Source organism: Vulpes vulpes, chromosome 1 (assembly GCF_048418805.1).
Source record: "Vulpes vulpes isolate BD-2025 chromosome 1, VulVul3, whole genome shotgun sequence".
In the NCBI taxonomy this organism is placed as follows: domain Eukaryota; kingdom Metazoa; phylum Chordata; class Mammalia; order Carnivora; family Canidae; genus Vulpes; species Vulpes vulpes.
Window position 1 is genome coordinate 197,481,931 of NC_132780.1, and position 72,089 is coordinate 197,554,019.

The 72,089-nt window shown below is 37.9% G+C and overlaps 2 pseudogenes; both read right to left on the minus strand.

Annotated features, from left to right (window-relative positions):
* Positions 1-21,950: 21,950 nt before the first annotated feature.
* LOC112925133 (glutaredoxin-3 pseudogene) lies at positions 21,951-26,340 on the minus strand (annotated as a pseudogene).
* A 728-nt stretch (positions 26,341-27,068) lies between these two features.
* LOC112925134 (CWF19-like protein 1 pseudogene) lies at positions 27,069-27,875 on the minus strand (annotated as a pseudogene).
* Between the last annotated feature and the right edge of the window lie 44,214 nt (positions 27,876-72,089).

Consider the following 72,089-nt stretch of genomic DNA (forward strand, 5'->3'; position numbering starts at 1 on the left):
CCCTCCACTCTTAGGAGGTTCTGACTCTCATGAAGTGACATGGGGCATTTTCTCTGAAAATTCACTTCTGGGAAACTGCTTAATACTCCATGTTACTTGTCTTTAAAAAGTCCATTTCAGATACTATACCAGGCCTTCGGACTTTCCACATTCCTCAGCCAGATGTTCAACAGCAAATATTTTCTCAGCTGGGAAAAAGAAGAAAAAAAACAGTGAAACTTGTCAGCAGTGGTGGGAATTATCAGTATCAATGAACACTTATTTTTTTGCTTTTGCATGGGAGACTGGAAGAAATATTTGAAATATGAATCTGGGTTCTATCCCTAATATACCTTAATAAATTCCAGCTCTGGAGTAGCAAACGAAAACTGATACCGGAGACTGCAGAGTGTACAAAAATATGGAACATATTCAGAAGTTATTACTATTCATTTTACTTCCAATCATAGGTTCACTCAACCTCTATATGATAAATGAACCTTCAGGGTATGTTTGCATTGACATTTATGAGTTTCAAGAATAAATGACCTGACTTTTTTGGAGGGGCGTTCCCCGGAGGGCTTAAAGGTAACTGAAATATCTTTGGCCCAGAATATTTCTTAAGTAGCTTTGAAGCCAGAGAATTTAATTGAATTTGAAAACCCACTTAGGAATAAAAATCTGAAGGCACTTTGGGCATTGCATTATGGGGCTAAGCCAAATATTTCAAAAATATTTAACTTCAAATGAAATTTTCATTCTTTTGACTACTTAATTAAATATGATTTTCCCCCCCGAATTTCCCTGAGAAGGAAAGAACTCTTTGAATGCGTGGTATTAAAAAGAATTCTAAATAAATTGGAACACAAGAGGCCTTTGGTTTGGGGCAACTTTGAAAAGTATCAGCTTTTTATCAAGGAAGGAATTATATTACTTTCTTTGATCTGCTCCTTCCCTCATTTGCCTCGAAGCTATTAGGGCCCCCTTTTTGGTCTCTTCCAGCTTGGATGGTCACTTACTTTCCAGTGAGTGTGACTTGGAAAGGGATGACAATGAACAGCTACTTTGTCCCAAGGTCCTCAGATTCTGAAGGGTTCTCAAGTAAGATTTAGGAAACCAGCGTACTTCTGACTCAGAATATCTTTGCACTGAGACTTGGGTTTTTTTTTTGTTTGTTTGTTTTTGTTTTTTATTATTGACTCAGAATTTCTCCAAACCTGGTTCATCTTACGAAAAAAAGCTCATCTTTGGTGACATGATAAGTTATCTCATAATTAACAAAACGAAACTAAGCTTTTATCTTAGAATCACTCTTAAGATACTACAATCAAAACTGGCATACCAGGCCACCATGGCTTGCCATTCATTTTTCTCAAATGATCCCTTTGTTTGAAATTTTGGAATTTTAATTTTGAGAGCGTGGCATTGGAGTGTACACAGATTACTTGGAAAGTTGAATATTTGAATTTAAACCTTGGGAATTTGGGGGTCCTAGTTAAAAAGCAGTCTCATCCTAGAAAACGGTATCGCCATGGGCTTCTTTTTGGCGGATGATAAAATCCTTCAAGAATCTTCTTTTTAGTTTAATGCACATGACATTCTAAATATGAAGTTTGGAAACAAATATGCTGGACTTGAGTCACTAGGATTGATGGTGCTCAAGTTCTAAGGTGTAGGGAGATGGAGTCCAGCAAGTTCCTTGCCTGGCCGAATCATTCTTACAGTAAAAAATGAGTGCAGAAAACTACTTTCTACTTCTACCAATATCTCTCACCTAGTGGAAAAGATTGCTCTCGTTTTTATTTTATATTTATTTCCCAAGACCCATACATTTTACAGAATTTAAGTAGAAAAATCAAAAGGCTTACTTGTTTAGAAAGAGATTGGCAAAATATTTAGGACTCTCATTATTATGTGACCCATTCCTTAAGTTACACCAGTGTCTGTAACTTGATTGAAAAGATTCCTTCAGCCAAAATCAAAGCACCTAAAATCAGTAAAGTTGGATCAGAACATACTTATACAACACTTTGATATTATAGTTGGACTGGAAGATAGCCAAACAATTCACATACAAACAATTGGACATTCATTTGGTGTTCACATAAACCTGATGTAATAATGCCTTGTTAGAGAGTCACTTTCCACTTCCTCTGAACCCTTTTCCAAACACCTTTCAACTTCAGAACTGGTCCAATGCAAGGAGCCAAAAGTACTGAGTGTCCTGCCAGAAAAATCTCTTTGCATTTCTGTAACTGGAAACCAATAGGCTTAAAACAAAGAATCCTTCTAAGGGAACTTGTGACGGGCTTACCACCCAAATATTGGACCAAATAAATAAAACTCAGATAACATTTTGAATGAGGATTATTTTGCCTATGAACATTCCAATTTACTCAAGGTGATGGAAAACTGATCAAGTAGATCTAAAAATACATTACATACATAGAACATGTGCGAATGTAGTATATACCTGTAATAGGATGAAACATATGCAATATAAAATAGAGCTATCCACGATTGTTAAATTTCAGACAAACACACTTTTGCCTAATATTAACTGGTCCCAAACTATAACTGTACCAAGTTGGCCAATTACCAGTATCACTCAAGTAGCATACAGGTCTTTCCTTCCTGTTGACTTCCTTCTTCGGTGTTTCTGATTCATTAGGGTTGGAGAAGGTCCTCAGAAACTGTTTTTGTTTTGTTTTGTTTTGTTTTTTGTTTTTTAAAATCTCTTGGTGTTTCTGAAGAAGAACTAAATTTCCCATCTCCCCACTTAGGCCACCCTGGCACCTTAGCTCTGTCGGAAATGGAGCAAATAAAATGAACACTCTGACTTGTGTATCAAATAGTAGGATGGGCTGTTTTAACACTAATCCTTAGCATGTGCAATTACATTTGTAAGTGTTTCTACTACAGAAAAAGCAAAACCCCAAAGAGTTGTAGTTACAGTAAATGGGAAACCCATTCCTGGAGCTTTTGTGAACAGACCTCAATCTTAAAAGTAGCTGGAAATTTCTTCTTAGAGAAATCAAGTTCAGACACAAATTGAAAGCTGTTCCTCAACTAGGGAATAGTAAGAAGAGGTCAGAGTCCAGGTTGTTTAAGAGGGCATGGAATCAAAGTATTCCAGGCGATAAGGTACTGAAAGCTAGAATTTTAACTTATCTTTTATTTCCTTTTGAAATTCTATTTTCTTTTTTTTTAAAAATATTTTATTTATTTATTTGAGAGAGAGAGAGAGTGAGAGAGAGAGCACAGGTGGGTGGAGGGGGAAGAGCAGAGGGAGAACCGGACTCCCTGCTGAGCGAGGGAACCCAGTGCTGGTGGTTCCCAGGTCCTGGATCATGACCTGAGCGAAAGGCAGCCGTTTAGCCACTGGTCTGGGCCATCCAGGCATCCCTTGGGATTCCTTTTTCTTATTACAAAAGTAAATTTTGGAAAACAGAAAAATTGTTTTAAAACTGGAAAATATTTAAAAAGTCAAAAAGAAAGTGTCACTATATTCACAGTCATTTAACATTTTGTGGTAGTTTCCTTCTGTTTTTTTAAGTTAATTAATAATTTTTTAAAGATTTTGCTTATTTATTCATGAGAGAAAGAGAGAGGCAGAGACACAGGCAGAGGGAGAAGCAGGCTCCCTGCAGGGACCCCATGTGGGACTTGATCCCGGGACCCTGGGGTCACGCCCTGAGCCGAAGGCAGAGGCTCAACCACTGAGCCCCCCAGGGGTCCCACTTCTGTTTTAAAATACGCATATCTAAAAAAAATACATATCTATATCTCAATGTTGAAACACATACAGATGTTCACAACATTTTAGGCCCAGTACTTGTGTAAGCCACTCTAGATGCCGCCATTGCTAAGATGTTGTCTTCAGTGGAGCAACGACCCAGTTAAAGGATACAGCAGCTACCACGTGTGAGTTGCCTGTAGTGGGCACCACGTGCTTGACGCATGTTGGAGCCGTCACTCTTCAAAATAGTGAGGGAGGGAGGTATTTTGTTATTTCCCATTTAACTGCTGGAGAAAGGCGGTGCACAGGGTCTGCGTGAGTTTGCTACCACTTTGCAGCAGCAGCAGGATCCTGGGCCTGCTCTTACCGGCTCCGAGGGCCCCCTCGGGGGGTGTGCACAGGAGGAGGGACTGGCCTACGACTCCCCGAAACTCTCCTCTGCTCCTGCATCTCTATTTTAACATAAACATTTAAGTGGCAGAAAATTAACCGGGTGGCCTTGAGGTTCTTCGAGGCGTGCCGTCGTACGACCAAAGCAGCTTAGGAACCCTTGACCTCGATGTTTCTATCCGCCCGAGTTTTTGTCTCAGGTTTTAGTTTTTCAACACCAGCAGTGCAGCAAGGGGCTTTCACAACTAACGGAAGACTTATTTCAGGCGGATTTCATTTTCCTTTTCTCAGTCAAATAGCCCTGAGGTTTTCCCTGCAGACCAGAAAAGCGACTCTAAAGCAGCCCCGGCAAAATTCTTCGAGGCCCATTTCTAAGGCCTTGCGAACAATCCAAGAAAATATCCCAATTTTCTCTCAGATTAATTCAACAGTGGGATACCTAGTTCCAATAAACAGTCCGTTTTAATTTAGGCCATGAATTAAGGCAAGAGGAATGTCAGACCCTCCAACGGGGCCTGCTATTTTCGGACGGCCTCCTAAGCCTTTGTGCTGGTCGTGCTAAGGAACAAAGCTCTTTTCCTGGGAAATCAGCCATCTTAATTGCTCAAGCTTCCGCTGAAGGATATCTGAAGTGACCAGACCCCAGAGGGACAGAGCCCTAATGAAGGATGTTTATTGCTATTCTTGTGTCCTCATTGTTCAGGGACACACAGAAGCATCTCTACATTTTAGTATCCTTGTAGTCACTCTCAGATTATTTTTTTTCTGGAAACCCTGACCCTATTACTATGAAGTCCCATGCACACCGTTAAATGATTTGTGAGCTGTCCAGTTAGCTTCATTTTTTTACCTCTCTCCCGTGATTGCATGTTCATTCTACAACAACAAACTTCTCAGAGGTCAAAGAAAGCATCCTCTCAAGGAGGTCAAATTCCCTTTACTTCACATTCCATTTAATGAAACGGGATAGGAAACCACTGTTTCTGAGCCATTGTTCCCAGCGCTTGGTGATAGGGCAGCCCAGCATGCTTGAGTGATGGAAACCCCTAGGCCGACGTCTGCTGTTAGATGATTTCAGACACACAAAGGAAATCCACTTGTTCAGGGCTGCTGTAGCGGCAGCTGGCCTGCAGAGTTAAACAGCAGCATAAAGATCACGCTTACCCAACTTCTGAAAAAGTAAAATAAAATAAAATAAAATAAAATAAAATAAAGGCAGAGGGAAACATCTGCCCAGCATCTGTTGTAATCTCTCTTATGAGCCTCAGACTCTTCCTAAAAATGTCATTTCATCAGGTGACACTGCTAAGACCAGTATCATAGGAGATAATGATAATGTGCGGAAGTGAAGTCATAACAAAGAGAACCTTGTCCCTTTCAAGGTAAAATCCTGCCTGTCCAAGAAGATACAGAGATCCAGTTCTGTTTTGGGGTACATATCAAGACATCTGGCTTAGTAGGCTCTTGATTCAGTCTCAGGTTTCTTCCAAATAGTTTATCTTACATCCTCAACACATAGTTTTTCTTATTTTCAATACGCTGTATGGTTCTTCACACATAGTTGATATTCAATGGATGATTTTGGGAAGGCACATAATCTGTTAAATTTGCCAGATATTGTAGAAAAGCTTTCATCTTCTCTTAGATCTCTTTCCTTTTTATTTTTTTTTCCTTTTGTGGAAAAGTTCCAACAATCTGCAGTTTATATTGCATTTGGAAAAAAAAAAAACCCAACTTTGATTTACTTTTATGTATTTTATTATGGAATATTTCAAACATAAAAGAAGATAGAGAACAATATAATGGATACTCACAAGGAAGCTTTAAAAAAATCCTAAAGTTTTGTCATATTTGTTTTAGAGATATTTCAAAAAGAAGTGAAACACTGAAGATACAGCGGAAGCCCCCATCCCTCCATGAATCTGCTGTCCTGCCCACCCATCTTCTTCAAAGTTACTCAGAGGTTGGTGTATATCATTCTCATGCATTGCTTATCAGTACATACTTACATTTTTTACTATCTGAGTTGCTTATATTTTATTATTTGGGTAATATATATTTTATGATGTACGTGTTTATGTATAAAATCATTGGCAACACAATGTACACATAATTTTCAAATTTTCTCTTTATACTCAATGCTATGGCTTTCAGATTTATCTATGCTTTCTTATCTGGTTCAAGATCACTGCTCCAACTCTGGTAAAGATTTCTTTTTTAATTTTCAGTCTATGATGAACCATCTGTCTAATTAAAACACAATAAAATGTATTATTAGAGAAAATATGATAAAACAGATGTACTAAAGACAAGTCACAGTTTTTATTATTATATTTAACAGATAAAAATTACTCTGTCAAGCTGCTATAAAAGTTTTAAATAATCGCTTCCAATTTTAGTACGATCTTGACACAGATTGGTGACAGATGGTTTGCCAACTGATACGGGTCCATAGAATGTGCTTTGAGTGACATTGGTCTAAATCATCTGCTTTCCTTATATATATATATATATATATATATATATATATATATATATATATATATATTTGTGTGGAGTTGTACCATTTGTTTATCCATTACTCTTTTGGTAAGTAGTTGTTTCCAGTTTCTGCTGGAATTGCAAATGGTGTGGCAACGAACATCCTGACCTATCACGTCTCTTGGTTGCAAGAGGCATTGAGCCCCGAATGTGATTGGTCAAAAGACATGATTATCTTCTTCCTTAGAGGTCTTTATACATGTTTGCTTGCATTTCCCTAAAAGAAATAAAACCTAAAGGATGTCAAAAAAACTAAACTAAAAACTAAAACTAAACCCTTCACACATCTTATGCTGATAGTTAAAATCTTTTGATAGGACTTCAACTAGTTGCAAAGATATGGATGCTAGTAATTTGCAAATGCAGATGGTCCCTGACATATGACGGTTTGGCTTATAATTTTTTGACTTTACGATAGTGCAAAAGCACTGTCTATGCTTTCAGTAGAAACCATACTTAGAATTTAGGATTTTGATCTTTTCCCAGTGAGCGAAGTGCAGTAGATACTTTCTTATGATGCTGGGCAGCGGCAGCAAGCTGTAGCTCCCAGGCAGCCACGCAATCACCGGGTTATAGAACCAATGCACTTAAAATCGATCATTCTGTACCCATTCAATATTTCTGTTTTTCATTAAAAATAGCATTTTTAAAGCATTTAATAAACTTCATGAGATATTCAAGTTATTATAAATTAGACTTTACGTTAGATAATTTTGTCCAACTGTAAGCTAAAAGGACATGTTTCAAGCACGTTTAAGGTAGATCAGTCTAAGCAGTGACGTTTGGTAGGTTAGTTGCATTAAACGCATTTTGACTTAATGATATTTTCAGCTTACAGTGGGTTTATTGGGACGTAACCCACATCGTAAGTCAAGGAAGACCTGTACTGACATTTAATGGCAAAGTTCATACCATATCCTTAAAATGCACTAATTGGAATATAAACATCGGCAATGTTGCCCTCTCCTACCTTTTTAAAAATACATGAGCAGGTTCTTTAACAATTGGAAATTTTGCACTGTAATTTCTACCTTGCAAATTCATATTTCCACTTCATGTTTCTCAATTTGATGTTAATATCATATATTGCTATATTTGAAAGTGTTTTATGGAAAAGTCTATCAAGTTTTCTTCAACAATAATATAAAGGTACATTGAAACAAAAATTTTAACTTTCTTGTGACACTGGGCTCTAAAATTGTTTTGTACTAGGTTAGCATTACAGTTATTATTATAGAAGTGCTCAAGATCACAAAAATACGTTAAAAATTTGATAAAGGTAAATTTTTTTTTTGATAAAGGTAGAATTGTACTGGAAAGGTATTTTTAAATGAGACGGACTTTGTCAATTAGTTCACATAAGTGAAGGTTACATGAAGTTGAATGAAATAAGTTTCAGTGTCAGCTTAATTCCCATTTATTCAAATAAATGTCTAGACTACTGTTTTGCTGTAACAGAATTATATATTTCTCTAAACTTCTTTTGTGTTTAAACCAAAATTAAGATAACAATCGAGCATGATAATTATTAACAAGATTTTTTTAAGTCAAAAATTTAATTAAGTTCTTCAGTTCTATTGAAAGTAAAGAATTAGAAGACGTTTCACTTTTTTTTTTTAATTAATTTTTATTGGTGTTCAATTTACCAACATACAGAAAAACACCCAGTGCTCATCCCGTCAAGTGTCCACCTCAGTGCCCGTCACCCATTCCCCTCCAACACCCGCCCTCCTCCCCCCTTCCACCACCCCTAGTTCGTTTCCCAGAGTTAGGAGTCTTTATGTTCTGTCTCCCTTCCTGATATTTCCCAACATTTCTTCTCCCTTCCTTTATATTCCCTTTCACTATTATTTATATTCCCCAAATGAATGAGAACATACACTGCTTGTCCTTCTCCGATTGACTTATTTCACTTTTTTTGGTTAAATGATCTGATATATTAACAAACTGAATATCGCATCGTTCTTTTAAAATATGTAAATGAGGAAGGGGTGCAGAAAATCTGGATTCTGTAATGTTAACTAAAAAAACTTAAAATAACATGGGTATATTTATTGCAATTATGAAAAATTCTATCTGTGCAACATTAAAGCAAGGAGAGACCATTGTATCTTGACATTAGTTGGGGTTTTATGATGAAAAGGATTGGGATTTTTCTTTTTTGATGATTCTGCTTATATTTCGCCATAAAGTTGTTAATATGCAATTAAAAAATGTAAAAGGCCACTTGGAACATTCCTTGAACAACTCTAGAAGAAAGGCGCTCTGAAAATGAAAGCACAGTCATCAGCATATTATCAGATCGTAAACACACACAAGGATGGTCATTCACTTCTGATAGGCTCCAGTTGGAAGGTTGGGGTGGCGAACTCTGAGAATCCGCTTGCCGTGATCAGCACTGTGGTGCTTGCAAGGGTCAGCCTGCAATGAGGACTGTCACCTGAGGTTTTTTGGGGGCTGCAGGAGGAGTGGAATATGTGCTACCATCCATGTGGTTCATGAAGAGAAGTCATCTCTCTTTCAAAGGGATTGTTTCATCAAAGTTATCAATTTTCTCAGTTTCTGGAAAGTATGCCAAAAAGGCTTTTCCAAGACTTGCCAAACACTTTTTAATTATATTTATTAATTTTTTTCACTTAAAGCTACCCTACCTAATCCAATGACTCAGTAAAGATTGAGAAAAGTCACAATTCTTTACTTTCGGTAACCTTTGCAAATGTACCTGGTTTCGATGAAATCTTTCTACTGTATCACGCACTTTAAATAATCACGTTAATATCTTGGAAACTTCGGCATGAATCAAGACATAAGGGGATGAGAATGCTTACCAAGTTCTTCCCCGTTACAGACAGTGGCTGCATGCAGAGAGAACACACTTAATGGTGGATTGGCATTTGCCAACATACTGTTCACTTATCTTTAATATTCTAATTTTAGGGGCGCCTGGTGGCTCAGTCGGTTGGGCGTCTGCCTTGGGCTCTAGAGGTGATCCCAGGGTCCTGGGATCCAGCCCCACAGGGGCTCCCTGCTGAGCGGGTCATCTGCTTCTCCCACTCCCTCTGCCACTCCCCCTGCTTGTGCTTTCTCTCTCAAGTAAATAAATAAAATATTAAAAAAATAATATTCTAATTTTACATAGATAAGACAAAGTTTTGGCATGAATATGTCTTCTGGATTAAATAAGACAAAATTGTATGTTAATACTTTTTGCAACTTCCTTTGCCTTTGCTTTTGTGAATATATATACGGAAGGTAAAGTTCTGAAAATTAATTTATTAATATCATTTTTTGTAGTTTCAAGTTTTTAATTTAAATTCCAGTCAACATACAGTGTGATCCTAGACTCAAGTATAGAATTCAGTGTAGAATTTTTAAAATTTCTTCATGTCTTTGTACCATTTAGAATGTCTGCACATCTCTCTAGATGTTGGTGTTCTGAAGATTGCTGTTTTATTCAACTAAACATGATCAAGTTACTCTTAAAAGTATTTGTATCCCCTTACCATTGGTGTTTGGATGTTACCCATTTCTCTTCATATAAACCAGTAGAAATTACATATGCTTGCCCGCTCCTTCTATTGTCAGACTTTTCTTCATTTTTGCTAATTGAATGGATGTGAAATGGTGTCATATACTTATTTAAATGTTTTTTTTTTTAAATAATTACTTGTGATGTTTAACATCATTTAATATATGTGATGGCTATTTATGTTCTCTTTTCTGTAAATCATCTGGCCATACACTTTTTCCACTTTTGGGTTTTTCTTTGCCTTGTTGATTTTTAGCAGGTCTTGATACATTCTAGTCTTTTGTCAGATTTAACTAAAATCGGCACTGCACGAATTTTTTTTCTTTGATGTCATCATTTGCCTTGTTTATGTTATGCTTCACTGTAATAAGATTATAAATTTTCAGTTTACCATCTTTCTTTCATAGGTTTTTGCTTGTTTTCTTTAGGAACCCCTTTTAACCCTGGGGTTATAAATGTATTCTTCAAAAATTACTCCTAAAAATATTAACAACTTGTTTTTTAATTTCCAGTGTTTAATACATCTGGCAATTATGTTTTCATATTGTGTGAAAGGAAAATGATTGTTTTTTTTTCCTTTGGATAAGTAACTGTCCTGGCACTATTTGTAGTATATCCTTTTTCTGTCGATTTGTAAAGCCATTTCACTGCGTGTCAAATTCCTGTGTATATCTATTGCTGGGCTCTCTACTGTCTTGTTTAAATACTACACTATGCTTAATACCATTATTATATATTCCTTAGTTATTGAGGCATAACTTAAATACCATAAAATTCAAACTGCGCAGGTGTACATCTCAATAATTTTTAATAAGTTTATACAGCTGTGCAACCATCACCATAACCCCAGTTTTAGAACATTTGCATCATCCCCAGAATGTTCCTTATGCCTGTTTGCAGCCAATCCCCAGTCCCTGGCAACCACAGATCTGCTTTCTGTCCCTTACAGATTTGTCGTTTGTAGAAATTTCATATAAACCAGTAGAAATTACATATAAAGCCCTGCCGTATATGGTCTTTTATGACTCTGCATATGCAATGTCTTTGAAGTTCATCTGTATTGCAGTGTGAAATCATGGTTCATAATTTTTAATATGACTTGTATTCTATTGTGGGGATATATCACATTTGTTTTTCACTTCACGAATTGATAGATATTTAAATTGCTTTCGCCTTTTGGATATTCTGGATAATGCTGTTATAACATTCTTCCATGGGTCTTTGTGTGGACATAAGTTTTCATTTCCGTTGAGAGGATACCTAGGAATTAAATAGGGTTTTAAAATAAGTATATGGTTAACTTAAGAAAAAATAACCTGATACACTTTTTAAAAGTGATTATGCCATTTTACATTCTAATCAATTATGCATGGGAGTTCTAGTTGCTCCACATTCTGGTTAAAACTTTATTTTGATGGCTGATTGGATTAGCAAGCCTAGTGGGTATCTAATGGTATTTCATTACCGTTTAGATTTACATATCTCTGCTGACTAATGCTATTAAACATCTTTTCACGTGCCTATTAGCTATTCATATGTCTTCTTCGGTGAAATTCTATTTAAATATTTTGCTCATATTTTAATATTGAATTGATGGCTTCTTAATACTGAATTATGACAGGTTTTTTAAAACCAGGTATATAACCTGCAAATGTTTTATTCCAGTCTTTGACTTATCTCTTCATTTTCTGAATAGTAACTTTAGAAGAACAAAATATTTTTATTTTGATAAAATCCTATTTATCAATTTTTTTTTCTTTTTTGGGTTGTGCAGTTGATGTCACATTGAAGAAACCTTTGCTTTGAGGGCACAAAGATTTATTTATCTTATATTCTCTTACAGAATTTTTATAGTTTGAGTATGTATGTATGTATGTATTTATTTATTTATTTAAATTCTAGTTTGTTGACATACAGTTCAGTATTGGTTTCAGGAGCAGAGTTCAGTGGTTCATCATTTACATACAATACCCAGTGTTCATCACATAAAGGTCCATCACCCATCTATCCCATCCCCCATCCACATCCCTCCATCAACCCTCAGTTTGTTCTCCATAGTTTGCCAGTTTTAGCTTTTACACTTATGTCCATGACCCATGTTACATTAATCTTTGCAATGGTGTGAGGTAAGAATTTGAGTTTGTTTTTAAATATTTTTCCTGTGGATATCTAATTGTTCCAGCATCATGTATTGAAATGACTCATTTCCCCCATTGAATTGTCCTGGCACCTTTTTTGAAAATCAGCTGATTATTACAGTTAGGGAGGAAGGTTAGAACAAACCATGTGATACCCAATTAGTGATGGAGACACTGTATCAGTATAAACATATTTACCTTAATATAGATACTGATGGGTGGATAGATCGATCTATCATCTATCTATCTATCTATCTATCTATCTATCATCTATCATCATCTATCATCTATCTCATTTATATTACATTATATCATTTTAGCTGTATCTATGTATAACTATAGATATGTGTGTACATGGGTTAGTATATGCACACACGCACACATATATATACTATATACACATATATGGCTCTGTCCTCTGAGAGGGTCTAGGAACAATGTCATCCTACAAGCAGCATGCAGATTGGCATCTAGATTTTGGTTTTTAATACCATTCTCCAGTGAAAGGAACAAGGGCTCCTTGGAGAAATGGCAGATTCCAGGGCTGGATCAGGGAAAATTTAAGATGGACCCAGAGATCTTGTGGGAAAGTAAGAAAGTACTTAAAAGACAAAATGTTAGGAATGTGTCAAAGTGACACAGGAGACAATGTGAAAAGCTCCCAGCGGGCAAAGCTGGGAAGATTTAATGAACAAAATAAATAATGTAGTATCAGATTATAACCCAAGGTATAAAGTAAATGCTCATGAGTTCATACTGATATAAATAAATGACCAAATAAATAAATACAAGAGGAAGAGGAGACAAATATCCCATACTAAGGAATTATGAATGATTTATGTGGAAATAACATCCTCAAGGAGGTGCATAACCCCTTAAGTGAGGGTTGTGCATAGTGAGTCCCTCCCAAACAGTATAGTAGTTGGAGAGGGACCAAGGAGTAACTTTACTCTAGAATAATCTGACAAGAATTACTACAACCAGGTGATCAAAGTCAAAATCCTCAGCAATGTCATGTTGATAACATATATCCTTGATATGATGTGATAAGAAAAACACTTTACCTTTGGGGTCTTTCTTCCCCAACAGGCATAACCACAGTCTAAACATGAGAAAAACATTAGAAAATCTCAATGTGAGGGATATTCTACAAAATACCCGACTAACAATCCTCAAAACTGTCAAAATCATAAAAAAACAAGGGAAATTTGACAAACAATCACAGTCTAGAGAAGCCTAGGGAGACATGAGGACTAAATGTAATGTGGTATCCTGGATGGGATCCTGGAAGGGAATTCAAATAAAGTATGGATTTTAGCTAATAACATTGCACTAATAATATTGATTCACTAGTTGTGACAGATGTGCCATGATAAAGTAAGATACAGGGAACTGGGTGCAGAGTACACTGAAACTCTCTCTACTATTTCTGAATCTAAAACTACTCTAAAACAAACAAAAATTTCTAGGCTTTTGAGAAAAGTTAATATTACCAGGTAAATGTACATAAATACTGTTGCCCAGAAAATGAAATAAAATAATTGACCATCAATGCAAGCATTTATTTGGGAACTTTCTACTCTTTCTTTTTAATTTCTTTTTTTCCTTAAGATTTTATTTTTAAGTAATCTCTACACCCAACATGGGGTTTGAATCCACAAACACAGAGACCAAGAGTTGCACGCTCCACCGACTGAGCCAGCCAGGTGCCCTGGGACCTTCTGTTCTGATCTCCTTTAACAAAACTGCACTATCTTATTTGCTGTACTTTCATAGAAAGTTTCCAAGCTGGGTAGCGTAAGTCTTCCAACTCTGTCCTTCTTTACCAAAGTTTTTTTTTTTTTGTTGATGTTCTAGGTCCTTTGCATTGACATTTATATTGGATCACCTTGTCCATTTTTTCCAAACAAACAAACATAAAGACTACAGGAATTTTAATGGAGATTGGGTTAAATATAAACATTGATTTGGGGAGAAGAGACATCTTAAAAAATTAAGTCGTATGATCTATGAATGCAGAATAGCTTTCCATTTTGTTAGAGATCTACTTTAATTTCTTTCAGCAATCTTTTATAGGTTGCTTCGTACAGGTTTTTCATGTCTTTTGTTAGATTATTTCTTAGTATTTCTTTCGGATGCTATTGTGAATAAAACTGGTTCCTTAATTTAAAATTTTGATTGTTGCTGTATTAAGAAAAATAATTGGCCTTCAAATTTTGATTTTGTACCCTGTGACCTTTCAAACTTATTTATTAATTATAGATTTTTGTTTTGTTTTGCTTTGGCTTTTGCAGCTTCCTTAAGATTTTCTATACACAGAATCATGTTGTTTGCATATGATGAGCTTTATCTCTTTTTTCCAATATATGCTTTTAATTTATTTTTATGGCCTGATTATACTGTTTAGAATATCTAGCACAGGATTGAATAGAAGTCATGATAATAAATATTTTGGCCTTGTTCCTGATTTAAGTGTGAGATTACTCAAGCTTTTACTCTTAAGCATGATGTGAATTTAAGGTTTTTCTCAATGCCCTTTTTGAGCTAGAGGAAATTCTCTTCTATTCCAAGTTTATTGAAATATTTTTTTTCAAAATAAATGGATACTGGATTTTTTAAAATGCTATTCTGATTCTATTGAAATGACTTTTGTCCTTTTTTCTATTGATACTGTGAATTACATATTTGAATACAAGCAACTTTGTATGACTTTGGTAAATCCCACTTGGATGTGGTATATAATTCTTTTGATATGTTGGTTACCTTTGCTAATATTTTGTTAAGGATTTTTGTATCTATATTTATTTAGGGCATTGGTTTACAGTTTTCTTTTCATTTGATATCTTTGATTTTGGTATCAGAGTAATATTGGCCTCAGGGTGACTTGAAAACTTTCATTACCCCCTGATAAAGTCTGAGTAGAGCTACTATCTTTTCTTCCTTAAATATTAGGTAGAATAGTGAAATCATCTAGATTTTTGTGCATCAGAAGATTTTTAATCGTTAATTTCATTTCTTTACTTATTTATAGATCTATACAGATTTCCTGTTCCTCCTTGAGTTTCTTGGTAATGGGCATATTTGTATCAGTTTATCCATGTTATCTAAATCATTTAATTTGTTAGCATAAAAAGAGTATAATATTTTCTTGTAATAATTCAAGTTTCTGTAGGCAAATTACTGATGCCCAGTCTCTCGTTCCTGATTTTATTGATTTGTATCTTCTCTCTCTTTTTTTCTTTGTCATTCTTACACTTCAGTTTACCAATTTTATTGACTTTTCAAAGAATCAACTTTTGGTTCTATTGGTCATCTTTGTTGGTTTTATATTTTTCTGATTTATTGATTTCAGCACTGGGCTTTACTTTTTCCTTCTTTCTATTTAATTTGGGTTTATCTCTTCTTTTTTCTTGCGGTAGGATCTTAGATAATTTTTTAGATCTATTTTTCCTTTTTAAAAAATTTGTTACTTATTTGAGAGAGAGAGTGAGCCAGAGAGAAAGAGAGAGAGCATGAGTGGGCATAAGGGGCAAAGGGAGAAGGAGAAAAAGATTGGGGGTCTCAATCCTGGGACCCTGGGATCATGACCTGGGCTGAAGGCAGACACTTAACCTACTGGACCACCCAGGCCCCCCTCTATCTTTTTTTCTAATATAAGTGTTCAAACCACTAAATTTCCCTCTCAGCATTTCTCTAGTTGCCTTCCTCGATTTTTATGTCATATTTTCTTTTTCAAGTAATTAAAGATTTTCTTATTTTCCCTGTGGCTACTGATTGGAGCTTTGGATTACTTACAGATGTTCAACTTCCAAATACTTGAGATATCTCAATTTTTTTTCCTATTGTTCCTTTTTAATTCAATTTCATTGTGCTTGATGGACATATTTTATATTATTTCAATTTTTTTAAATTCACTGAGATTTATTGTATGGCTGAGACTGTGTTCTATCCTGGGGAATGTTCTGTTTATTCTTGCAAAGAATATGTATTCTGCTGTTTTTTGGGGGAGCATTCTATAAATGCTAGGTTAGGTTGTTTGATAATCTCCAAGTCTTTTATATCAGTATTAATTTTCTGCCCAGTTCTATCAATTGTGAGAAGTAGGGTATTGAAATCACCTATAATCATTAGACTGTCAGTTTCTCCTTTTAGTTCTGTCTGCATTTGATTTGTGTATTTGGAAACTCTAATATTAGGTGTTTGTACATTTATAACTTCCTTATATATTGACTTTTGAATCATAAGATGTCCTTCTCTGTCACTCATAATATGTTTTGTCTTAAGCTCTATTTTGCCTGATATATGGATAGCCACCCCGACTCTTTTAGGGCTCCTGTATATATAGTATATCTTTCCTCATCCTTTTACTTTCAAATTCGTTGTGTCTTTAAATCCAAATTGGGTCACCTGTAGACAAACAGAGTTGGATCTTGTTTTTTAATTGTCTGACAATCTCTGCCTTTTCATTACAGTGTTTAGTCTATTAACTTGAAAAGACATGGATATAGTTGGTTTTATCTCTACTATTTTGCACTTTATTTTCAATGTCTCATGTCTTTTTTTGTCCCTTTGGTCTTCTTCCTTTACTACAGTTTTTGTATTGAATCAATATTTTAGTATCATTTCATTTTTTCCTTCTAAAAAGTAACCAGTTTATTAGGATATAATTCATATATGCTACATTTCATCTATTTAAAATATGCAATTCAATAATTTTTAGGGTATTCACAGAGTTGGGCAGCCCTCCCCACAGTAAATTTTAGAATACTTTCATCACCACCAAAGAACCCCAATACTTACTAGCAGACACTTCCCATTTTCCCCTCAATCTCTCCCTGACCCACCTCTAGGCAACCATTGGTCTGCTTTCTGTCTGCAGAGATTTGCCTCATCTGGTAAGAGTGAATATCTTTGTATTGTTTCTGGTCTTAGGAAAAATGCATTTAGTCTTTCACCATTAAGCACGATGTTAGCTATGGGTTTTTCATATATGCCTTTAATCAGGCTAAGGAAATTCTCTTCTATTCCTACTTTGTGAGTATTTTTATCAGGAAGGATGTTAAGTTTTGCCAAATGATTTATCTACATCAGTTGAGACCATCATGTGATTTTTGTTGTGATGTCTGTTGTGATGTATTGCACTAATCAGTTTTAGCATGTCGAGCCTTGCATTCCTGGAATGAATTCCATTTGTTATGTAGTCCTTTTATTTTATTTATTTTAAGATTTTAGTTATTTGTTAGAGAGAGAGCACGAGTGGGTGGCGGGGCAGAGGGAGAGGGAGAAGCAGACTCCTGGCTGAGCAGGGAGTCGGACATTGACTTGATCCCAGGCTCCTGCGATCATAACCTGAGCTGAAGGCAGATGCTTGACTGACTGAGCCACTCAGGCATCCCAGCATATAGTCCTTTTTGTAGGTTGATGGATTCGGATTATTAGTTTTTTGCTGAGGGTTTTCTTATCTTACGTTATAAGATTTGTTAGTCTATAGGTTTCTTTCTTGTGATATCTTTTTTTGATTTTGGTATTAGGTTAATATTGACTATACAGAGTGAGTTGAAAAGTAATCCCTATTGGAAGAATTTGTAAAGAATTGCCATTAATTGTTTAAATGTTTTGTAAAATTCACCAGGGAAGGCATCTAGGCCTAGGCTCTTCTTTCTAGGGAGTTTTTAAGTTACTTTTTCAAAATCTTTACTTTTATAGGTCTATTTAGATATCCTTTTTTTTTTTAATTTTATGCATTTATTCATGAGAGACACACACAGAGAGAGGCAGAGACATAGGCAGAGGGAGAAGCAGGCTCCCCGGGGCAGCCTGATGTGGGATTTGATCCCAGGACCCTGGGATCACGCCCTGGTCCAAAGGCAGATGCTCAACCACTGAGCCACCCAGGTGCCCCTAGATATCCTTTTTGAGACAGTTTTGGTTGCTTTTGTGCTTTCTGGATTTTGTCAGTTTCATCCAATTTATGTACTTTGTTGGCATATGGTTGTTCAGAGTATTCCTTTACAAATCTTTTTTATTTCTCTAAGGTTGATAGTAATGTCTCTTCCTTCATTTTTATTTCTTTAATGCCACATTTGAGCTTTTCTCTTAGTGGTTACTCTAAGGATACTAGATGCATTAACTATCACAAGCTAGGTGAGGCTAAATATTGACTTAATTCCAGTAAAATATGACAACTTCTCCCTACCTTGTGCTACAAGTCTATCTGTCTGTGGTATGAACCCAGTAATACAGTGCTGCAATTTTTGCCTGTTATAGTCTATGGCTGTTTGATTTTTAGGGTTTCCCTTCAGTTGAGATTACAAGCTCAGGTTGATAGAGCATAAGGTTTTCCCGGCTCATTACCAGTGAGTTTACGGTTTTCATTGACACCACTGCCATACCTGAGTCATTATCCTGTGCTCCAGTCAGCAGGGCTGCAGGTTTTCCTGGCCAGCCTCACCCTTATAAAATTACCATGTCAACTGATTGGGAGTGTGTGTGCGTGTGTGCATGTGCATGTGTGTATAGGAAACGTGTAAGGGAAAGAAGGCTGCAGCCAGACTCCCACTGTTCTTGCACAAAGCCATTTTTCCTATATACAGGAGCTCAAGTTTGTTGTTATTGTTTTTACAGCCCTAAAGTGTTTGTTTTTCACAAATGTGTCCAGTTTTATATTTGTTTTTTGGGGAAGGGATTCTCCAATATCTTCACGCTGTCACATCCAGAAAGCCACACTTTCTGCTTTACAAAGAGAATGCTTCTCATAAAAAAAAAAAGTCAAATAATACATGGAGAAATAAAGAATAAAAATCAACTCCTTTGGTATTTCAACTACAACTATTATGAATTCCAGTTACTATTAACCCAAAAGTGACTGTCTTTTCATGCTCTCCTACTGTATTACTATGCAATTTTATATTAAGGGGACCACACATTACAGAATGCTTTACAACCTGCCATCTTTCAACAAGGTAGTGGGTATTTCAGTGTCAGTGTGGATAGATTTACATCAGCCATTTTAATGCCTGCACCAGACTCTGTTTTATGACATGGTTATTCTAAAATTTATTGCCCTCCCTTATTGAGGACTTTTAAGATGGCTTCCTCCTTTTTTCTTTCTATAAACAACAATTTGATAAATGTGCACCTGAGCACATTTGTTTAGGTATCTCCTTCGCATAAATTTCTTTGAGAAATATCACGGTTTTCAGGGTGTGGTCATTCTGATTTGGGGAATATTTCTCATTTCATCCTCTAATGTACAATCCCTCCATCAATGCATATGGGTAGCTATTTCTTTGTATTTTTGTAAGACCTGAGCATCATTCACTACTTTCTGGTTTCTCAGACTAATAACTGGCATTGATAATCTTTACTTTTGCTTGCACTTACTTTATTACTCGTGATTTCAAACATGTTTTCTTGTTTCTATTGAATCTTTGTGTCTCTTTTTCTGTGTGAATTTCCCGTTTCTATTCTTAGCTTATTTGTTTTTGTTTGTTTGTTAGGTTCATTTGTTGTATTATCTTTTCTACTATTTCCATTTTATTTTATTATTTTTAAAATATTTTATTTATTTATTCATGTGAGACACACAGAAAGAGGCAGAGACACAGGCAGAGGGAGAAACAGGCTCCCTGCGGGAGTCCTGATGTGGGCCTTGATCCCAGGACCCCGGGGATCACGACCTGAGCTGAAGGCAGACGCTCGACCACTGAGCCACCCAGGTGTCTTGTTATCTCCATTTTAAATCCATTTCCTATTTCATGACTTGTACTTTATAACATATATTTCCTTTTATTGGCCTTTTACTTAAAAATATTTTAGTTTTTGGGGGCACCTGGGTGGCTCAGTTGGTTGAGCATCTGACTCCTGGTTCCAACTCAGGTTGTGATCTGATGGGTCCCAAGATCCAGCCCTGTTTTGGGCTCTGTGCTTAGTGGAGTCTTCTTGAGATTCTCTCCCTTTCCATCTGCTCCCCTCCAATAAATAAATTAATCTTTAAAAATTATTTTTATGGCAGGGCACAGGTTATGGAGTCAGAATGCTAAGGTTCTAATTTTACCTTGTTTCCTTAAGAGCTATATAAGTATAGTGAGTAATTCTATGCTTCACTTTCCTCAGCTGTTAAGTGTGCTTTAATGCTAGTAATTACCTCATAGAAATTGTATGAATGTCAAGTGTTATAATAGTTGTAAAACAGATTATGACTTAGAAGTCTTTAAGGAGTCTTAGCTTATTGTTATATAATAAAAATCTATAATATTTTTTGACTTTCTGGTTTTCACAGCCAGTCTTACCCTAAGATTTTGTGATTTAAATGTGCTCAGTCACTCCCCTATATTTACTTATACCTTATATCAGTACTTCTACAGGATTAACATTTACAGAGTTATACATTCAATCTATTTGCATTCATTTTCGTGTGAATGAGATGTATATCAAATGCTAACTTTTTGCAAATGGCTCATTTTGTTCGTGATCTATTTAATTAAACAATTATCAGATAATAATTTGTTGCACGGTAATTTAGTATTTTAGTAATTTCAAATTATTTTATCTTAGTAATTTGAAATGCCTGCTTTATATTAGATTGAATTCCCACATATAGTTGAGCCTAACTCTGGACTTTCTGTTTTGTTCTAATTATGTCTGTCTGCTTCTACATTGAGATCATATTCCTGATATTTAATTACTGAAACAATTTTAATACATTTATGTCCATGTGGTCTTGTTTCCTCATTTGTAAAATTGTGAAAATAATTGAAACTCTCTCAAAGAGTTGTTTGAAAATTAATATGTTAACAGTTGTTAGACACATAAATTTCTCAGTACATATTAGCTGCTGTTATAATCATTATTCTGGAAGAATAGATAGTTTTATTACAATAAGACCGTCCAGTGAGTCCATACCTCTCTGCACTCATGCCCCTTAACAATGTGAATTTCTCAGCCCTCGTCAAGGGGTGGAATCCATCTTCCTGCCTCTTGGATCTGGGTGGGCTGTGCCTTGATTTGACCAGTAGAATGGTACAAGTGACTGTGTGATTTGTAGGCCTGGGCCTAAGAGGCCTTAAGATACCTGCTTTTACCTATAGGAAAATATCCTATAGGAAAATTTGGAATCCTTGTGAATAGAAAAGTTGAGGTACCTTGGGTGGCTGTCCTGGATAGGCACAAGGCACATGAGTAAAGCCATTTTGGACCATCCATTCCCAGAAGAGATCTCAATGCCAGCAGCCACATGAGTGACTCTAGGAGAGACAAGCAGGAAAACTATTGAATGGAGGGCAGCCAAATTGCAGAATTATGAACAAGTAAATGTCTTAGCCTCAGTTTTAATTCCTTTGAAATGTCACAGTAGATAACTGATACACAGACTTTAATTTCCTATTTTATTTTAGATCGTTATTTTTTTTTTACAAAAAGTATTTTTAATTGGATTTGAAGATGTTTATTGCAATCTGCGTTCGGTGAAAATACACAAGACACACACGTATTTAGCACAAATTTGTGAAATACACTGAGCATAAGTGGGTAGGAAGTAGTCTCTGCCCCTGCTCCCCCTGAGAGCTAAGTCAGGAGTAGCCCCACTGTGATGGAAATATTTCCTGCCACAGTGGGGCCCCCAGCATAACATTCACTACTTCTCTCCTTTCATTACTGGTGGGAACTCGCCATTGTCTTTCAGTTCCTCAGCACTATCCACACCTCCAACAGGCTCCCCTTTAGAAGACAGCAGAGGGTATGTGGGCCAATTCGAGTCAGCTTTTAACCGCTGCCGAACTTCTTCATCCTCCAGTACATCAAACGTCTCCTATTCAACACCATTACTTTTCGTACTTCCAGAATTTGTTTGCAGAATCCACATTTTGATTCCTCTTAGTTTCCTTCTATAAAGCTCATCACAGAAGCTTTATTTGTCAGTACTTAGAAGCTTTCCTTTAATTTGGGAGCTTTGGGGCAAATTGTATCTAGTTTGTCAGATGCTTCCAGCACCTTAATTTATCAAATCCTCCTATGAGTGCTCCAGAAACCTAGAGCTGGGTAGAGGTGGGCCAATTGGAATAGGTTTTGAGGCCCTGAAACTTCTTCACCTGAGAAAATATCAAAACTGCTACACTGAATGTTATGCTTGTTAAGAATTCCTACCACGTGCTTGCTGAAACCCCGGCGGGGGCTCTTGAGGAGTTGCCTTCATAAATAACACGCAATGGGCGACAGGGTTCATTTCTTCAGGCAAAGGCTGGAATCCTCTTTAGAATGCTTGTTACCACTGGGTGGGGGGGAGCCGCTAGATTCATGTCACTGAACTGTCCTGGTCAACTCGGGCATGTGCACCAAGTAATAGGTCCTTTTTTTGAGAATTCTTGAAAAACAGGAATGTGGGAACAGAACTAATTTCATATTTTTCAGATACTTCAGTGTGGTGTTTAAATGTGGTGTCTGCCTTGATCAGGTGGGGGCCCCAATGTGGGGTGATGATAGGGTCGGAGGTGGTGGTCTGGGCATGAAAGGATTGACCTGAGGCAGAACAAAGGAGATGGAAGTTTACTGAATCCCCCAGTAAGGGGGCCCAGGGCAGGACAGCAGAGGAGAGGCCATCTGCAAGGAGGCCGTGGGTGAGAGCTGTAATAAAAGCAGGAGGGTGATGAGGTTTGACGGCCATGGAACTCTCTGTTCTGGTAACTGTGCCTGGTTGTGAGTAGCCCATTGGTCAGTGGGGGTCTAGCGATATCTTGAGGTGGGTCCCCCGATGGGCCTGTGTTCAGTCAGGGGGTCCCTGTGAGCTCTTTTTGTCTCCTATCGCTCAAGCCTGTGGCCTTAAGCAGCCTCTCCATTAAGGAACAGCATCAGCTTCCAACTTCACAAATGAGACTTGAGGGCTTTCTTTGGCTAACTCCGCGATCATGTTGTTCATCTGCGAGCACTGTGGGACCCACGGTGCCCAAACATGGACCACAGGAGCAGCAGTTCCTCAACGGCGGGGCTCAGCGGGCCTCCATCTCTGCCCATCCGGCCTCAGTTGCACCCACGGTCTGGCTGGGGCCAGAGAGGAGCACCAGAACCTAAGTTCAGCTATTACTTCCATACCCCAGTACCTAGAATTTTGCATTCTTTAAGAATTTTCTACCCTCTGTGCTGTAATTGGGTTTGAATCTGTATTTTAATCATCATTCTGGCAACACAAATGTCTGTGAAAATATAGACCATGATGAAAACCCACAATAATACCTAAAATAAAATTTGACAAATTGCTAGATTATCAGTGAACATTTTTTTTTTCCTACTAATTAAATAGAGGACACTGCTGTATATAGAGCAAGCAATGGCTCACCTGTGCTTCATCCCAGACGTTCTGGTCATCTGAAGCTAAAAGATGGTCTTATCCTTCTCCAAGGCCAACTGCCAGCCCTTCTGCCCATTCAGCTCCACCATCTAGAAACCTGGTATCAGGACCAAATGAATCATGTTATTTTGCACAAAAGTTTGTCAGTTTTTATTCATGATATAAATTTCGGCTGATTACAAAAGGAAGATGCAAACCTCTGCCACTTTAGGACATATACCAAGATAAAATATGATAATCCGCACTTCCAAATCAGTAGCTATCGTTTACATGTAGCCAAATCTATTTAACTATGTGTTTCTCCATTAGGCATGAAAGATGTTAAGTCTATTCACAGACAGCTTTTTTTCTGATCCCATGCCCTTTATTCACTGTGTGACATACTTTGTTTCAGAATTTAGGAAAAAGAATAACTAAAAACTTTAAGGGAATCAAGAAGAAAATTAAGACCAACATAAGGGCAGCCTGGGTGGCTCAGCAGTTTAGTGCCGCCTTCAGCCCGGGGCATGATCCTGAGGACCCGGGATTGAGTCCCACATCGGGCTCCCTGCTTGGAACCTGCTTCTCCCTCTGCCTGTGTCTCTGCCTCTCTCTCTGTGTGTCTTTCATGAATAAATAAATAAAAATAAAAAACAAGACCAACATAAAATTTAGTACATTGAAATTTTCCTTAAAATAGTTCCTAAAATAAAGACAATTAGTAAAACTGATCTCTGGCATGTCTAAAAAGAAAACTAGAAGACGAGCAAAATAATCCAAAGAAGACATACAGATGGCCAACAGACACATGTAAAGATCCCCCAAATCACTAATTATCAGGGAAATGCAAATCAAAACCACCATGAGACATTACCTCAAACCTATCACAATGGCTAGAACCAAAGACACAAGAAACAAATGTTGATGAGGATGTGGAGAAAAATAAACCCTCACACACTGTTGAATGCAAACTGGTGCAGCCACTGTGAAAGACCGAATGGAGGTTCCTCAAAAAGTTAAAAATATAATTACTGTATGATCCAGTAATTATACTACTATTTACCCAAAGAATATGAAACATTAATTCAAAAAGAATTATGTTTCCTGCAGCATTATTTACAACAGCCAAATTACGGAAGCAGCCCAAGTGTCCATCGATCAATGAATGGATAAAGGAGAGGTAATATGTATATACAATGGAATATTGCCCAACCGTAAAACATGTTGAAATTTTGCCATCTGCAATGACACGGTTGGAGCTAGAGAGTATTATGCCAAGTGGAATAGTCAGAAAAAGATAAATACCTTATGATTTCACTCATATTGTGGAATTTAAGGAACAAAACAAATGAACAAAGGAAAAAAGAGACAAAAAAAAATCAAACTCTTAATTATGGAGAACAAACTGGTGGTTACCAGAGGGAGGTGGATGGAGAAGGGTGAATCGGTGATGGGGGTTAAGAGTTCCCTTATCATGGTGAGCACTGAGTAGTGTATGGAATTGTTGAAACACTATATCGTACATTTAAAATTAATATAACACTGTGTCAACTATCCTGAAATAAAAATTTAGAAATAAGTCCCACGTCGGGCTCCCTGCATGAAGCCTGTTTCTCCCCCTGCCTGTGTCTTTGCCTGTCTCTCTCTGTGTGTGTCTCTCATGTCTCATGAATAAGTAAATAAAAAAATCTTAAAAAAAAGAAATAAGTTTAATTAACAATAAAAAAAGCAAAATGAATAATGATAAAGTTGTTTGTCAATAGCTACAGAAGAGATAGTCCAATAATTCAACCGCAGGGCATGGCATTTTAAGCTTTTGTTTTGGGTAAAAAGGAAAGTAAAGTAGCTGGAATTAAATCCTCCAGGTCAAAAATGTCCTATTTCCCTAATTTTCAGTAGTAGAATCATCTTGTATAGAGAATTATTATTTAAGATAATAGTGAACTCAGTTCTGTTCTTTATGATAATTTTCACATTTCTTATTTTTCTAGAAGTCAATTATGATAAAGTTCTTTTTCTGATTTACGTGAAATGCATTGTCCCCTATTCTTCTGAATTGAAATGAAATGGCGAGTTTTTCCCCCTTCATCTCAATGAGAACAATCTTTAGGGACCACAATATAATTTGATCATTTAATTTGATTTTCTGCCATATATGCCTTTCCTAGCAGTGGAGAAATGGCGCACCATTCTCCTTCCTCTGCTATTTAACAACATAGTCAGAGAGGTGACCAGTAAGATAGAAGCCAGGCCAAGTGCTCCAGTCTACCCCACTTTGGGTCTTATTTCCTGACCCCTCCCACGCCGCTCATGATCCATGCATTCTAACATATAAGTGTGCATCACATACATGGCACGGCACTTGTTTCTCAGGCCTGTGTGTGTGTTTTTCTGTCCATATATGAAAGCATTTACAGTACATGAGTGTGTATCTAGACCAGCACAGAAAAACTCAGGAGAATTTTTATGACTTAAATTCGTATATCATTTTCATTTACAAAGTATATTAGCCCCAATCACCTCATTTTACATTTTCTTACCTCACTTGTGTTTGAGGTAGAAAAAGCAGGAAGTAGTTGCCTCCCTTTATGGAGAAACGACTGTGAACAAAGGAGGGTAAGTAACATGTTCAAGGTTACAGAATAAAAAAGGAGCACAGGTGGGACACCTAAATCTCTGACAAGTGCCCTTTACTCAATGCCATGCTCGTCCCACAGATAGAAAATATGTTTTCATGTAGTGGAAGAATGATACTCTTCTCTTTACTTTTTTTTTGTTGTTTTTTGTGTTTTTTTTTTTTTTGAGGCATATTTCCTCAAGAAACATGTTCAGCATAACCTGGGTAGCATTACAAAGGAATACGTAAGGATTAAATTTGATTACTATGTAGCATCTATACTAATATTGCTATTATAGCCTATGTAGTAGCATATATTATTATTCTGAGTACTGATACCTGTTAAAAATAAGATTCTAGAATGCCATTGGCTTATACAGTTTTGAGAAAGGGCTCTGTGGTAGCATGCTGCACTCTTCCTTATAAGCACACACACACACACACACACACACACACATCCTATAAAAGTGTATCAGTAATAAATAAATATGTAAATTAATGAATTAACAAATAATCAGCCAACCAGATACTTTCCTAATTTGGTCTAAAGCAAAAGCAGCAGAATTCGTGTTGTCCCTACTCATGATGTAATTTTTTTTTCACGGACAAGCATTTGGCTTTTATTTGATAATTTAAATCCTTTTTTGAAAATGTTGGTAAACACAATCTGGATGACAGACATGCTTTTAACATATGATTTGCGTTCCAGAACGTGATTTTTTTTTTTTCCAAAAAATTCAGCATTAGGCCTCTTGGCTGCAGGTCGTTTCTACCGGGGTTCCGGAGAGACTAGCTTATTTACAAACAGGTGGTCACTACTTGCGGTGAAGTTCATAAAGCGCCTTCCCTTTTGCTGAGTCATCCGGAATGAAGTCTAAGGGCTCAACGTTTCTCTAGAAACTGTGGGCCAGGGTTGCCTCTTCCTTGCTCATCTGGCACTGCCTCCAGGCAGGCCAGTCAGGAATATTAAGAATGGCTTCATGGCCAAGACCTCCCTTTTTAACTGCAAGGGAAACATTCTTTTTTAATTTTGTAGGAAAGCTTCTTTCCTCTGTCAAGTTCCTTTTTTTTTTTTTTTGATCCTCTGTCAATTTCAACATAAAAAAATGTCACTCTTGGCTGCGCAACGGGCTTGATGTCAGAGTGCTCTGGATTTCCGACAGCTAGCTCTATGTGTGGTTCCTGCACCTGGGGGATGAAGGCATCTTTAATGTCATTAGCAGAGCAGTGGCTGAGTTGCACAAAAATGACCTGTGGCTGGATGTGATAAATCTTACAATTTCCCTAAAATAGAACACATCATTTCCCTTGACTCTTAAAGAACCGTCTTAGTGTAGAACCATTCTCGGCCTCTTCCACCATCTTGCTGAAAGCTCCATCACGGACTGGTAGTGTCCGATGGGCAGGGTATGGACATGGTCATCAGCTAAGTCTCCGTTGATCAGAGGAAGGTAGCGATGTGTGTCAACGTTGACCACCAAATGCTTTTCCATTTTTTGCTTTTGTAACCGGCAAGGTTCTGGAGGCGAAGGAAGTTTGGAGGCGCTTTGGGTGCAGAGATGCTGCTGCCTGTAGATGGATGCTTTCCTTCTCTGCTTCAATCTGCCCATCCCCTTAGCCATCTTATAGAACAGCACAGTGCTTACAGATGATTAAAGAGATAAAAATGTACATATAGCCTTTAAAAGATCATTGGTCACATAAGCAGGAATGATTTCATCTTCTGTGTGTGGGTTGGATATAAAACACCTATTTAATTTTAACCATCATTATTCTGAGCCAGCTTTGGGGAAGTGGGAGACGGCCATCTGCTCAGAAAGGTGATTATGAATAACACATAATGAAGCCTCATCCAACCAGCGCCGACTGGGACAGAGCCCATGGTGACCAAGACCCAGCTTGGAGATCAGGAAACGGGGCTTGGGGTGGGAATTCTCTCACTTACCACCGCTGTGACCTCAGACAATTAGTCTTTGTCCCTTGGTCTGCAGAATGACAATAGTCTCCACATCATAGAATGTTTGTGAGGACTCAGTGAGAAAGTGCATGGAGAGCCCTGCGCGGCACATCGTGTGCAGTCAACACGCAGTTGCTCTTATAAGAAATTTGCCAAGAACTTCATAAAGCAAGATTTCTGACTTGATTCAAGAGCTCCTAGGTATTTTTAAAACATTCCTGAGACTTTTGTTCTTTACCATAAAACTTAATATAAACACTTATCATGCAAACATTTCTGTCTTGTATAATGTTACTGGTAGTCATGAAAGAGCTTTCCAGCCCTTCATTTCTTACTTTTTTTCTAGTCCTTACTTCTAAATATTCTGCCAAATTTCCCCAGATCATGACTAGTTCACTATGAGAAAAGATTAATGTGTTATTTTCCTGTTCAGTGTCTTAGGGTCCTGATTCTCACAGACTTGATTTCCCACACCCCAATTTGTCAATTGCTTTCTGGAGAGATATGGCTAATGGGAGACAAAATTTGAAAAATGGAGGACTACAGGAGAGAAGCCAGGTTACTTCATTGCCTTCTTTATTGGCTTTGGGTTGCATTTTTAGCCTAAACTGTCTCCATAATTCCACCTCTTTCTAGCAGACCTTCTCTCTGGGGCCACAGTCTCTGTTGAGCCAATCCTTGCCATAATCCCAGTTCCCAACTGGCCCTTGCCTCCATAAGGAGCTCCTCTGTGGTTTCAGCTTCTGTCTACAGGCTCTGCATCCTCAGGCTTTTGCAGCATCACCGTCTCCTTTGTCTCTACAACTCTAGAATCACTTTGGGCTGGCGCTAATCTCTGGATGTTGACATGAAACATGGAGTGTCCTCATCCTTCTCTGATAGTCTTGCAGATCTTCCTCTTCCTTTTTAACTAGTGTCCCCTATTAATGTCCTCTATTAAACTACTTGGTCTGAGTTCTCCTCCTGATTAGACGGGACAGACTCAATTATGGCAATTCCACAAACTGTTTTCTAACCAACTGACCTAGTGTAGACATTTGAGTTTTAGAGTTTTTCTGTAGAATTTGATTGAATTCCAGAGGACATTTTGTCTCATTTATTTATTTTTTAAAAAGCTTTTTTTATTTACTTATTTGGCAGAGAGAGACAGCACAAACAGTTGGAGCAGTAGGCAGAGGGAGAGGGAGAAGAGGGTCCCCGTGAAGCAGGGAACCTGACTTTCCGACAGAGGGGCTTGATCCCAGGACCCCATGATCTGAGACAAAGGTGGAAACTTAACTGACTGAGCCACTCAGGTGCCCTCTGAGGACATTTAAAGTGGTAAGTCATTTCTTTTCTTTTCTTTTCTTTTTTTCTTCTTTTCTTTTCTTTTCTTTTTTTTCTTTTCCTTTCTTTTTTCTTTTTTAAGAAAGTAAAAAAAAAAAAAAAAAAAAAAAGCCTGCTCTGGCCTTGACAACCAATTTTATTAAAAAATAGCTAAGTAGTAGAAATTCCGTGCCCAAGAACTGTAGGTGAAAAAAATATGATGAAGTCCAAGACATCATAGAAAAAGTCCAGAAAAAGAAGAAAAGACTATTTTCATCATTTCTTCTTGTTAGTATTATAGCTCTTGAAATTTTGGAATTTGAAGTAGAAATAATTTAATCAGTTTCAGGTTTATCCTAAATAAAAGAGCTTGCAATTCTAAATGAAACCTCAAAATGTATGTATTTAGAGTTTTTCTTTTTTTTTTTTTTTAAAGATTTTATTTATTTATTCATGAGAGACAGAGAGAGAGAGAGGCAGAGACACAGGCAGAGGGAGAAGCAGGCTCCATGCAGGGAGCCCAATGTGGGACTCGATCCTGGGACTCCAGGATCACACCCTGGGCCGAAGGCAGGTGCTAAACCACTGAGCCACCCAGGGATCCCCTGTATTCAGAATTTTATTCCTGGGCCTTTCATGCATATAGTTAGCACAAATTGAATAAACAAAAGAAAAAATATTAATAAAATACTAGAAAAATTATAACTAATATCAGAAAATAAATTTTCTGCTTAATTACAGAGACCATCACAAAGTAAGCCTGATATTTCCAACTTGTTGCTTATGTCAACACAAAAGAATTGAACTTACTACTTCCTTCAACTTTGTAGATCATTTGTAATTCAAGGGAAAAGTTTCTGCCCAAAATAAAAAAGGTGGATTGAATTATGAAGTTTAAGGAAATCATATTAACCTAACATCTCAAGTAAAATACAACCAGATTCTCTTAGGCAGCCGGAAGGCTATATTTATAAGCTTTCATCTTTGGGCAGATGGGTTGCATTCAAAAGGAAAGAGAACATAGACAGTCAGTGTGTCCTGAGACATATACTTTTAAAAAATTGTCTAAATTAGTTCTTTTCCATTTCCCATGATTATTGGGAAAATATCAATAAGTCGGGGTTATGGAACTTACCTAAAGATGTGGAATATCTGCCTTGATGGATTTATGTGACCACAATGTTAATATAAATAAATAAATTTATTAAATTGACCGTTTTAGGCAAGTGTACACTGAAGTAAGGTAAGAATTACCTGAGTTGATGCAGCTGGTACTTAGCAAATGTTATTGACCTTGGAAAACATCACAATTCGCCAACAATAATAAAGCTCCAATCAAAAAAATGGTTATTCAGAAAGGAAACCAACATTAATGAGAGCGTTTCTTAAAACTGTCTCTCAAAGTAATATACCCATAAAAATAAGTCAATTAGGAAAAAATGTAGTGTTTTTATGGTACATAAGGAGTTTGTAAAAGAAGTAGGTCTAGGACTTAGACAGCTGTGGATTCCATCATTATAAAAATGTAATATAGTAATGGAAAAATATGTTTAAAATTTGATGCAATTGTGAAAGAAACTAGGAAACATCATATGAGAAGGAGTAAATTAATACAATACTTGTTTATTTATTTTTTAAATTAATCGGCTGCTTTTTTAGCAGTTTTAGTTTGCAGAAAATATGGGGAATTCTCATTTACCCATTGTCTCCTCTGAGTATAGTTTTCCTTATTATTAAATCTTGCGTTAGTGTGAACATTTGTTACAATTGATAAGCCCATATCAATTCATTATTATTAATTGAATTTCATAGTTTATATTAGAGTTCACTCTGCTATGTATTTCGTGGATTTTGACAAATGTCTAAGTGTACTACATATGTCCACATTACAGTATCATACAGAATAATTTCACTGCTCTAAAAACCCCCTGTGATCTACCTATTTAACCCTTCTCCTGCCTTTCCCAACCTCTGGCAACCACTGATTTTTTTTTATTATCTTCATAGTTTCATCTTTTCCAGAATGTCTTATGGTGGGAAATATACAGTAAATAGTCTTCTCCAATGGAATTCTTTCACTTACCAACATACAATAAGTTTTCTCCATGTCTTCTCGTGACTTGATAGCTCCTTTATTTTTATTGGTGAACAATATTCCACTGTATGGATATACCACAGTTTCTTTATCCATTCACCTATTGAAGGACATTTTACTTGCTTCCAGGTTTTAGCAATTATGAATGAAACTGTTATAAACATTCATGTGCAGATTTTTGTGTGCATATAAGTTATAACTCATTTGGGTATTTCTGGGATTTTTAATATTTATGACAGTTTTATGAAAACTTTATGCTATAAATGAAAACATTTCAACTAGGTTGACAAATTTCTAGGAAAAAAATATATAAGCAAATTTACCTAAAGGAAAATTGGAAGGTCTGAATTTTCCCATAATTACTAGAAAATTGAATCAATACTCCAAAGTATTTTCACTAAGAAAATTCCAAGCACAGAGTCTCTATCAACAAGTTCAAACGAGTGTTTAAGTAACAAAATATTGCAATCTTACTCATTCTTTTTCAGAGCACTAAAAATTTACTTGTGAGGCTAGTTTAATTTTAATGCCAAAATGCAACAAAAATAGTAAAGAAAGAAAAACATGAGCAAAATTTACTTACGAAACAGATGCAAAAATCTAGTAACAAAAGTAACAAAACAAACTAGCAAAAAGAATGTAGAACATATGTAAAGCACAAATGGTATAATCCACGTGACAAAGTTAATTTTACTTCAGGAAGATAAAGTATTAATATGGAAAAGTTAATTAATATAATTTGCCATATTACAAAATTAAAGCTCATATAATACCTCCACAATTGCAGAAACGGCACTTATTAAAATATAATGTCCATTGATGTTGATGTTCTTGACAAATTAGAAACAGAAGGGAACTTCCTTAATGTGACTGAAAATCAACAGTAAACTTACTACGCAGTGAAGACACATTGAAGTCTCTACTTCTGAGTTTAGGAAGAAGACCAAGATTCCAAGCAATAGCTCTTTTATTTAATATTTTATCAGTGTTTCTAACTAGCACAGTATGACAAGAAAAAGAAATAAGTGTGTAGGGATTGGGAAGAATAGAGAAATAAAAGCTAATTTGCAAATCATATAATAGTGTAGAAGGAATAACAAAGACACCCACAAATGAATTATTCAAATTAATAGAAGAGTAAAGAAAAGCGGCTAAATAAAAATCTGCATAGTACAATAAATTGTGTTCCTGAATAACAGTAATAAATATTAAGAATACAAGGAAAAAAGTTTAAAGGTGACATTTACAGTAACACCAAGCGTACAAATTATCCAAAAACGTTTCTGACAGACTATGTTCCAGAACTCTGTGAGAAACATTTTAACATCTATTGAAAGACCTTAAACAATACCTAAATGAATTAAAAGATTGTAAAAGTACAATTGTAAAAGTACAATTAAATTGTACTCATTGATTTTACCCCCAAATGATTCTAGTCGACATCACAGAGTTTTCTTTCCATAGAAAATGACAAGCTGATTCTAACATTTATGTGTAAATTCAAGAGGGTGCCTACCGCTAGGCAGTCTTGAAATTGAAGCATCAGTCCAAAGACTTGCCTTATTAGGTATTAAGACTTGTTGTAGAGCTATCCTATTTAAGGTAATGTGGTATGGGTGCAGAGGAAGACCAGTGAAATAAAGTGGAGAGCCCAGAAGCAGATGTATGGGTATGCAGATGTGTATGTGCCGGCGATGGCGTGGAAGGTGAGCGGAGGATGAAAAATCTCTCCCATAAACACTGTTCAGATCAGATGTATCCATATGAACCACAAATCAAAATGCTGCTTTCCATCACACAGAAAATCAAGTCTGGCTTGATTAAAGATTTAAATGCAAAAGACACAATTATCAACACAGGGAAAGGTTTTTTGTGATGTCAGGGTAGTGAACGATCTGTGTCTGTTGACTTCAGTTGGAGTATAAAATGTGAAAACATGTAATTGTCCACCAATAGTATTCATAGAATTGAATATATCATTCTTTTATATGTTGATCTGTAGTCATTACGTTGTCTACTTTAGCATTCTTTTATTAAGAAATCATAAAGCACTTTGAATGCAAAACAGCCCAGCCTCAATATTTACTCAGTGTTGCACAGTGAGAAATACAAAATTTGCATAAAGGCCTTTTTATATGCATTGTGGTCAACTTTTAGGAAGGAATACCTAATAGACTTTAAAAATGTTTTGCCATTTACTTACTATCACTGTTTCTATTTTGTTATTCAAATAATATTACAGGTTGGCTATTTCTAAATATGGAAATAAAAGAATGCGAGAAGAAGGGGAAATAATAAAATTGCCAGTATGTATTTGTGTGCTTTTGAGAATTATTTTTCTGTTTTGCTTCATCAAATGTAATTCGGTTTGAGGACAACTTTTACGTCCAAAAAGCTGCTAAAGCTCAAGTTATTTCTTCCAATGGCATGCTTTTTCTTCATCAAATGTCAGATTCTGTAGCAAAAACTTTAGAGAGAATTATTTGTGTAATCTGTTCAGTTTAATCATGTAAAAGTTGCATTCCTAAGAAATCGTGTTACCAAACACAATCGTTTAGCAGGGAAAGGGGGGTTAAAAACTACTGACTTTCAGTCGCACAATAATGAAGTGATTTTTTTGCTCTAGGGATTCCAACAATAATAATATTTTTCAAGCTGTTACGGACTGAATTTTTCTGTTCCCCTTAAATTTACACACTGAAGCCCTATCCCCCAATGCGACCGTATTGGAGATACGGCCTGTGCAGAGGTGAGAAAGGTTACATGAGGTGACGAGGTGGGGCCCTCATCCTATAGGGCTCATGCCCTCATAAGAAGAGACACTGGCATGTGAGGACACAAAGAAAAGGCTTTGATCCTCCGCAAGCTGGGAAAAGTTCTTACCAGGAACCAATCAGCTGGCACCTTCACCCTGGACTTCCCAGCCTCCAGAACCGTGAGAAAATAAATTTCAGTTGTTTAAGCCACCCAGGCTATGGTGTTTTGTTATGACAGCCCGAACTGATTAACACAAACCTAAAAATGTGTGGCTGTAAAGCCTAACCCTCTCTGCCTAAATGTAGCATTGATGACACATGGCATTGGTTCCAGGCCTTTCCCTTCTGTCACCATTTGTAAAATAATTAGCAGAGTTTCTAAACAAATAACATTGATTTCCTCCTTATTTTTTAAATCAGCTTTTGTCATTTAACGAGTCATCCAGAAGCTAATGAATCAAAACATCCATTTATTTTGCTCACAATCTTGTGGGCCAGCAGGCAGATCTCAGCTGGGGAGCTCCCTTCTTCTGGTTCTTCTGGTCTTAGCTGGGATTCTCCATGTGTGGACAGCCACCTGCCTGCCGGGTGGATCTCTCTCGGAGGGTGGCTGGTCAACAGAAGTGACTGGGCTGCGTGTCTGTCACCCTCGGGCGGGCTAGCCTGGTCTTGCTATGGCAACTCCAGGGTTGCAAGAAGCCAGATCAGTCCCAGGCTCAGAACTTGAACTCTGTTCCTTCCACCTCAGTCTGTTGGCCACATCAAGTCAAAAGACTAGACCAGATGGAAGGGACAGAGGAAAAGAGCTGAGATTGTGGCCATTTTTGGGGGGTGGTGGCAGTGGTGGTGGTAATTTACCGCAGTTAAACAAAGCCTATGGCTGGTCACGTAGCCCAGCCGTACCTCTGGGCGCCCCCACTGCCGCCGCAGAGATAACCAACAGCAATCTAAGGCAGTGAGAATTGTCTTTTTAACTAGTTGATGGCACGACAGTGTTTTCAAGGTCTAGAAATCTTCCAGAAACATAACATTTTAACTCCTGGAGGATGGTAGTCCTTTCCGTTCCTTTGCGAATTAACCCTATCTGTACCTGAAGCTCAGAGGAAGTCAAATCTGAGCTAGAATCTGTTTTTTTAAAAATCTATATACCATTATTTTCCTGTTACATGAAGTGATCTCTTAAATAGGTTGACCTAAGTTAGTATTTCCAGAAACCTTCCATAATCAGCACACAATAGAAGCATAAGTTTTGAGGCTGAAACAATAAAACAAGAAATAAATACATAAAACAAAAAAATAAAACAAGAAAAAATAAATTTTTTCTCCCAACTGCTCTGCAAATGTCTGTGTGGCTGGTTTTTTCCCGGCCCTTGGATGAAATCTCAAACAAGCTCTTAGACAACAAAAGCCCTGTAGGTTCTTTGACCCCTACGACAGTTTTAGACCAGTAATTAGTATGTTCAGTCCCAAGTAGCAACAGAAGCTCCAAATTTCATTCTGGGTTAAATCTTCTGTCCTTGCATTCATTAGGGAAGATCAAGTTGTGCTGTGGTGACAGACGCAACACAAGTTTTGGGGGTTTGCTTATTTTGTTTGTATGTTTGTTTACTCTAAGTCCTCCTGGGACCAAGGAGTAACTCATCCTCGCAGTAACTGAGTAATCTAAGCCCTGTGGCTCTTGGGGTGCTGTCATGTTGACACGGGGCCTCCTTGCGGCTGCGAAAGAGGGAAGAACACAGTTGTGTAGACTCTATCTTCTTGACACATGACATCTCCAGTCCCATGTCTTCAGTTGTACAAAGTCACATGCCCCATGTAATCGAAAGGGGTTGGAAAATGTGTTTTTTCTTATCAGAAAAAGGGAATTTCAGAATGATGTTGGTGCGTTCTAACTGCCAAGCACCCTACCTCTCTCCCAGCCCACACCTGCTAGGAATAGGAAATGTAGAAGGCTTCTTTTCTATTGTATTGCCTCATGTTTCTGCCCCTTCCCCTCTCCCCACACAGGTCATAAAATCAGGGTAATGTAGTGAAACGCTGGGACACCTGCACCCCAATGCTCACAGCAGCAATGTCCACAAGAGCCAAACTGTGGGAGGAGCCTCGATGTTCTTCGACAGATGATGGGTAAAGAAGATGTGGTCTATGTATACAATGGAATATTCCTCAGCCATCAGAAAGGATGAACACGTACCATGTGCTTCGACGTGGATGGACCTGGAGGGCATGATGCTGAGTGAGGTAAGTCAGTTGGAGAAAGCTAATCATTGTATGACTTCACTCATACACAGAATATAAGAAATAAGAAAAGGGACTATACGGTAAAGGAGGGAAACTGAGTGAGGAAAAATTAGACAAGAAGACAAACCATGAGAGACTCCTAACTCTGGGAAACAAACAAAGGCTTGTGGAAGGGGTGGGGGGAAGGGGGTGACTGGGTGACGGGCACTAAGGAGGGTACTTGATGGGATGAGCACTGGGTGTTATACTATATGTTGGAAAATTGAATTTAAATAAAAAAATAAGGAATCCCTGGGTGGCTCAGTGGTTTAGCGCCTGCCTTCAGCCCAGGGCATGGTCCTGGGGTCCTGGGATTGAGTCCCACATCGGGCTCCCTGCATGGAGCCTGCTTCTCCCTCTGCCTGTGTCTCTGCCTCTCTCTCTCTCTGTATGTCTCTCATGAATAATAAATAAAATTTAAAATAAATAAATTAATTAATTAATTAATTAATTAAAGAGAATAGGTAACCCCCCCCCCCCAAAAAAAAATCAGGGTAAAGCTGCCGTGGCTCCTCCAAGATGGAATGGAGAAGAGAAAGGAAGTGAGGGCGCAGTATGGTTTTACTTTCCTGGTACTAATGTGAGCAGCAGAGCACCTTCTGGCGTGGCTGGTGTTTACAATGGATTCTTTCTTTGATTGTGGGCTGTGTGGGTTCTTTGGAGATTGTCCCATTACTGCAGATCGCTCATTGGTCTTTGTTGACATTTTCCCACTGACAACCTAAAAGTCCTTTTTGTCCACCTATACCTGGGTCTCTACCACATTTCCTGGAAAAACTCACTTTTAGATGACTGAGGTCTGACACCAGGTCACTTCTTCTCAGTTCAGAGGAAACACACCCACACTGAATGTGTTGCTAGAAAAGGTTCCCACAGTGAAGCCATCTTCTCAGCTACCATTGTCCACCTTACCCACTTCTAGGCTTTTTAAATTCCCCAGCTTTGGGGCAGACACTGGTCTTCTGTATCACTCAGGCTTCAAGAAATATAAGTCAAGTCTTCTGAGTTGTCCTCTTAGTGCCACTGGGTGATTGTGGTGACCCTGGGCCCCGGGGCCTTGACCCAGCCAGACCTGAAAGAGTCCTTAGGGATTTTTGGTCTCATCATCAAAAGAATTTTGGTCTCTCATCAAAAAGAATTCAAGACAGACAGCACAGCAGATGGGAAACACAAGAGGGAAAGTTTACTAAAGCAAAAAATACACTCTCAAGGTATGACAGCAGGCTAATGAAAGAGAGACACACCCAGAGAGGGAGAGAGATAGAGAGAGAGGGAGCTGCATCCCTAGGGCTTGGGTTTCTATCTGCTATCTGCAGTTGTTAGCTAGCACGTAGAATAGCCATTACTTAGAGCAATAAGCAGGGCTTTGGGCTTTTTCTTCCTAATTTGGTGAGGAGTTTCCTGTTATGGCATCCGCCATCTTGGCCTGTCTGGTTTGAATGGGCTTCTTGTGGAGTGGGGTGTGGAGTCTGACGCGGGGCTCAGTCTCACGACCCTGAGATCATGATCTGAGCCAAAATCAAAATCAAAGACGCTTAACCAACTGGACCGCTCAAAAGCCTCCTTTTATCTTTCTCTTTCTCTTCTTTCTCTTCCCTTCCCTCTCTTCTTTCTCTTCTCTTCTCTTCCCTTCTCTTCTCTTCTCTCTCTTCTCTTCTCTTCTCTTTTCTCTTTCTTCTCCTTTCTCTTTCTCTCTTTCTCTTCTCTTCTTTCTTTCTCTTCTTCTTCTCTTCTCCTCCTCTCCTCTCCTCTCCTCTCCTCTCCTCCCCTCCCCTCCCCTCCCCTCTTCTTCCTCTTCCTCTTCTTCTTCCTTCTCCTTTCTCTTCTCTTCTTTCTCTTTTCCTCTCCTCTCCTCTTTCCCTTTCACTCCTTCCCCCCACTTGCCTCACCTGCCCTCCCCTCCCCTATCCTCTCTTCATTTTTTTCTTTCCTTTTGAGAGAAAAAAAGAGAGTACTCTTTTTGAATCACTTATAAGCTTACACCCACATACTGTGCCTTGATGCTTTTTGGATCCATCCCTCTCCTAAACACGCTCAAAACACCACTGCAATTGCACAGGAGTATTTTGTTATAAAATGTTCACTTAGATCACAGGTCATCAAACTTTGGCCTGCTGGCCTAATCTGCACCCCCCCCCCACATTTATTTTTTAAATAAAGCTTTATTGTAACTTAGTCATGCCTAAATGTTTTTGTCATTGCCCGTGGTTGCTCTCCTGCTATAACGGCACAGTCAAGTAACTGTGATAGAGATGGTACGGCCCTCAAAGCCTAAAATATTTACCATCTGGTCCTTACAGAAGAAGTTTGCAGACTTTGGTTTACATAATTGAGATTATCATGGAAGTGAAAGAATGCATATACACAAAATTCTCTCAGAACTCTCCTTATACCAGAGACTGTATCTGTGGATCCCAGGTTTAGAAGCCTTCATCTATTTCCTTGAAAGAACTCAACTTAGAATGCTCAGAGAGGACCAAGGTATGAGCCAACTATTAAAGTTTAGGTGTCCAGGTATCTGTCTTCCAGTGCTCCCCTGACCGCTGGTTGGACTACTGCAGACGTGTAACCACCTGCTTCTGTTTCTGGCTCTGGGGCTGATACTAGCTTCTACGTTTCTCAAGGACAGCCATATTATTTTTCACATGTTTATCCCTAGCACCAAATACAGTATTGGGCAAATTGCAGGAATTTAATAAACATTTATTGATCTAATTGTATAAGATAGTGACATTGAACTAGGAATTACCAAGAGAGATGGGGCTCCTTTGGAGAGCTGACTAGAGTCACCCTTCAGGGCAGGCATTGACAACTCTGGGAAACAAGCAATAGGAATTAGCAGGTCTATGCTGTGAGTTGATCCTGCAAGAACAGCCACCCTGAGCTCCTGTCAGGGCAGCCAGATCTGCCCTGATGGAAGATTTTCTTGGCAGGAATTGTCTTAATAAAACCAGGAACTGGGGCACCTGGGTGGCTCAGTGATCGAGCATCAGTTCAGGTTGTGATCCCGGGGTCCTGGGATCGAGTCCCACATCGGGCTCCCTGCATGGAGCCTGCTTCTCCCTCTGCCTGTGTCTCTGCCTCCCTTTCTGTGTCTCTCATGAATAAATAAATAAAATCTTTAAAAAATATATAGATAAAATGATAATTTGCAAACTTTGATTTTTATCCTTTTGGATAGTTCATATACCTCCCAGATGCTGTACTGATAGTGTTTTATAATAAATTCAGCTCGTTATCATGTTCTCATTTCATTTCTCCTAACTGCAGGATAACTACATCTAATAACAAAGATGACATTGTGTGAACAACTCATGTAGGTAGCTATAAGGGGCAAACTATGGCTCTCTTCTTAGTGAGGAGGACAGCCACTGTTCCACAACAAAGAATGAGCCGGAGACCTTCAACAGTAAGTTCCTGGCTTTATTTTCTTTTTAAGATTTTGTTTATTTATTCATAAATAAACAAATAAACAAAGAGACAGAGAGAAAGAGGCAGAGACATAGGCAGAGGGAGAAGCAGCTCAGCCACCCAGGCGTCCCTCATCTTACATATTATAGCAGATGCTTCAAAGATCCTCTGTGAGGTGGGTGGATCAAGTACTTTATGATTTTACAGGTGTATAAGAAGGTGCAGAGGCTCATAGTACCTCCTTTACCTTAAGATGATTAGTGAAACTCAGATTCAGAAAAAACCCTGAAGATTCCAAATCCAGATGATTTTAGTCAATGTAGCCTCTCCAAAAGCAAAACAACAGTTTGAAAAAGAAAAGATGCTTTTCTCTATATCTTATCCCAAAGTCTGAGAGGCGTAGTTTGTAGGCTGGCAGGGAGAAACTGCTTGTGTGAGGATACTTGTGAGACTCAATGAGCTTATTTACCAGCTTCTTTTGCAGGAGGCTTTCAGGGCAGGTACTTGAGACATGCTTGCAGAAAAATCCTTCAGAATTTCTTGTTATACTTAGCTTCACACTTATTTGTAAGGGGGTTTATGCTGATTATATGGTAGTAATATGATGAGATTTTGGCCTCTATTTTTCAAAAATTTTTTAAACTGAAAAATCTACTAACTGGGAATCTTGCTTTAAACCAGCATTTTTTTTTTAAGATTAAAGGAAAATTGACATTATTTGTTGGCAAAAAGTGAAGTGACTTTCCAAGCATCAAAGCTGTTTAAAATGTTTTGAAAACACAATTATGCTATTCATTTGTTTTCCCTTTAGAATCACTATGTCATGCATGCCAGCTAGGATACTTTGTCTTGGATGGAATGCTGAAGAGTAATCTCAGTTGAAATAGGTTGAAATCCCTCATTAGATACTAAACAGCAGTATGAGGGAAATTGGTTTCTTTTAATCTTCCACATAAGGAGGCAATCTCTTTATATGCAAATACAGAATTTTGCATATTGATTGTATTTTTTTGATGATTGAACTTACACATTTATAGGCTAAATGTCATTCTTTAAAAAGAGGGTGCATAGTAAATATCAATTTCCATAATTTCCCCTAACTAGTTACTACTCTAGCATGCCAAACAGTCTTAACAGTACAATTCATGTCTTCTTTCTCATCCTAATAGCGCTGTTCTCTTAACATTGATTTTATACTTTTGTAAGTGCATAAATAATTTTTAGCATTCAAACCAAACAGTGAAGAAACTCCTCTCTTTCACGTCCAAGATCACTTCTCACCCTTTACTTGGGGGCTTGGGTGGCCAACTTGCCCTTGTTTCCAGGGGAACTTTCCTTGGTTATACGGATTCAAGTTTGTACCCAAGGACATCTCTTAATCCTGGGCGAAACGGATGGTTGGTAATTTAGAATGCTGATCTTGGCACATGTTTTTTATATACTTTTAAATTTGTATGTAATTTCAAACTCAGAGAAGCTGTATATGTGTGGGTGTGTACACACACATGCACACATGCGCGCACACACACACACTTCACCCAAATTAGTAATTGTTATTTTTTCCCCATTTGTTAAATCAAAGTAACTCTCTCATACCTAGCACATTAGGTTTAGACTAAATTACAGATAGCCCTTTGTCTTTGGATGCTCACTTTATAATAGGGATCCATATTATAGCTACCAATATGATTTATGCACTAAAACCCATTTTTGGGGGGACTTGGACCTTAACGATCTTTTCCAGTAGTTTATACTTATTGTATCTTCACTTTGAAACATATTGTTGGTCAAGTTTGTGATTCACTTGAGGCTGAGCCTTTAGTTAGGAATGACAGTCTCAAGCAGTACATTGTTCTTCTGGGAAACTCCATCTGCTTGAGAGTGATTCACTTTTAGATGTGGCTTGTGGTGAGAATCTGGGACTGCATTCCTCTGGCTATAGCTAAAGAAGCTGGGGCTCACCCACAAATAGACTCCCCATGAAAGATCCCATGAGAGAAGACGATATTAAAGCAGTAGTCTTCAGTGTTGAGAGAAAAACAGAAAAAAGGAAGAAAAATAGTAGAGAAAGAAAGAAAAAAATGAAGTCCTCTGAAAGCAAAGGAGAGTAGGGAGAGAAAGAATGCAAAAAAATATAGGCCAGGTAATGGGTAAAAGAAGGAAAACACTTTCAGAAAAACAACTCATAAATCGTTAGAAACCCAGTATACTCTGCTTCAAAACTACCTACTCAAGAACTTTTCCATTTTTAAAGTCATCCCTATTCTTCATAATCGCTTCTTCTTCCCTATGCTACTTTGTTTTTTGGCATCGCACACATACCAGTTCAGGCAGATACCACAGAGAAAAGAAAGATATGAGCACAGAGAGAGGGAACAAATACTGTGGGTTGAGCACTGTGAGAAATGTCACAATGATAAATGTATTAAACGCACGATATGAAGAAGAAGAAATTTTAACCAAAGATTGAAAAAAATTATATAAATAGTTAGATTGATAATAAATGAATGACATAGTTCCATGGGCCTTATTGATTTTTAATTTTTGCTGAAATTCCAGCATTTTATTGGCATATCTGTGTAGAATTGCTCATAGCTGGAGCCAAGCTGATTTATATGTGGAGGGTCACTACTGTTACGTACACAATTTACATTTAAATGAAAAGACTGTCACTAGTAAAATATCCTAATAAAATAGCCTCTCAAATATGGCAAGATGGATTGGGCACCATATATTATCCTTCCTTCCTCCCTCCCTTCCTTTTTTTCTTTTTCTTAAAAAGTTTCACTGGCTCAACTACAGATCGTCCCATCTCTCTTCCTTCCTTCTTTCCTTCTTCCTTTTTGAATGATCCTTACCACCTCCCTTTTAGGTTTAGTCATGTTTTTTCTTTTATATACCGTCACTGAAATGTCTATAGAACAGAGTGTCAGGAAAACATTAGCACGTGAAGTATGGTATGCTGACGTCGTGCATTCTCACAAACAATGCTTATTTTGAGGATTTGTATAGAAAGTTTGGTGGGTGCCTTAGTGCTCAGAACGATCCTATTCTTGGACAAATGCTATCTGAAGGTGTGATTCAGATATTTAAACTGTGAGAACAGGTTTCTCATTACCTCTTGTTCACTGTCATTATGGCTCTGCGCTCTGTTTCCAGATCTGGGCATCGTTTCTTAAGCTACCACAGAACATGGAGATTGCAGGTAATCTGCACCCAGATCTCCCATTGTTCCCAGCAAGAGATTTGGCTTAGAGTGAGGATTTAAAATCACAGGTGACCCCACAGCTTTTAAATCTTCCTCTCTAAGGTCATTGTGCTGGGGCTTACAGAGGAGACATTGATTGGTTTCAATTTAGGGTCAGATTTTAGGCATGGAGGTAGTCTGTGCTTCACGTTCTCCTGGGAAATGTCCCACTCCCCTAAGGAAAAGGAAGTTACAAGTTTGGAAGGTCATCTACCTCTTAACCACTAGGGGAGGTTGGGGAGGTGGGATGGGGGGGAGGTGGTTGTAGCTAAAGGAAGAGGAAAACAATGAGCTATGTTTTTTTTTTTTTTATTCCCAGCCCTAGGCTATTCACAGGAAAGTTACCTTCATATCATGATGCACAAGCTTTAATAATCCGGAGGCTCATAGTTTTAGATTCCTCAGAGAATAGGCAATATATTTCTAGTACTTTCAAAGTTACCATAATATGCTTTCACATATTTTATTTGATCATCACAAGAATTTTTTTTTCATCACAAGAATTTTATGAATTATCTCTTATCCCCTTTTGTGGGAGAGGAACCAAGATCCTGAGAAGCTGTGATGTCTCGAGTCTATAGGGTAAATCAACAGATGTTCATTGGCAGCCACCATGTGTCAGGCCGGCTGCTAATCAGTAAGGGTAGAGCCACGATAGGGATTAAAGTCTTAGAATTCTGAGTCTCCTATCCTATCCTATTCCAGGATGCCTCAATTCCTGACGAGTATATTTGATAGAACTCTTTCTTCTTCCCTATTAAAATATGTTTACATTCAATGCTGCTGTCATTTCTGGAGGTGTCATTTCACTTATACAAATGTAAACTCCTAAGAATAGGGTTCATTTTTGGTTTTTGTTGTTTATTTTATTTTCTAGTATCTGTAGGACAGTGTTGCTCACATAAATTGTACAGTATAAAATCACTGTGATATATGGAAGTTCCCTAAATGTAATCATTAACCTGTGGGTAATTAAAAAGTAAATCACATTTTTTTAGGGGAGGGGATAAAGATTAGCTTGAGTTGCTCTTTCCTCATGCATTTAATTACTGTAATTGATTGACATTCAGTACTGAAGCATAAACAGGTAAAAGTAACAGATTTATCACAATATGTAGAACAAATAGTCTTACCACATGAAAATATAAATTATTTTGAATATTTAGGTTTGTGGTTTGACCTTGTAGATACACATTGTGTGTGCGTGTGTGTATGTGTGTTTGTGTGAAGGAAGAGAATGTAATTCTAATTAAATCCAGAATTTGAAGTAATGAGAACTAGGGACAGGGAAGCTGCAGCATTTTTTTTTTTTTCATCCAGAACGATGTCAACTCCACCAGCAAAGCTTTAGAAGAGAGTTCAGTTATCTGTGTGAGCTGGTGAGCATCCCTTCCTTTTCACTTTCCTTTCCAAACTGCACAGCTGAAAAGCATTATTAATGGAAACACCCTGCTAAATCAGTGATTCATACACCCTATCTGTTAGTTTTTGTTGCTGACGTGCCATTTTAACTATTAACCCTTTGGAAAAACTAATAGGACATTCCGGCCATAGACCCCAAATTTTCATTTGTTTATGCCCAGTTGCAAAAAGTTTCTGAGCTACATGTGATTACTGCACCCAAGTGAGATCCTGACAAAAGTTCAGGTATTTGGTCACACTCTGCCTGTTGTATTCTTAGAGCCAGAAAGACGGATTCCAGAACATTCACCAACAGAATTTGGGGTTTGAATTAAAAACTCTGAGAACCTGTGTGTGTGTGTGTGTGTGTGTGTGTGTGTGTGTGTTGGGATCAAAGGCCAGGAAAGGAAGAAAACAGGGCAGCAGATGAAATCCATTAAGTGAAAACTCATTTAAAATAATTAAATTCTTTTTTAAAAAAGATTTTATTTATTTATTCATGAGCGACACAAAGAGAGAGAGAGGCAGAGAGACAGGCAGAGGGAGAAGCGGGCTCCCTGCCCGACGCAGGACTCAATCCCAGGACTCTGGGATCATGCCCTGAGCCAAAGGCAGACACCGAACCACTGAGCCACCCAGGCATCCCTGAACTAATTAAATTCTTTAAGAATTCTTGAAGAAATAGAATGGAAATAGAATTTGAATATTCTGCTGCAGTTACAATGAATAAACTAGATCTATGTACCAACACGGATAGATTAGATGTAGTGTAGATTAGATAAGAAATGATATTGAGTAAAAGTCCAACTTGCACAAAACTATTTAGCAACGAGACGTCCTCTAAGTAAAATTTAAAAATAAAAAAATTGTATATGGATACATATATGCGTAGCATGATTATTTTTTAAATGCCTGCATATTCTGGTTAATTGTTTTCTGGGGCGGGAGGAGGAGTAGGGAATAAAACTGGGGAAAGATTAAAAGATTAATTTATTTTTAATATTTTATTTTCTTTAGCGAAGAAAAAAGATTAGTGTCAAATGTGGCAGACTCCATTATAAGTGGTGGCTCCATGGGTGCTGGTTGTTATATTATTTTCTATTTAAGTAGAAAGAGAAAGAAGAAAAAGTGAATTTTGTATCCTTTAACACCATTCATATATGAAGAAAATCAATGATCATAAAAGTTTGGAGGTTTAAGGTGCACATTTCAAAAAGGAGTAATTGATCTCATTTTTTAAAAAGATTTATTTACTTATTTGGGTGGGGGAGGGGCCGAGGGAGAGACCCTTCCAGCCGATCTCCCGCTGAGCATGGAGCCAGATTGGGGGCTTGATCTCACAACTCAGGAGATCATGACGTGAGCCCAGATAAAGAGTTGGATGCTTAACTGGCTGAGCCACCCAGGATCCCCAGTTGATCTCATTTGTAAGTGTTCTGCTGATAACACTTCAGTAATTTAAAGAGTGACAATATTCTCTTTAAAAGTGTTCAGCACATTACTGACCCTTTGAGGCCCATCGATTGTATGAATAATGTTGTGTTAACAAAGATTTTCTGCATTCACTTTACATTCAATGCTGATGCATTAACTCAGAGATGTTTTCTTTGAATTTTCCGTGCCAGAGAAAATCGATAACGCACTTCAGTTGTTCATATTTTATTTCATTCACTAGTTGTGGAGTCAAGAAATTTGCACTAAATTTAGGCAGAAAAAGAGATCCTCCTTCAGATCTTTGTTCTGGGAAGAGTGAGGGTTGGGTCTCCTGCTTCCACTGGTCAAGTCTTGGTTTCTGATTTTGGCCAGTGACCCACAGACCTCTGGGTGGGCTGTATGAGGTGAGAAGCTCTATGGTCTTATTTCTACTCTACTCTCTGTTTCCTAGGTTGATATGTTAACCCCTCAAACTTAAACAAAATATTTTAAATTTAATAAGTTGTTTCATTTAAAGAGACTTTTATTGTCCAAAGATGCAAAAGAATGCTAGACGATGTAAAAATGGGACCTTCTCATTTCTCATTATCTGCCTCTCGGGGATCTTTTCTGCAATCTTACTTGCCATTAATTGTGCTACAGGTGGAACATTTTGTGTTCACAGGGAAGATATTTTCTAAGGAAGTAAAACTTTCTTCCATACTTTTCCATACTTACCATATTCCTCCATCCCCTCTGCTCTCTTATTCTCTTTTTTTTTTTTAATTTTTTTTTTTTTATTTATTTATGATAGTCACAGAGAGATAGAGAGAGGCAGAGACACAGGCAGAGGGAGAAGCAGGCTCCATGCACCGGGAGCCCGACGTGGGATTCGATCCCGGGTCTCCAGGATCGCGCCCCGGGCCAAAGGCAGGCGCCAAACCGCTGCGCCACCCAGGGATCCCTGCTCTCTTATTCTCAAAGCAAAGGACTATGTTCTTGTTTGACTCCTACCATTTGACATTATTTCTACCCTAGGATATTTGTATTTCTAGTAGCATATGCTTCGAGACAGAATCTTCTTCAATATTCAAAGAAATGGTGCTAATTATGAAGGTAAAAGGATGGGCAATAGGATCAAGTTTCGAGTATTGGCACTGCTCAGAAACTGCTCAGATCCCACCTTAAATCTGGATATCTCTCTCTCTTTTGGCACAAAAAAATATTGTTAAAGATGGTGCATCAAATTTTACCTTAGGAACTGATATTTGTTGAAGCTAAGACCTCACTGGACAGAAAAGGCATTTAACTTGCAGCATATTCAATATTATAAAAGAAAAAGTGCTAGTAGTACGAGCATTTAAAAGTCTAATAATTTGTGTTTCTTAATTTCCTTCATGTTGTCACAGATGGATGAACATCAGTTCAGCTTTTTCATTGGTTGGCACATAGTATAAACAAATTCCATGCACATTCAACAATTTAATATAATATATACAGTAATGGCATATTTTTATAAGCTGACAGGTCTCCAGTCTCCCCAGTAGATTCTTTTTTTTTTTTTTTCCCAGTAGATTCTTTAAAGAATCCCAGGAAACAATAAGCTTTTATAGAAAAAAAATCAATAAGCAAGTTGGAGACAATCTATTTAAACAGAGCCACAGTTTTATTTTTTTTCTTTTGTTACAGATACTGCTAACATTAAGAACAAATACTTTGAATGAAAAGGACAATCTTTTTACATAACTTTTATGTCTGTGTTAACATGTATTACATGAATTACATGAAAACATTCATTACATGAATACATGTAACATGTATTACAAGAAAATGGAAACAGCTAAATGTTGTTAGTGAAAAAAGCATCTTGATGATTTCAAATACTTAACACTGGAATGAAAATCTGAAAACAGAAAAATTAATAAAGTCAATTAACTAAGTTTTGAGGTTACATTGATAAGTAGTACATGTTGCCTATCACCCTGCCTTGCCTTCTCTGCACAATGTCCTTCTGTGTTGACCATCTCTAGGATCCTTACAATTAGAATAAATCCTTATATAATAATGGTACCTAAAATATCCACTGCTAGACATCTTATAAGTAGAAATCATTCTAGTTTCTAGTTGTAGTTTGTGGAACATATTAATTACCTCTCCATTTCCCAGTGTGTGTTCCACAGGGCTTTAAAACTGAGAGCGGCTCCATAAATACAAGGGCTTTGAAAGAGCCAAAGGAATGCGGGAAATAGTTTATATTATGTTTTTTTCTTGGAAATTCCTAATGCACTTTTTTTTTTTTAATAATTTAAGAACTGAGGTCTGGGGTATAGAAACTTGTTTAACTTGTTTAATTACTGATTTCCCAAACAATAGAACTGTTTCATTTAATGTCATGGAGCTAGTGTTCCAAGAACCATAATTTAGGAAGCAGTGGATTAACTTAACATTTATATATGAATGGTTTTGGAAGTTAATTTTTCAAGCTATTTTTCTTGTTTTTTCTCTTGTTATATTTGTAAATTACCTCCAATGTAGGGAAATTATTTCTAGTGAAACATAATTGAAAGCAGATACCTCAGTCACAATGTTAACTAAGCTACCATGTGCCGAAAAAAGTTTAAAATTAGAATCAATAATATCATCTAAAAAAAAGCATTTATACTAAAAAAAAAAAAAAAAGCCTGTTTCTATTAGTACATTTAAGAAATTCAGGATAACAGTACTTGAAATTGTAAGACTCTTATGTTGGTAAATATGAGATATTTAGAAAAAAGATGAAAAGTAACCGGAAACTAAGTATTACTAATTATAGGCCAGAAAGGTTTTTAGGAAGAAGTAACTGCCTTTTTCTTGAATTTCCTTTTTTTTTTTTTTTTTAATTTTCTAACCCAGTGTGTTATTATGATTAAAAACCATTACCAGGACAGAACAATATGGAAAACATTAGTTTGGCCTTACTGAAAGTTAAAGAATTTTTGTAATTCCATTTTGCCATCTGTTAAGAGATAAAGGGACTGAAAAATCGTGAAGAATAAGTTTGATAAAGTGGATAAATGGGTTCTGTATTAATACAAATGGGAAGATAATAGTTTAATAAAAATAATTAAAAAGCAACACAAGAGTAAATGAAGACATACCTACAATTTTTAATTAATGAAAAATATGAGCAAGACTGTTAATTCATTAAATACAGAGCACGTAAAATTAAGGGGCTCTCATGGACTTGAGGTATTAGTATCAAAAAAGGATACTTTACATAATGATCACTATAGGGTGAAATGTAAATGAGTTCAAGATAGATTTTTAAATGCTCATGAATAACTTTTGTGATTTTAAAAATGTTAGAGCTACCTTAAATAACGATTGGAAATAGATAGCATTTGAATAAATAAGAACCCTGACTTTCTGAGGCAATATAATGAAGTATTTGAGTATAGCCTCTGGAGTATAACTGTAGTTTATCATCACAACTCCCGATATTGGGATGTTACTTAATTTCTCTAAAGCTCATTATTTTCATGTGCAAAATGGGGGAAATAAAAGAACCTATGTCAGTGGATTATTGTTAAGTTCTTAACACAGTGCTAAGTACATGGAAAATAGATTAAACTGCTAGCTATTATTTTACTATTATAATATGCATAATTGGTGACACTTCATTGAACTTTTGAAGACAAAAAAGTCCCCAAACACTCTTTGGAGCTATTCTAAAAGACCAGATATTAAGCTTGGAGGAAACTGGCAAGATCTATCATATTTTAAACCTCTTATGTAATACCCAATGGTAGAATTTTGAAATCATATAACTATTTTGAAGTTTATTATATGCCTAAATCTTTCTCAGTTGTATTTGATGATATTTTATATTTTATGCTCATAATTTTGTCAACTCAAGTATTTATTATGAGAAGCATTGCTGGATATTTTCACTTAACTTTTATTACCTTGCAAATATTAACTTGTCTCTAGACTGGCAAAGAATTCTTTGCCTTGTTCTAGTGATCAAATTCTTTCATTTTTAATTTTGTCTGGTATGATGGTAAAAGAAGAAAGTTGCTTTTCCTTAACCATTGAAGTTTTCTCAGTGTATTTACTGTAAGTAATGAACTTTAATTACTTTTGCAATTACAGCTTATTTGATTGAATTTTCCACTGACTGCACAAAACATCTGTCCTACTGGGACCATGCATAGTCTCTGATCTGGGTACAATATGCTGTTAAAATATAGTAACATCTGCAGTCCATTAATTTCTAAAGCAATAGGCAAGTTGGGCTTCCAAGTGGGTTCAGCCAAGTTTATACTTGGGAATTCTGTTTCTTTGCTTTCCTTCTAAGTGGACTGAGACAACTCATGCTTTCTGCTTTGTTTTAGTCTTTACTTAGCATCTGATAAAGCAACATCAACAATTAACAGGGTATTTGATTTGATGCTTTACGTTATTCCGACTACACTATTCTCTGAGATAATAGAAATATCAGTGGTGTGAAGGTACTTCATTACAATTTCACTGACATCAATATGCTGTTACGGAACTGCTAAGTGATATGGAGATATTTTGTGCTAATAGCACTTGTACGTGGACTTCTTTGAAGACTAAGTCCAAGGATACTTGAAAGGTGAGAAAAAGGGTTCTAAGATTGCAAGTTTTAAATTTTGCCTGAAGGTACAATGAAAGACTGTCATTGTCCTTGTTTCTTGTTCCTTGCAGAAATATTCTAATACAGAAATATTTTTCTAATAGAGTCTAGGCATAATTTTTCATGCCCTTCTGTTTTAGAAAGATGAGGAGAGGCATACAGAAATCATAGAGAAGTATGAATGTCGGCATAAGGGGCTCAGTGCAGCTCCCAATAAAGGTCATTTGTTTCTCATGTAGATTTTGAAACCACTATATCATTTCACCCAAGTTTGGTTTGTATTTCTCTGTCAATAACAGAAGTCAAAATAGAAAATACTGCCCAACGAAGTCTTTATTAGATTCTGGTTGTAGAAATTGCTCATGTTGGGGATCCCTGGGTGGCTCAGCGGTTTAGCGCCTGCCTTTGGCCCAGGGAGCGATCCTGGAGACCTGGGATCGAATCCCACATCAGGCTCCCAGCATGGAGCCTGCTTCTCCCTCTGCCTGTGTCTCTGCCTCTCTCTCTCTCTCTCTCTCTGTGACTATCATAAATAAATTAAAAAAAAAGTTAAAAAAAAAAAAGAAATTGCTCATGTTCACATGCTTTCTTGCGGTTCTGATTGTCTTCTGACTGGTTTCTGGCCAGTGAGATGTGGTTGGAAGTAATGGATGCCACCTCCAAGGTTTTGCCCTCCATCTCTCTTTCCCTCCCAGGTCATGCTTGGAGCTCAGGCGCTCCAGATGGCAGAGCTACAAGATAAGGGGGCTGCTTTACTCATATCAGTCAGGGCCATCAATAGAAAATTAACATTTTTAGTGTTTCGTTTTTGAGGTTTAAGTCTGTCGCAGCATTCATCTATAATCATCTTGACATAATTACTAAATATAGCATATCTAGGTAAGTAGTTACCATTCTACGTGTGAAAGTGAATATGACTCTCTGGTGCTTCCTAAACAATATATTATATTTCTCAGTTCAGTAAGATACAGTATTTATAGTCACGCGCTTATCATCATTATTATTATTTTGAAAATGGCTTATTCAACTGCCAACCTAAGAGACCAGTAACAAAAATAGTACAACACTATTTTTGTGATAGAGTGGGGAGAGCTGAGGAGTAGGCCCAGGAAAGCCCATTAGAGGATGGCCCTGGATATGGGCAGGAGTAAGAATGAGAGAATTATCAAGGGTCAAGGAAGGGGTGAACTGCCCTCCTGAAGAGCATCCCCTGAGAAGAAGCTTTTAGCAGTCCAGAGCAGCAACAAGGCCTTGAGGAAAAATCTTGGCCGTGCCATAGTCACTTTGGAACCTGCTGAGTACAAACTGCCAGATTCATGTGGAAGGTTCTTTCCTGCTCCTCTCACAGACATGGATGGAAACACACTGATGGGGAAAAACTGAGTCCCTTGAGGTAATCTGATGCACTCTTTCTACCACTTTTGCACATCTTAAATGGGTTTTAAACATCCCAAAATGACTACAATGTGTTCATTTCCGGTGGTGGATTTACAGTGTGTGACAGGAAATCCATTTCTTTTCCTGTAGATGCTAAATTCATTACCTTGACACAGAATTCAGACTCACTCTTTGCACTTGCTGCCATAGCAACCAGTATCAGGCTTTTTTTTTTTTTTTTTTTTCTGCTTTGCCTTTTACTGGAAGCAGGGTGCAGCAAGATCTGTACTCCATTTAAAAAATTATTTTAAGGCACCTCACACTGTTATACCAAGGGTCTTTTCATACTTTCTCCTCTGTAGACTACATCCTTCACAAATGTATCATCGCATTATAGACCACAGCATCCTAAACCAGCAGAGTATGGCATTCTTTAAGTTCTCCTTACGAGAAGATTTCTTTTTTTTTCCCTTCTAATTTATTCACAGCAACGAGAGCTATTTGAAATAATGGGTGTAATGTATTCCCTCCCCATCCCACTCTTATCTAACAAAATGCTCTTCAGGGCAGTGATTGTTGTCGGAGGCAAGTCCTGGATGGGTACTAGACTTAATGACCTAAATGCTGCCATGGCTCGGAATCATGTCGTATTATAATTCCAAAAGAGCTGGAGTGTCATTTGTTCTCTGCTTCAAAAAAGAGAAGAACACCACAAACTCATCATGCCGAGATATTGTCCTAGTTTCCTACCTGGCAGAGGGGATAATTATAAAAAGCAAAACAAGGTTGATCATTTTCTCTGCCCGAATATCAGTAGGATTGACTTGGTGTGGTAGCTGAAGAGGAAGAGAGAGGATACCTGGTGTGCTTGCCTGAGTCTTAGGAGCTCTCATTTTAGAGGGTCCAACAGGACATATATTCACACATATCCTATTGCTAGAGTTTGGGGCACACCTCTCCAGCGGCACAGAGAAAGTCTCGCAAACACTGGGAAGCTGTACGGGTGTGTCATTGCCAGGCCAGTGAGCAAACAGCAATAGACATCAGAATTGCACATACTAAGGTTTCAAGACATGAAGTTGAAGTAGTTTAATTTACTCTATTTAATTTTCACTTATTTTTTATTTCTTTAAAAGATATTTATTATTTATTTATTTATTTATTTATTATCTTATTTATTCATGAGAAACACACAGAGGGAGAGAGAGGCAGAGACACAGGCAGAGGGAGAAGCAGGCTCCATGCAGGGAGCCCGATGTGGGACTTGATCGCCGGTCTCCAGGATCACGCCCTGGGCCAAAGGCAGACACTCAACCACTGAGCCACCCCGGCGTCTCTATTTAACTTTTATTTTAAATGTGGTATCCAGAAACTACTTTGAGGTGGAAGAGTGCTCTAAGAAGAAAAAGCCACTAAGTTATAAAGCTCAAAGCAGATATATCTTATAGAAGCTGAAGAACAAGCGATGGATTATGCTCCTTTTTACTTCTTCCTCTGGTTACTTCATGTTCTCTCTCTTGCCTTCTTCCACAACTGATATATTTTTGCATTTAGTGATTATCTCATTTTTTCCATATTCTCAGGTCTGAAATAAATCCAGGTCTGTGCTATGAGATTCCACTATTGTCCATCTCCATTTCTATCTTCCTGCAATTATCACTCTTATTAAACATTATTTTGCTTATTCAGTACATGAGGGTTGAAGTCTTAGTAATGTACTGTAGTAAGACAAAGCCACCTAGAATCCAGATAATGCAACTACTGTCTAAAAACTAGAGCATTTTACTTTTTGCATTGGAATTATACCCAGCTACCCAGGGTTTACTAAGGCCTTGCGTTGTTTAGGGAATATCCCATTGAAAGGGTAAGATAAAAACTGTGAACAATAATATATAAGGGAAATATAGAACCTAAGCAAAGTATGATGAACAAAGTAAACCTAAACTCAGAATTAGGAAGAGCCTGGGGAGCTGTAGGCTGGACAGATACAGCAGCAGGTACAAAACTAGAACACCTTTCCTCAGGCTGCTGGTCTAATGCACAAGAATTGCAACAGTAAAGATTTATATAATGTGCCCTGGATTGTATGTGCTGGCAGGAGGAGAAGGAAAGTAAGGGCTGATTGCATGGGAAGACATCAGATTAGAACCTGATAGATGTAACTAAAGGAAGGGTTCAGGGCTGAAAACAAAGGTGGGCGAGGGAGAGGCATTCTAGGATCTGAGAAATGCAAAGAACTATGACACTTGTCAGGAAGAGCTATTGGTGGGGCCTCTTTGACTAGGGCAGGGCAGGGTTTGTGTGAAAGTGAAGCTTTAGGGAATTGCATGAAGAGGATTCAGTCTATTGGTCTGAGGACATCTGAATGGGTCAGATATTGAGGGGCTCTACTAGAGTAGTGGTTGTGAAATGAGGAGTAAAGGAAAGATTGTTTATTCTTTATTTATTCATGAAAGACAGAAAGAAAGGCAGAGATACAGGCAGAGAGAGAAGCAAGATCCCCACGGGGAACCCGATGAGACACTCGATCCCAAGACCCCGAGATCATAACCTGAGCCAAAGGCAGACGCTCAACCACTGAGCCACCCAGGCGCCCCAAGATTAATTATTTTAAGATGAATAAAAATTGATGGAGCTGAACAATTAATTAAATTTAAAACACACCTGATAATTTTAAAGTCAGTATTTGTAGTAGATAAGAGAAGCTATCTATAGTCAATATCTTTTGTTTTCTTTGAAAAGCACCACTCTGTCCCATTCTTCTGGAGGTATGTTTCATCTTTCTTTGAGAACCTTCCCTCCCTTGACTCCAGCCAAGTAGTTTTGGCTGGACTTCCCTCCACATCTTGTCCTGGGAGTGGTCACACTACCTGTGGTTGTCCAATTGGGGGTTCTTAACTTCTAGCTAGTTTGATTTAAAGGATGGGGACATGACACTAGTTAGGCCTCCTCTCTCTGTTGTTGGAGTTGCAAGGATGGAACCCCAGAGCTGCCGATGTATACATTTCCTGGCAGAGATGAAACATGGAAGAAGAACCCACAAGTAGAGAGCAGTCAAGGTAAGATGTGCCTGCATACACGGCTCACACGGAGAAACAGAAAAGGAGATAAGAGGGACCGAGAGAGAGATAATACTTTGCCATTTGAATTTTTTAAAGAAGATTTTATATATCTGTTTATTCAGAAAGAGCACATGTGAGCTGGGGGAGGGTAGCCAGGGGGGCAGAGAGAGACTCTCAAGCAGACCCCCTGTAATTGTGGAGCCCATGGTGGGGCTCGATCTCACACCCCTGAGATCATGACCTGAGCCGAAATCAAGAGTTGGATGCTGACCTGGTGCCCCAGCAGCATTTGAATTTTTGATTGCAGTCCCCAAAGTCTGTAAGACTGTCTCAATTTCTGCTTTTCTTTCTCAGTTCAATGAATTGGCCCTGTATACACCCAATGAACTCTGTTGTTTTTGTAAGATAATTTGAGTTAGTTTTCATTTATAACCAGAATTCTAATTAGGGTACCTCCCAATTAGGTTGAGAGAATACTATTAGAAAAACTAAAAGCTTATGTTTTGATCATTAATTAGAAGTGATGCATCTGCGGGTATTTCAATCCGACTTGAAACCTATAAACAGCTTATGTTTGGGGCAGCAATTTTAAGGAAATATATGAAGTCAAGGCCTTAACTTTACCACTTGAGTCTATTATTAAAAATATCTGGGAGTAGTGGTGGTGGTGGTGATACAGAAGGTGATTTCTAGAAAAAAATGTATCAGAAATAATTATTAAATATATCATGAGATTTGATAACTCTACAACTAAAAAGGCTTTAGGATAAGGTTATTTTTATTGAGTCATGTTATGTTCCAGAAGCCTATTTATTCATTGCAGACATTACATGGAGCCTCTAATGAGAAATGGTTGGGTCAGGAACCAGGATAGCCCAAGTTAAGAACTGTCTGCAGGCCTGCTGCTTTCAAATGACTGGTGGAATGGTGGTGGTTAAAGTATTATTTTATCTGTTTCCTGTGCTTGGAGATTTAAATCACCTTTTTAAAATTTTTCTAAAGGACTTTAATAAAGATAAAAACTTTATTTGTGACAATTAAGTAGTCACACTTTGTAGGTTTTTGTAAGAATATTGAAGCTGAATGAGGTCAATTTAAAATTTGGTAATATATAAGAAGTTGCAATATGAAGCAGTATTTGAACTGAGTGATAGCAAAGCCTTTAGGATTTGATTTTGAGAAGTGAAAATACGGTAGGGAAATTACTTAAGAAATCTTGGTAACAAATTTCAGAGTGATATAATACAATACAAAATACTGTCATCTTTTGGCTCCTTGGGTCAATTTATAAAATTTCTTGATCATTTTAGTCCCCTTTTTATTTTTGAAAGTTTTTTTTTTTTTTTTTTTGGTGGGTCCTAACCTATTATCTCCTCCAATCAATTTTATATCTTCTAAGTGCATGTGCTAAAAGTGGTGATTAAAGATATTTTTTGGAGGCAAGGATTTTATTAAATTATGGCAATGCCCATTTTTGGATGACCAAAGAAGAATAATTATTTTAAGTGAATTGATATATAAATGTTTTAAAATATTCTCAGTTTTGATTTTTTTCTTAAATATTTTAATTTTTTAAAAAAGATTTTATTTTTTTATTCATAAGAGACACAGAGAAAAAGGCAGATACACAGACAGAGGGAGAAGCAGGCTTCCCACAGGGAGCCAGATGTGGGACTGGATCCCGGGAGGGGATCATGCTCTGAGCCGAAGGCAGACACTCAACCGCTGAACCATCCCAAGATTTTAGGGAATTGGATGAAGAGGATTCAGTCTATTGGTCTGAGGACATCTGAATGGGTCAGATATTGAGGGGCTCTACTAGAGCATCCCAAGCATCTACCCAGGCATCCCAAGATTTTTATTTATTTATTTGACAAAGAGAGAGAGCCAGAGAGCATAAGCAGGGGGGAAAGAAAGGCAGAGGGAGAGGGAGAAGTAGGCTCCCTCCTGGGGAGGATGTGGGGCTCAAGCCCAGGACTCTGGATCATGTCCTGTGCTGAAGGCACTTAACTGATTGAGCCACACAGGCGCCCTATTTGCAGTTTCAATTTCAATCATGGTAGACAGTAATGGATAAAACCCAATAAAACAAAAACTCTTTGGAGTTCTCAATAACCTTTAAGGGCATAAAGGCATCCAAAAACCGGTAGGCATGAGAACTATTATTGCTTTACAAAGTATTAATGTAGTCTTACTTATCAGTATGGAAAAGTATTGAGTTTATCACATTGACCAACAGATGAGAATTTTCACGATCAAGTCCAAGAAGGAACCAAGAATGGTCATAGGAGGATAATGAGTAGTTTTTTATTGAACTGTATGAGAAAGCTCTCACTCCTCAGCAGCCACCAATTTGAAACATGCTTATTTTATATTACATGAATTACACGATAACTTAAAAGAACTTTTGTCTTTCCCCCCCGCATGTTGTTACATTCAATATTTAGAATATCTATTGAGAAAAATTCTAGTGTGATAGTTATGGCTGAGACAGGGATTAGTCTAAGCAACATCAACGGCTGTATTGCCTGGATCATCTAAGGGATTAAAATAGGTCATAACCTGAAACTGGCAAATAGCTAACTTAGATTTTAAAACATGGAGACACTGCCTGTCATACCTATATCACAATAGAAATGTGATATTGGTGGCTTTCATCCATGTGAAGAATTCATCTGGAGCCAGTTATCTGAAAATGCTCAAGAAGAACACGTACAGGAAAATGAACTAAATTCCTTCATATGCTTCTCAAGATAATTGGTTTGGGGCAGAAAATGCTTGAGAGATCATATTCATAAAGATTACCCAGCAGAATGAAATATTTCTCTAATTCATTACAAACCAGTAGTGCTATGAGAAAGGCTTGCCGGTCACGAGATTGCTTGCTTTGGAGAGGGCACCTGAGCCTAGTCGCCACAAGGTCACGACCTGTGGATTCTCCTTGAGAGGCCAGGTATTGCATCCCATCAAATATAGGGTTTGATGTACACCAGTTCCACGTCTTTCTGTTAAGGTTTGGACACTTCCTCCTGATCAATGTCCAGCTTTCTTGAGCCTTAAGATTATTGTGGACACTCAAGCGGCCAGTTGACAAAATAATGGCATCAAAGTATCAAGATAATGAAAAACAAAGAAAAACTGAAGCACTGTTCCAGATGAAGGACACCAAGGAGATATGACAAGTAAATGTAATGTTTGGTCTTGGATTGGATCTCGAGTCAGAAAAAGGTCATTAATGGGACAGTTGGCGATATCTGAATAATATTTATAGATTAGTATTGTTAATTAGTAATGTATTAATATTAATTTCTTCATTTGGGTAACTGTGCTGGGGGAGCCTGAGGGAAGGGAATATGAAAATTATATAATTTTTGTAACTTTTTAAAAGTCTGGAATTATTTAAAATTTAAATTAAAACATTTTAGGTAAAAACAAAAAAAAAGCCATTACAACTATGGAGGCATTTACTAAAGAACCCATCTCTCAGTTTGGGCAGTGATTGAGAGTGCAGATTGTGACAGCAGCATTCTCAGGTTTGAATCTCCGTTTCATTACCTGCTAACAGAATGTTTGACATTGCAACAGAGGAGCACAGAGGTGAAGAGGTCGGGAGGTCAGGGGAAACCATTAATGTGGTTTTTCTAAGAGATTTGAACTTTTGGCAAGGCATCTATTAGCTCCAGACAGAAAGTATTTCTGAGAAATAATGTGGTATACAAGAAATGAATTCTCATTTAGTGTATAAGCCCAAGAAAAGTTTGAGTTTTATTTTCCGAAAATCTTATTTCTTGCATATGAATCTGCTTTGATCCATCCTAGTGCATAACACAGAGGGGAGAATGTGGTTAAGATTAGCATTAGAAACCTCAACATTCCAAAGCTGCAAGGCCTGCAGGAATGGGGAAAGAGTTTCAAATCATGGAAGCCATTAGCTGTGGGAGGATATGCTGTGGGAAAACCGGACCTGTGATCATAAAATACAGTTGGTCTGGCCCAGGGTAGTCTGATGCATACGATTTCTACCCTGTGGCTTTGCTATTAAGACCAGCTGCAGTGCATTGGACTCACCAAGTTTTATATCCCCCAATTTTGCTCATCCTGTGAACCTAGCACTTCTCTGAGAAGCTCTGAAACTAAACATTAGGCTGTGAAATTAATGTAATGAATGTTTGAATTTAACAAAGTGTAAGAATTAGGTGATTGAAACCGAATAAGGGTCTTTATAGGTTACCTGGTTCATTCCTCTACTCGCAGTGTTAAAATCCTCATCCATTCCCCAAAGAGAAATGACACTGTCATGGCTGCATCGGCCAGGGTCCAGCCAGAAAGTAGGATTCACTAAATATGTTAAACAAAGGGATGAACCTCAGGAGGGGCAAAGGGACACAGAAGGTGGTATAAGTAGAACCCAGAATTAGGGGCTATCTCTTGTGACCAAGGACATAGGACCATTAAGGTAGGGGGTGTCTGACAGGGAGCTGGAGCCATGTTAAACGCTGCCGAGGCATAGAAAAAAGAAGAAGAATTCTCTATTTTTCCCTCCTTCCACCTTTAGTTACCAACCGGTGTCTCTGAGGGGCCAAACATGCCAGAAAGCCAGTTAACGGGGAGTCTGGGAAATGTAGTTTGCAAGAACAGGGCGCAGGTGTGTCTGTAAGCAGACAGGCAACAACCTCCACGATGCCTCTGCCCTTGCCTGAAACAATTAATGGAAATTGAGTCCCTGCTCTGGCATAGGCACTGTCCTAGGAGACACTTGTCCATGTAGGTGCTGTGCCTTTAAGTTTTCAGAGCCATTCTGTGGATTGGTTACTAACTCAACTTTATAGCTGAAGAACAGTGTCCCGAAGAGGTTTGGGTCAATGTGAGGTTGCAGATCCAGAAAGGAATGGAGGCCACCTGGTCCTACACATACTCATTTTCCTCTCCTCTGATTCTGTTCAGCACATCAAAGCTCATTTTCTGTTATGCAGGACTGTAGAGTCTAAAACACTGGAACTAAAAGGAACAACAGAATTCACCCAGCCTAGCTTTTAAGATGAGAAAGCTGAGGTATGGAAACATTTGCTGAAAGTCCCATATCTAGTGCCAGAATGGGAACAATAATGTAAAGTCTCCTTAAGAAGCTGAGTAATTACATTAATATTTAACGTGGATGTCATCCGGTGCTCTTGCTTTTCATGCTAAGTCACCAAGAAATCTGGGAGAGGATGGGTTGAAGAGTTCAGGTAGAAGGGGTTTGCCTTGAAGAGGCAAGTGTCTGACTGTTGGGCATGCTTGATCACCTTTACTCCCTCTGAAATAGGGGACTAGACAGTCTGCAAAGATTGTGGGGGGAAAGGAATATCATGGGACATTAGAAGGGGCTTCTACCTATGACTGTCTGCTGAAGGAGTGGAAAGGAGCTACAGTGACTGTAATATATAATGGAGAGTTGAAGACCCTCGCATACCCGCACAGGATGAAAGGGACACGTGTGAAATGATGCCAATCAGCATGGTTATATACTTTCTTCAGTAGTGTCCGTGGTCTGGAAAAGAAATAGGAAGGTGAGTGCTCAAATTGGTTCGGCATTCCAGAATGGTCTGGCCAGTGAAGCACATTGACTAGAGGGCTTTCCTAGCAAAGGCCTGGGGGAATCATTGGACTCAGAGAAGTGTAGCATCAAAGGAAAGGATCTCTTTGGGGTTTAAGTTTAGGTTTAGTGACCGAAAGATATTGAAAGAAGTCAATGCGAAGAGGGTTAAGATCAGAGAATCTGATTTGTAAGGTTAAAGTTTCAGGACTGTGCGGTCTGGTACAGTAGTCACTAGTCACATGCAGCTGCTCCGAGTCGAGATGTAAGAGCAAGTGAGAAGTGCTGCAAATGCACAATATGGACCAGATTGTGAATACGTGCTGGGAAGAAAAGAATACAAAATATCTCAATATCTTAAAAATATTTAGCCCATGTTGAAATAATAATATTTGGGGCATTTTAAAAGGAATATATTATTAAAGTTAACATCGCCTATTACATCTTTTCTAACGTGGCTACTAGAGCACTTAAAATTGCATATATGGCTTGCATTTATTTTCTATTGGACGGCACTGTTAAAGCAGTTGTAGATTTAAATTGTAGATTAAGTCACAGATTTAAGACAGAGCTTTCCAAAGTGTGGTCTTACCTCACTTAATGGATATGTGGGGTATAATAAACTAACATATTGAACTAAGTAGAAAAATTGTCACAATATAAAAAATAAAGGACAAACTACATTTTAACGTGTGTTAAGAAAAACGATCATTAGGGGATGGACAAAACAGGTGAAGCAGAATGGGGGAAAAATAATGATGATCATTATTTAGTATTAGTAAGGGGATTTTCCTAGTTTTTCATTGACGTCTTGATATCAATCTCAATTATAGATAGCTTAATGCACAGATTAGGAACTATACTCAACAGTTTCTCTATTCTCAGGCTTTATTTGTGTTAAGTTAATTCTAGCCTCACAATCATGAGTTTGTAGCATGGAAATACTTATTTGGCAGCTGTCAAACAGTGTTGAATGCTCAGATTGAATGTGTGCAGAAATTGAGAGCGATTCCTCACTTAAACTACTTCCAGGACTGCTAACAAGCATTGCCCACTCAGTGTAGAAGTTTGGAGAGAAATACAACAACATTTTAAATACATTTAGTTGTATTTATCTCTGGAAATTAGATATTAATTTTTGAGAATTTGAATGTGGCTTAAAAATAAGATCCTTTCATATATGGTAAAATGATCTTCAGCAAGGGTGGCAAGACCACACCACAGGGAAGGGTGAGACTCTTCAACAAATGGTGCTGGGCAAACTGAATATCCACATGAAAAAGAATAAAGTGAGATCCTTACTTTACGCTGTATACACAAATTAAGTCAAAATAGATTAAAGACCTAAATGTAAGACCTGAAGCTATAAAACTCCCAGAAGAAAACATAGGAGAAGTGCTTTATTTCATTGGATTTGAAAGTAGTTTCTTGGCTATGACAACAAAAGCAATGGGCAACAAAAGTAAAAATAGACAAATGGAACTGCATCAAACTTAAAAACTTGTGCACATCAAAAGACACAATTGGGAGATCTCTGGGTGGCTCAGCGATTTAGTGCCTGCCTTTGGCCCAGGACATGATCCTGAGGTCCCGGGACTGAGTCCTGCATCAGGCTCTCTGCATGGAACCTGCTTCTCCCTCTGCCTGTATCTCTGTGTCTCTGTGTCTCTGTGTCTCTGTCTCTCTCTCTCTCTCTCTCTGTGTCTCTCATGAATAAATAAGATCTTAAAAAAAAAGAAGTGAGTTGAAATGGTTCAAAGAGATTCAGTTTAAAAAAAAAGAAGCAATCAACAAAGTAAATGGCATCTGATGGAATGAGAAAAAACCATTGCAAATCATATATGTGACTAAGGGTTAACCAGAGTAGATAAAGAGCTACAGCTCAAAAACAACAAAAAAATCAAACAACCCAATTAAAAAGTAAGCAAAGGATTTGAATAGACATTTCTCTGAAAAAAGACATACAAATGGTCAACAAGCCAAGAAGATGCTCAACATCACTCATCACTAGAGATATGCAAAACATGATGAGTTATCTCATACCCGTTGAGAAGGCTAGCAAAAATGCCAAACAAACCAAAAACCAAACCAAACAACAACAACAACAACAACAACAAAAAACCCACCAGAAAGTAACAAGTCTTGGCAAGGATGTGATGAAATTGGAACACTTGTGCACTGTTGGTGGAAATATAAAATGGTGCACCCCTATGGTAAATAGTATGGAAATTCCCCCCAAAATTATAAATACAATGGCCCCATGATCCAGCATTCCCACCTCTGGGTATGTATTCAAAAGAACTGAAGGCAGGATCTCAGGAGATATTTGCATACCCGTATTCAATGCAGCTTTAATCACAATATCTAAGAGATGGAAACAACCCAAATGTCCATCGACAGATGAATGGACAAACACAATGTAGGAGATACACACAATAGAGTATTATGCAGCCTTAAAAAAGGAGATCCTGTCCCATGTTGCAACACAGATGAACTTTGAGAATGTCACACCAGGTGAAGTGAGTCAATCACAAAAAGACAAATACTGTATGATTCCACTTATACGAGGTACTTAAAGTAATCAAACTCCTAGAAGATAAAAGTTTGAAGATAGAATGATGGAAGATAGAAGATGGTTTGCTAGGAGTGAGGAGGAGGTAGAAATGGGGAGTTGTTGTCCAATGGGTATAGAATTTTAATTTTACAAGATGGAAAGTTCTAGGAATCTGTTGCACAATGATATGAATACAGTTAACACTACTGAACTGTCCACTTAAAAGTGGTTGGGATGATAAATTTTGTTTAGTGGGTTTCTTTCTTTTTTGCCGCAATTAAAAAAAAAACTTGATTATATGGTATCAATTTCTCTCATAAGTGAAAAAAAAAAAAACGGTGAAGGTTTGGGAAGGCATGGAGCTTTGAGCAACTGACCTGCTAACACAGCGATTCCATGTCTTTAAGAAATCCTGGTAGTTTTTTTTTTTTTCAAATGATTCTCAACATTAAAATGTGCAATTTTTTTATATTGAAGTGCAGGTTATGTGAGGTAGAGTATTTGAGAAAGTCACTTGAAACTGTTATGAGCAATATCAGTGTCGTTATAAAGTATTTATAACCTGTTCCTTAGTTCAAAAATAGAGGTATTTTTTTCCTTCAACAACCAGCGAGCTTTCTTATAGTTCCTGCTCAATCTATTTCTCCTTAAAGTATTCAAAAACCATACACCCAGGGATCTCATTTAATTGTGTTCACCAAGTTTCAGGTTTCCTTCCATACTGACCTGCATCAGGAGATACAGGGCTCATTACCAACGTCTCTGTGAATGAAGCCACGGATCGCTTGCCAAGCAGGTGCAGTTAGCTTTAGGTGGGTAGCAACGTAGCCTGTTGCGGCACACGTCGTCGGAATTTGTCAGCATTGATCTAAATGAACCAGAATAGTCGCTACGCACCCAGACTCACATCTTCGTGGCTGTGGATTTTCAGTGATTAACAGAACAAGTCATCACCTAGTACTTTCCTCTCATACGCATCCCGCACGTACTAGGACCTAGTTCGTGCTCTACACGTTAGTGGCATCTGTAGAACCATAAAGCGAATATTGGTGAGCGCACAGACGTCACTGCAATTGCTCTTCTACGTCATACATTGTCGATAATGTGCAAAATATGCTGGTGTATCATGCGTGCAACTCCTTTGGCTTCCTTCCCCATATACACACATACTCTCTCTCGCTCTTAAATTTGCTTTGCTAATAGTCTTGTAAACTTCCCAGCCATAGTAGGTTTATACTTGTTTGCGCTATGAGGCCTATGATTTTGTTGTCTCTGTTGTTCAGTTTCTTCTCCGCCTCTGGCCAATAAATTCATCTCTTCTATACTGGAAACCATTATTTGTTCCTCATTCTGGAAAAAGTCAATTGGCTTACCAGAGAGGTCACTGTGCTTTTTTGGGAAACAATGTAAAAGCTTTTATGGTTTTATACCATTATTTGAGGTACTTTCAACAGGAAATGCACTGAGACTAATTGATCACTGGTTCAATAAAATTGAATTTTCAGATATTCATTATTATGTAGAGTATTCTTGTTTTGTCCTCCTTCACTTATGTGAAATGATTACACTTGCAGATTCACTTGTCTTGCACAGAGAAGTTCACGTCAGATGTTATCCTGGGGTTTGGTACACTGTAAGTGACTTTCCTGGTTGTAGTAATCTGTGGATGATTTTTGCCACATTTGTGTTTTAATAAACAACTCTGGAGTCACTAATCCACTTTTTTTTTTCTGAATTTGAGATATGTGAAAGCATAACAACAACTGCAAACAAAACCAGGTAGGTTCTGAAACAACATATTAGCTGAGAAGACTTTAAACTTAAGTGTTGGATATAACATATTGACTACTTCAGTGTTGCACAGGTAGGCCCTGTAAGCCTGTGATGGTTATTGAAAACAATGGAATTTCTGGCACTTCTCATTCTTTAGTTCTCGTCTTCTCTTTCTGGAGGGCTTCCCCGACAACATCCTACTTATTCTCTTTTTCCCACATCTCAAACCCTATACCTCATCTCTCTCTCTCTATCACATTATTCTATTATGACATGTTATTTATCACACATATGAATATATATCATTTAAATGTCTTATATCCTCATGCCCTGTACTTTGAAATTAATTTGTTTATTGTTATTTGCTCAGAAATGAGCATCCCTCCCCCCCCCCCCGACTAAAAAGGAATCTCCCAGAGAACAGAGGAATTGATTATTCTGGGGAAAACAAACAAACAAAAATTCTCATCCTGTTCAGCAGATAAGAAATCCTAAACCTGCTCAACTTCTCGACCAAGGAGACTCATGGTTCCAAGGAGCTCTCAGCTGAACACTCCAGCAAAGATCCTTTATTTTTTTTTTTACATTTTTTTAAATTATTTATTTATTTATTTATGATAGTCACAGAGAGAGAGAGAGAGAGAGAGAGGCAGAGACACAGGCGGAGGAAGAAGCAGGCTCCATGCACCGGGAGCCCGATGTGGGATTCGATCCCGGGTCTCCAAGATCGCGCCCTGGGCCAAAGGCATGCGCCAAACCGCTGCGCCACCCAGGGATCCCCCTCCAGCAAAGATCCTTACACACAGAACAGAACAGATGATTACACAAACACCTTCGTGTTTTAATCCCAGACACCCTAGCATTGATAAAGAACAAGTTCTCATGATATGTTGATGATCATGGACCAACTCTGGTTAAAAGAATTTCTACTCTAATGATAAAGTCATATGATAGGTTTCATATTATTATCTCTCTTGGGAGTGAATATTTTCTGGATTTAGCATTTTATGGTTGCTGCTGCATCCACACTATGTACAACAGTGATTGACACTGAGGAGAAACTCAAGGAAATATTTGTTGAGTAGATGAATATTATATTTGACTATTTGGTGCTCTGTTGCTTTTTTTCTTTCAATGTATAATAACTTACAATTGTTTATTTCTCCCTAAGATCATGAGTCCCATGAAAACAAGACCTCACCCGTCTTGTTCCCTGCTCTATCTTCAGTGCCTACAATAGTGTCTGGCAATTCATTAGTGTGTGATGAATACTTACGGAATAAGTGAAGGAGATTTGTGAAATGAAAGTCAACAAGGTAGTTTCATTATCTTTTGCTCTAAATTGCCACATGTTTGCTGACACCATTGGTGATCATCAGAGGTCTTCTTGGCGACATTTTGAGAAACTGGTTTGGGTATACCCACGAGAGTAGGTTTCTGAAATATAGGATAAGATTATCAGGGCAGAGCATAGATACGTGCTAAGATACATGATCACGGGGAACATTGGCAAGCCCCAGGATGCTAGCAATGGAGAGGAACAATATGAGTCAATTGACAGAGTCTTCAGGGACTGTGGATGCATGTGAAAATTGGTAGATGGCAGAGAGAGGTCAGTTTAACCAGATAGAAAGGAAGTATGATGCTGTGAAGAGAACGTCCGTGGGGGCCAATTCCCACTCCACTTCAAAAACTAGGTCAGTTATTTAACCTGTTTGAAACTTACTTTCAAGGAGTGTTATTTGGAGACAAAAAAAATGGAGTGACGTGAGATTTATGGAAAACAAAATCACGTCCTCAGACAATGGGTGTCGTAGGATTATCTGTTCATAGTTAGTGGACACGTAAATAAAGGTGCATCCTACCTTTTTAAACAAAGGTGAAAGAATAATGATCTCAAAATGTTGGTGGGAATTTGGGAGTTTTATGATCCTTGGACGACAGGGAGAAGAAAAACAACAGCTTGCACTCAGAAGGAAGAGAAGATCATGAACGTGTAGTGAAGAATTATTCTATGAAGACTAAGTTTAGAGTAAAATATGTTGACTGATAATGAAATGGAGATGCCATTGGATTTACTGGAATTGATTTTTTTTTTAATGGAGTCAATAGAGGGAAGATGGGGGAAAGGAAGGGGTTGAGAAGGATCCGGGTAGAGCTTTGTCAGTCCAGAGGGGCTCAGTCTTGGCAGACACTGAATCACAGAATGTAGGAAGCAACACAAAAGAGGAGGCAGGAGAAATATGGGCTGCACCAAGATTCCATCTGAACTGAGGAACACGGCTACTTTTACTTCCACAGAATCTTAGCTCCATTATATGTGAAGGGCTGAGAGCTGTATTCGGTTAGTCTAGCTTTTGATTTCCGATCCTGGCCTTCACTGTCTTCCAAGGAGCAGGCGGAAGGAGATCTGAGGGTTCCCAACGAGACTGACGAGTATGATGATGAATTCTTCACATTTTAGTTCAGATCAAAGGTCAGAACAAAGTGGGATTTAGTCATTGCTGTCTGGTATAAAGTAAGCAGGATGGAAAAGTTGAAAGATCATGAGTGGGTTGAGTGTGAATCTCTGCTCAATCCATGGTGTACATTTGGGCAAGTAAGTGAGGCTTCCAGGGATTCTCTACTCCCAGTTGTAACACGGGATGATAAACGACTCCCCTCCTAGGTATTGGTGAGCGCTCAGTGAGAGAACACGAGCATGCTGCCTGGCATATTGGAGATGGTGAATAAAGGTTCATTCCTTTCCTGCGCATTTACAAGTTGTGTCTCACAATTTTGAAAAATGATTCATCTTACTTACTCTTTCAATAGTCAACAAATATGTATTGAGCATCTGCTACGTGTAGGCTCTGGGGGTGGGGGGTGCTGGAAATAGGATGGGAGAAGGGGAGACATAACTACTGCCTCACAGAGTTTACAGACCCGTATATATTCTGATCCAGGTTTTTGTTTTTAAATCGTGGGACAATGGTGAGACCAAGCCCACGTTTTCTCGGAGCTCTCCTATGTGGTGCTAATTTGCAATATAATCTGACCTCAAATGAAAGGCCTTTGTACTTCAGTGGCCATGTGTTTCTTTCTAGAGCATTGAGGAAAGCTAGGCCTCCATCTGTCACCTGTTCTTGGTGCCATTACTGTTTTCCTCTTTACGCGAAGGCCACTTATAATCAGAAGAAAATATCCATAATGATCATTTTAGCCAAATGAGCAAGGTTAGCTTTTAGAGGCTCGTATTCCTTCGGAACAAGTGTACACCCTTGTGACACGCGAGACACTGCTGTCGGGACTGTGAATCAGAGTTTTACAGTCAAAAGTATCAGAAACCACATCTATCTGCCTTTATAGTTCCTCCTCTTCCTCTAAGAGAGGGAAATTAAAGTCCCCCCCCCCCCCCCCCGCCAACGTCACTCCTGGGTACAATGATAAGGAAAAAACGCATGTGAAGTTCTAGTCTAGTCGCCTCATGGTATTTTATTGTGAAGGTGGAGGACAATGTGCACATCGACATGAGTCCACTCTCTGTATGCAGCTGAACTGAAGATGGTAAGACAAATACACATTCCCAGGCAGAGTGATCTTTAATCACCCAAGCAGCGCATGACCAGAGGATGTCACATCTCTCAGAATACGCACCCTGTCATGGATCACGTCACAGCTTTGCACAAAAACACTTATTCAGCATAAACCAGCCTTTCAGAAGCTGCCACTGCCCTTCCCCCTCCATTTCCACTTTTCATGCTCCCTTCCTCCCTTGGGAAGATGCTTGCTTGTTCCATTTGCTCTCGGCACCAGCGTTGCCATGGAAACTCGCCTCCTTTTCTTTCCCCTCCCCAGTTACCAAGTACAGATTCTGGACTCAGTGCCAAGACCTCCTCTGTACAACCTCAATATTCTCTCAATGTTTAGACAAATCTGGTGGAAAATGTTGTTTACATTTTTTCCACCGTGCTATAGCTGCGTGTTTAATGCAATTCATTTCCCATGGATCTACCCAGGTTCTAAAAGAGATCCCCCTCCCCCCTCTTCCTCACAATAGCTTAAAAAAATATTACGTTATTTGATCCAATTTTTAACAAGGTAGGAAAAAAAAAAACGCTCAGGATCACAGAGTTTCCATCCTTGTAGTCAGGTTCATTAAATTCCAAATTTAATATTATTTTAACATGATTTCTATACTTTGGGAGGCAATTTCTGTTTTGCAAAAACTGTAGCATTAATGCCTGTTTGTTTTTATTTTTTTTGAAAATCCTAAACAGTTACTTAAGTCAGCTATCATACCTTAGAAGTCCAGAGAAGTACGTCCGTGGACTTTAGGTTTTCCAACCTTTACAAGTCAGATGTTTAAATAATAAGGGGACATTCCCCATTATGTGTATTTATTCTTAGATGCCTTGGTACATCTTCTGCAGACCTGTAAAGTATTGTGTATGGTTTAATCAGTCATTCTTACACTCATTCATTCTGGCACAGAACATTATGTTGGCGAAATGACTTTTTGTCCCTGCCCCCACCTCTAAAATGCCAATTTTTGCACATAAATTTCCCAAACATTAAACACTAGGCTCAGCGAAGTATTGGCTTACTTACCATTTTTTATTCTAAATAAATCGCATAAGCCATACCAGTCATCCCACCATGCTGCCGCTGCCCTCTTTGATTATAAACATTTATATTTAAACATTAAAAAAAAAATATGTCTTCCAACTACTTGGGGAGAAAAATCCCTCTGATAAACAGGAGAGGGAGCAGTATTTCCTCCTTTTTGACTCAGAATGCAGTATTGTTTCTTAAGTTCTTATTTCACCTTCTTTTTTTTTTTTTTTTTTTTTTTTCTTCCCTAAATGTAAACCTCCTCTGCCATAATCTCTGCTGTGGATTTTCTTTTGCCTTCTTCCTATTTTTTTTTTTTCCTGGGGGGTGGCGTGTCTAGTGGTGGCAGGAGGAGGACCACCCATTTTGATCAAAGAAACAAAGGCTAAATTCTTTCTGGTTTGCTACTTTCTCTTAGGATATAGTCAAATATTAGAAATCTTTGTCTCCTACTGTATATTTTTACTTGCAACAATACTTAAAAAAAAAAAGAAAAATCTACTGCCCCACTTTACAAAGAAGCCCTGCCATTGTGTAGTCCACTGGAGTGAATGTGTGCATTCTCCAGGGCCTGCCCTGGGAGAGACTGTCTCCCCGTTGTTCTCACTCTGAGCTGAGTAGGAGCCGTGCACATCTGAATAACAGAGTCTTTTCTGCCTGGTGCAATCCTGGATTGTTACAGTCTAGAGGCCAGCCATGCTGTCACCGGCACAAATTGATTTAACCATCAATTGCTGTGGTCATTAAAGCTGCTAAAAGTCCTCGCCAAACTGATGAATTGCAACTGAATGTGAAATGAGTCTCTAAGTCCGTTTCCCACCATCTCATATCAAAGGCTATTGTATCCCTGCAAAGTAAAGGGTCGGGGGTTCAGGCTGGAGTTCAACAATGGGCTCTGTCAAAGGATAGAGCTCCATTCACTCTGGCACTCCCAATTACAGTTTGCTTTCCATACCTTATTGTATAAAATTTGCATCCAACTAATACATTGAATTATTGGCATACTTTGGGTGTCAAAGGAGTCATTGAATGGTTTGTCCTTAAAATACGTGGAATTCTAAGCATCTGGTGGCTACTGGGTGGTGACAATGAAATGATCCCCTTGGTTTTTCACTGCTTGCAAAAGGACTAATTTTCTCTCAGCTCGGATTTAACGCTTCTAAACACTACGCACAACTTGGTCCACATTCACAGCCATGAACTCCTTTCTGGAGTTTTGTGAGGGGAGCCGTAGGGGAGGAGTGGTACTGTGCCTGCCTAACAACGATGTAATTAAATTTCTAAAATGATTTTTTAAATGATTCACTGTGATCTCCTTAGGGCCAAAAAAAAAAAAAAAAAAAGAAAGAAATCCTGGGCAAAATTGGCACTACAGTTTGATGGCTGTGTTTTTCACCTGAAGAAAAATGGGGAGTCAAATAATCGTGAGGCAAAATTAAAATCACACTGAAGCACGGATTTCAGTGCCCAGAGAACGCTCGTTAGTTCTTTTAGGAAAAAATATAGGTTAGAATTTAGTTTTTCATGATTAAATAGGTCAAAGAGCCATGAATCAATTGGACAATGAACATATCTCTGTTGCTACTCACGATTAGCTTTTTTTAGCCAATAATTAAATCTGTGGAGATAAACGATCGTAGAAGATTAAATGCTTTAAGCTTTGATACTGCAATATTAATAGGGAATTTCAGGAGAAGATTTCAAGTTTTGTAGCAACATTAATTTGCTCCTGTCGATGATAAAATTCTTCCTTTACTGTCAGATAATCATCTGAATAGTACTTTCATTTTGAGTCTTAACTGTCAAAAATTTCATTTATGCATATACTTGCATATGCAATTTGCACAGATTCACTTTAGTTTTTTTTTTTTTTAAATATATACATTTAGGTTAATGTTTAAGGGCTATCTACAGTCCTGATTGTTAATTCCAGAGGCTTTAGTTGTCTGTTCTTTCTCCTTTTCTCTTCCCAACCTTCACAGTAGTGTGACTTCAGCGTCTGACGTTTGCCAAGATGTGTAGAGGAAGCTGTGCAGGGAAAACATGACTTGGAGATCAAAGGAAAAAAAGCCCCATTTTTACTCCGGCAACCCCACACATTCTGCTTATTTTCTTTCCCTAGCTCATCTTGCCGCGAAGTGCTATCAGTGGGGCTGAGAAGAACAGATGTGGGAAACAAAATAAATCTGACTTAATATCGTAATGGGGGTTACACGAATGCAAAGCATAGAAGAAAATAAGCAAAGCCTGTAAGACTACGGTGCCATAGAGGAGAGAGAGGAAGAAGGGAAGTTTTGCTCGGAGATTCAGTGCACAGGTCAGGGGTTCAGGCCATTCAGATGTATTAATAATCAGCTGGCAGACAGATCCAGGTTTGTGTTTCCCTAGACTCTATTTA